Source organism: Meriones unguiculatus, chromosome 3 (genome assembly GCF_030254825.1).
Source record: "Meriones unguiculatus strain TT.TT164.6M chromosome 3, Bangor_MerUng_6.1, whole genome shotgun sequence".
Taxonomy (NCBI): Eukaryota; Metazoa; Chordata; class Mammalia; order Rodentia; family Muridae; genus Meriones; species Meriones unguiculatus.
In genome coordinates, this window is record NC_083351.1 from 168,273,858 (window position 1) to 168,345,946 (window position 72,089).

At 38.4% G+C, this 72,089-nt stretch overlaps 1 protein-coding gene and 1 pseudogene across 2 annotated transcripts; one reads left to right on the forward strand and one right to left on the reverse strand.

Annotated features, from left to right (window-relative positions):
* The first annotated feature begins 2,298 nt into the window (after nucleotides 1-2,298).
* On the forward strand, nucleotides 2,299-60,273 carry Mrpl1 (mitochondrial ribosomal protein L1). 2 transcript variants are annotated; one of them, XM_060380976.1, is made up of 11 exons: nucleotides 2,299-2,437; nucleotides 2,522-2,602; nucleotides 7,657-7,771; nucleotides 13,337-13,471; nucleotides 19,702-19,960; nucleotides 22,307-22,387; nucleotides 23,586-23,657; nucleotides 27,755-27,866; nucleotides 35,429-35,535; nucleotides 58,698-58,779; nucleotides 59,985-60,273. In XM_060380976.1, exons 2-11 carry the CDS (start codon nucleotides 2,572-2,574, stop codon nucleotides 60,089-60,091), a joined length of 1,101 nt encoding a protein of 366 aa, XP_060236959.1. In that variant the 5' UTR covers nucleotides 2,299-2,437; nucleotides 2,522-2,571; the 3' UTR covers nucleotides 60,092-60,273. The 2 variants fall into 2 exon arrangements, with proteins under 2 accessions (XP_060236959.1, XP_021504890.1); XM_021649215.2 differs by lacking the exon at nucleotides 13,337-13,471.
* On the reverse strand, nucleotides 42,388-42,701 carry LOC110555781 (large ribosomal subunit protein eL42-like; annotated as a pseudogene).
* Nucleotides 60,274-72,089: the final 11,816 nt, after the last annotated feature.

The window sequence follows — 72,089 nt, forward strand, 5'->3', positions numbered from 1 at the left end:
AATAGACAAAAGAAGCCAGCACTCAGCTGCTTTTCCTTTGACTTCCCCCTTGTACCTTCAGAGCTCACAGCCCACAGGATAGTGAGTACAGGTTTTCCCATCAATTAATTTCATCTAGAAATATCTCCACAGAAATACTCAAGAGGTATGCTTCAATCCCCTACATGATTTAAAATCTAGTCAAGATGATAATGAAATCATTATCATTATAATGGAGTACTCATTTCAAAGTATGTATTTTTTGAGACAGGGTTTCTCTGTGTAGCCTTGGCTGTCCTGGACTTGCTTTGTAGACCAGGCTGGCCTAGAACTCACAGAGATCCCCTGCCTCTGCTTCCCTGAGTGTTGGGATTAAAGATATCTGTCGCCATGCCGGGCTCAGAGTATGTCTTTTAATTAAGTTATTTTATAGTTTTTATACAGTCTTAAGCTAATAAATCTTTATCTATCTATCTATCTACAAATGTCTAAATTCTGGATCCTACTTGATTTATGCCATCAAATTCTGGTGACTAAAGAAGGCATGTTTTAATAATAATACTGTTGTAAGCACACTACATTTTATTGTGAATCTTGATTGAATGGGTATGTTCTCATGGTAGGCATTTCCAGGTGAGAGCCAACTGAGTCCAGCTGTGGAGATGAATTTAAGGGACAGAAATAGGTAAACTTGCCTATATTGAATTATCTTTAAGTATCATGAGATGACTGCCACTTCCCCCTTCCCTCATCTATGCATATAAGTACAGCACTTGATACATAGCAGTTGCTCACCTTTGTGTTAAAAAAAAAAAAAAGAGCATAGAAAGAAAAGAGGACAAGCCAGAAGAAAGTTATAAAAGTAGATTCAAGTTCTTCTAGGTTTTTGTTTTTAGTTATTTATGTTTTTAACAGTCACAAAGCTTTTGGAGTAAATGCTTAGACGTTAACAAGAAAGGTCAGTAAGAATCTTATTCTTCATTTATATGTATACTACATATACATATAAAATAAAGCTTTTGGGAAATTCTAGCTTTGATCCAGTCCATTGTCTGTGGATAGCTTCATGAAACCAAGTAGTCTTGCAGGCTCAATATTCTTAGCAAGTCACTAATTCATGTGTGCATATATTCATTTTTTTTTCAACAAACATATACTGCAGATCTTCGTTCGTGCCTGCTGCTGTGTGTAGTACGTGCAAGGGTTAAAAAAATGAATGATATGATTGCTGCTGCCCATGAAGAGCTAAACGTGGTGGGAAAGACAGATACATCATGGTAGTTGCACAACTCTGAAAGCTCTAAAACCCATCAAATTGTTCAATTTGTTTTGGTTAATTGTATTATTTATAAAATTGGCCTCAGAACTGTTTTAAATAAACAGCTAGAACTCCTGTTTATTATACAAAACCAGGAAGAAGTGGCCATAACTCATTTCTGGAAGCATGGAAAGAGACTGCCAGCAATGTATGAAGTCTGAATTTAAATCTTAACAACAACAACAAAAAATTAGTCACTGTGGTAGTACATGATAATTCAAACAGAAGCCACAGAACAATGTCACAGAAATAAGAAGTGTGTGGTTTCTCCTTCCCCCATACCTTTCTCCCTCCCTCCTTCCATGTGAGACACACACACACACACACAAACACACAGGCGCATGCACATTAGGAGGGTTATTGGCTGAGCAGGTAGGCAGAGGCCATACATAAGTGAGCCTCTGGAAATGGCCAGTCACTGGAGGGATTTATTTTAATGAATTGCTTTAATGCGTGATCAGATTTGTTTTAGAGAAACCCACAGGCAGCTGTGACATCAAGGATAAGTCTTTTTGGGGGGCGGGGGTAGCGAGCGGTCAGAATAACTCGTGCATGGGTCTCTGATCAACTGATTGTTGATGTAAAAACAAACGAACACCAAGAGCCAAAACAAAACCGTAGACGTGTTTCCAAAACGCCAAGCACTGTACTGCTCGCTGAGTCCTAACTGCACAGCCTCCCGGCAGCCGGAAACCGTAAAGCAGATTGATGAAAGATTAACGTTTGTCTGGCGTTGTGTTGAAACCCCCTGTCCCGCCTTGCGTGGTGGCGAAGTTTGGCGGGTTCTGTTTTCTCTTTGCTCTCATGGGGATCGAACTCAGGGGCTCGCACGTGCTAGCTTGGAGCAAATTTTTCTTACATTTCAAGAAATAAGTCTTAACAAGGCTTGAAAACGTAGCGGAGGAAGCTGGGGATACTCGAAGGTTTAAGACTTTAGGCAGAGAACTTGGTTCCCTCGACTTAAATGATCGTTCTGAGTACGCCTGCAGGATCAAAAGGAAAAAGAAATAAATAATTACAGCGTTTTCAACAAAGCCATTTTTTCCTGAAGATTGATAAGCTTTTGTACCGGAACCACAGGAAACGCAGTCCCAGGCCAGGGAACCGACAGGAGCCCCGCCACGAGGGCACTTCAGCCAGGTCGGTCCCCGCCCTGTTCCGCTTCTCCTACCAACACCTTCCCCCTTTGCCGGCTTCCGAGCGGAACCTTTTTCTCTTTCCCAGGCAGTTGAACCGAGGGACCAATTTCATCAACACAATCCGGGACAGTCAACATGGCGGCTGCCGTAAGATGTCTCAGGAGAGGTAAGACCGGCAGTGTTCTTGCCTGGAAAGCAAATCTAGAGCTCACTCTCTTGTTGCAGCGGAGTGCACGGCAGATTCTTGTAGGCACAGGTCATCTCAGGGTACTCGAAATGCCTCCAAGCTCCTTCTGGGCTCCACAGCCCAGAGGGACATCACTACTTAAAAGCTACCCTTAACGCAAGGTTTCTCTCTTGGAACAAGCAGGTCACTCTGAGGGTGAAATGGGAGGGAAAATACTTAGACACTTTTTTCAGTTAGGGGTGAGGAATACAAGGCAGGATTCTGACCTGTGTGTGGGATAGGGAGCAGGTTCAGTGTGATAAGTGAGTCCTTAATGATAAGGGAAAGGTGGTATACGGAGTGTTTACATCTGAGTTTAAATCTGAATCTTGGAGTGTTTGCTGCTGCTTTATGAAAAAAGATGATTCCAGTTCTTACGTTTACAGAAGTTCTCTAAAACCATGATTATCATTTGAAGACTAATTCTGTAGTGTTTCTTTTTCAGTAACAAGTCAAGTCCAATCGCTTAGGATGACAGCCCCTTTAGTACCACGCCTTCTTATTTTTTGAGGACTATGGTCATAAGTATCGTTGTCCAGTTAAGTCAGATCTTTAAGTGGATGAAACAGCCTACACTCCACTTTAAAAGGAAGAAACCTATCCATTTGGTGTGGAGTAAAATCATCTATTAAATGACAGGGAAGAGCTGAAGCTTGTGAATTATTTTGTGGTGCTGGGTGTGGAATCTAGGACCTCCAGCAGGCTACTAGTGAGCCATACACCTAGGAGTGCTCCAAACTTCCCAACAAATGCTGCCTCCGTTTTCTCTTTGAACTGATGTCAGGAAAGTTCATTGTCAAGATCAGCATCCTTATTTAGGATAGTTCTTAAAAAGTTAGGGGTGACAAGAGATCACCACACACCCTGATGACGACTAAGTAAACAAACCAGAATATGTTATTACTGAAAAGAAATTGAGGGTATTACCCTCATGTGTGATAGAAATCACGTTAGAGAAAGGTCTGAAGATGCTATTTTTTTGGTCACTTTCTTTCCAGGATACTTACTAACTTTCTTACTATTTCACCTGTCGTCCTTTTCATTTTAATTGATTGGTGATCTTCTCCCTACTCTGTTTCCTTCCAGTGTCCTAGCATCCCATTCTTCATTCTCATCTCATCTGTATCCAACATGTTTTTTTTTGTTTGTTTGTTTTGTTTTGTTTTTTAATGTGAATTCACTCCTTTAGTAGCCTCATCTGTTGTTACGTCTGTTAGGTCTATATCTTAATAGCCATCAAATATTTACCTGCAGTTGGGACCTCTTTCCTGCAGTTCATTCTTATACTCATAAACAAACTAAATATTTACAGAAATAGCTTAATCATATTACTCTTATGCTCAGAACTTGGAAAGCTTTCCCCAAGTTCTTCCAATAGCTTATAGCTACACTGTCTGTTTTGTTTACTCATTATTGAGTACTTTAAATATGGCTAATATGAATTCAGTGTCATATGCACTATAAGATTTTTTCCTATGTATGTGTACATAGTGTTTGTGTTCACATGTGTATGAGTGCATTGTGTGTGTGTGTGTGTGTGTGTGTGTGTACACATGGAGGCCAGAGTTGCAGTTGGCCCTCTTCTGCCAATTGTTGTCTAGTCTGTTGAGGCAGAGTTTGTCACTGGACCTAGAGCTTGTGGATTCCCACTGTATCCAGAGAAGCTCCTGGAGGTGGGAGGTGTTGCACTGTGCTTATTTAGCATATATGTGGGTGCCAGGAATCCGACTTTTTACCACTCATGCTTGCATGGCAAAAGCTCTGTGTACTATCTGTCTTCCCCAATTACCTTTCGTATGAAATCTATCTTTACTTTAAAAATGCAAACAACTTTCCCCCTTCTTTTATCCTGCAGTTCTTCTTTCTATATTTATTGTTCTTCTCTCCCCACTAACCAGAAACACAAGCTCCACAAGGAGAGGGATTTTTGTGTTGTGTTCACTGATGTTTCCTAAATAATTAAAAGCATGCTCAGTGCACATTTCATTGATACATTTAATGTTGAATGACTGAATTATGGATAGTTAAAAAAATGAAACAAGGGGCTGGAGAGATGGCTCAGTGGTAAAGAACACTGTTCTTCCAAAGGACCTGGGTTCAATTCTCAGCACCCACATGGCAGCTCACAAATGTCTATAATTCCAGTTCCAGGGGATCTGATACCTTCACACTGATGCACATAAAATAAAATAAATTATAAAACAAAACAAACAAACAAACAACAACAACAAAATGCCAGCTGGGCCCAGTGGCTCATGTCTTTAATCCCAGCACTTGGGGAGGCAGAGACAGGCAGATCTTTGTGAGTTCAAGGCTAGCCTGGTCCACAAATCTAGTCTAGGACAGCCAAGAGGAGGAGGAGGAACAAGAAGGAGGAGAAGAAGAAGGAGAAAGAGAAAAAGAAGAGGAGGAAGAGAAGGAGAAGGCCCCCTCCAGTGAGAGTTCCTTTGCTTTGTTGTTCCTTACACTATTTCACCGTATGGCTCCAGTAACTGAAAGAGGCTAAGAGTATCTGAAATGGGGTGAGCATGTGGGAGAGTTGAGTTAGATGAGGCTCACTAGATAGGGTTAGAAATAACTCATGGAGTTCTCAAGTGACAATTTGCCTTGTTCACTGAGCCAGGGTAAGACATCCGCCTGGTTATTATTGAAAGTAGATGATGGAACAAGTTGGAGACCAGCATAGTAATTTGGTGGTGGTCTGCTCTACAGTGTTTATGTGGGTCGGCAAAACCTTGGTGATAAGATCTCTGAGAGAAGATGAAGTCTAGAGAGCAGCTGGGTAAGAAAACAGTTTAGGATTGATGCCTGCAACCACTAACCTCTCAGTAGCTACTAAAAGAGAATGAAGTGACAGAAGAGATGGAATAGTTTATATCTCCTTGCGTAAGTCTGGGGGTACAGGAGATTTTAAAGAATGAATCTAGTATATTGAGTAGTTGAGGAAGCTCTGAGGACTATTTGTCTGTGGTAGCAAATGAGGTGATCTACTTTGACTGAATGAGTGCTCTCAGACAGACACACTTTGTCTAATGGGGAAATGTCTAATGTAGTGGCTTTTGTAATTGCTTTTGCTCAGTCTGTAGCAGTTTGATTACTGTTGAAAATGTAAATCTCTGGTTCCTACTATAGGGGATTCTAAATAGTGGTTCTGTCACTGGGTATTTTTTGTGCAGTGTGTTTGTGTGTACCCATGGAGTGTGTTATTTCTCATGAGTTTTCCATCTTGTTTTTTAAAACAGGGTCTCTCACTAGGACCTGCTTTGTGTCGATTAGTCTAGACAGGCTAACCAGCAATTCACAGGGATCAGCCTTCTGTTTATGAAATTACATGGATGAGCCACTATGTCCAGCATTTTACATGTGTGTTGGAGGTTGAACACAGGTCCTCATGCTTGCAAGGCAAGCACTTTACTGATAATGAGCCATCTCCACAGCTTCAATTTTTAATTTCTAAAAAGTATATTCAATAAGCAGTAGTTTTTAACAAGACTTGTTTATTTTTATTATTTATGTAGTGCTCTGCTTGCATGTGTGTCTACATGCTAGAAGAGAGCAGCAGATCTCTCATAGATGGTTGTGAGTCACCATATGGTTCCTGGGAATTGAACTCAGTACCCTTGGAAGAACAGCCAGTGTTTGTAACCTCTGAGCCATCTCTCCAGCCCAAGCAGAAGTTTTTTAACACTTAGTTCAACCATTTTTTATTTAGTGCCTTTGGGTCTTATTTGTGAAACCATTTCTCCCCAAAAGGCTATAAGAACATTTTTCTCTATTCTGAAAGGTTTTTAAGTATCACCATTCACCTGTGAGTAGGTATTTCTCCACTCTGTAGTAGGGCCTTTGATGAGTTATTGCCACCATTTTTTGTTTTACTAACCTTCCTATATTGTACCACTACCAACATGTGGAAGCACTATAGCATTATAATGTCTTTTTTAATTATTGTTTTTCAGCATACAAAGAAATGGGTTTCACTGAGATATTTCCATTCATATGCAATTATACTTGGCTCTTCCCTCCTCCCCCCATCTTCTATACTACCTTCTCTCCTCTCCACCCCTTTTTATGACAAATCTTGATCTGGTAGGGCAGATTTCTCACTTTTTTTTCTGCTTTAAAAGAACTCAGACAACTCTGTAAATGTATCATCGTTAAAAATGAATAAATAAAGTAGAAGTTATTAAAAAATCTAGGGGTGTATATATATATACTCCCTGTTAATAAAAAAAAATCTTTTAAGCTTAAATTAGATTAAGGTAAAAATAGATGAGGGCGCAATGGCTCATGCCTCTAGGCACACGTTGCCTGTGGTTTAGTCCAGCCTGGGCTACTTAGTGAGTGTCAGCTCAGGCTAATCTACAGTGAGCTCCTGTCCCAAACAAAACAAGTGAATGGAAACAGTTGTTAGATATTAGATGCCTCACCTTGCTTTTAGCTTCTCTAAGTGTGATTTTTGTACTCTGTCTTTCTTTTTAGTGCTGCTGCTTATGGAACACAGGGCCTTGCCTGTGCTAGGCCAAGAGCTCTATCACTGAACTACACCCTATCCCTATGTTAGATATTTTGTATGTTTGTATATGTGTATGTGCTTGCATTCATATGGGGATGGGGACATGTGGGCACTGCACGTGTAGAGGTAAGGGGACAGCCTTATGTTGTTCTTTATACACCTGTCATCTTTGTTTGAGACAGTTTCCATTGGCCTGGAACTTCCCTGGAGTTCAGGCTACCCCACAAGCTTCCAGGGATCTGCCTGTCTCCACTGTCCCTGGGACTGTAGTCATATGCCAGTACACCCGGCTTTTCTGGGGAGATCCAAACTCAGATTCTCTTACTTTTGAGGAAGCCCCAATTATTCCATGTAAAAAAAAATCCCCGGCCCCCATTATTGCCCCCTTTAAAGGTGGTTAAGAATCACAAAATATTACTGATTTTAGAAGGTAAAAATGTGTGAATCTGATTAATGTTAATATTTTGTTTTTTCTTCCAAGCCTTGATACAACATCAAAGGCATAGTCTTTCCAAGATGGCATACCAGACACTTCTTTACCCTTGTTCAATAAGCAGTCTCTTGCCCAACAGACATTTTGCTGCTGCTGCTACAAAGTAAGTATTTTTTTTTAGTTGCTTAATTTACTGTTAAAAGTTCTGATTGAAAAACAGAGTTCTATAAAGATCCATAGTTGTGAAAGTTTGTTATCTGTGCTCCTTTGATCTTAGTGTTCTGAAGGAAAGGGAAGATTTAATAATAGCAGCTTATGAACATCTTGAGCTAATTAGCCACCACTGTCATTTTAAGCTGTTGTATTATGTTCATTTTAAGAGAACAAAATCAAGGTATCGATAATTTCTCAGTTTTGTTTCTCATTGCTGTAAAACATCCTGCCGAAGTTACCCCCAAGAAAGTGTTTCTTTGGATTCTAATTGCGATCTACAGCCCATCATTGCAGGGCAATGTGACGGTAGGAACCTAGCCTGTCACATGCACAGTCTGGAGCAGAGAGTGAGTGTGTTTTCTTTCCTGTGCTTATCTGCTGTTCCTTTCATTCAGTCCGGGGCCCAGCCATGAAATGGGTGAGTCTGCCCACTGCACTTACCCGGCTAAGAGACTCACACAGATGAGCACAGGCCAATACGACCCAGCAGACTCTTCACTGAGACTCTTCGCAGTTTCGTTCAGTTGTTAATTAAAATTAACCATCAAAATGAGATTATAGAACCAGTCCAGCTCAGAAGACCGGTACATATCAGAATAAGGATTTGAACTCAAGGAGTTTAGTTCTGAAACTGTGTTGGTTTTCTTTTGTTTTGTTTTCCTACTCTTTAAATTACATCCTTTTCTCCAAGGTGTTCTTTATAGTTAGATGTTAAAAGATTTCCAGTACTAGAATTAGATATTGGGATTTCAGATTTTCATTGTTCATTGTGTTATGTAGAAATACATATACATATATATTTACAATTTTTATGTAGAATTGCAACATGGAAATATAAAGGGATGAAATTTGTTAAAGGTTGGTTTTGTATGAAGTTAGAACTCAGTGTTGTTCTCCGTTGATGCTACTGCTGTTGAATGGAATGAGAGAAGGGGACTGAAAAGGAATTGTTGGCTGAGCTCTCGGACTTAAGGCTTATGCCATCTGTTTGTTGGGCATAACAGTAATTGGTATTTTTCCCAAGGACATTGGTATTAGTGCAGTGTAAAACAGAGTATCATCTTTTTCTGAATGTCTTTTTCCCTAATGTCACCATTTTTGTAGTTTAAACAAATGGCTGAGGGAGTAAGTAATAATTAAACACCAAAGAGCTATAGAACATTAACAGTTAAAAATTATAGAATGCTATTGCTATATAACAATTATAATTGAGCACATGTCATGTAATTGTTCATTCAATCTTCGTAACAGTTATGAAGTATGTATACTATGATGAGCATTTTCAGATGGAGAAATTGAAGGCCAAAGATTAAATTTCATGTGGGTGCTTAGGAATCTAAATTTCATTACTCATGAACAGCATGATCCAGGAATAACTCATTACAGTGTAACCCAAAGTTAGGCAGCGTGGGTGTGTTGGAGGGAAGACTTATTGTCTGCCTTCAGAACTGTTATCCATTATGACTAGCCTAAAAGAGTAGAGTTGGTGGCGTTGGAGAGTCTATCAGAGTTCAAGCTGCAGAGTCAGAGCGTACAACCCTCAGATTATAGGATATCCAAAATGAAAACTGAAGTGTAGGACACTTTAGGGGGAATTTGTAAATTCTAACTATTTAGCATCTTCTTACTTTTATAAACTTAGCCGGTGTAGTCTCTGTCCTCTATACATCAGGCACTGCGCAAGGTGCTGGTGCTATGAAGATGGGCAAGCTGTTTTGTTGTTCTGCCCTTGAGCATTTTAAAATGAATTGGAAGAAACACAAACAGTTGCTTTTTGTCTTTAAAAGTAATTCTTTTAAATGAGTTAAAACGATAAGCAGTTAGAAATATGTGAAGGTTAGATGGTGAGAAGTAGGTGACTTGTTTAATAGAACAGGCTGGCCTCGAACTCACAGAGATCTGCCTGCCTCTCTCTGCCTCTCGGGTGCTAGGATTACAGACATGCATCACCACTGCCTGGCCCCTGCAGCTGTTCTTTATCATTCAGTTGTAACAGTATATGCTTTTATAACTAGTGTTTCTTGTTGTTTGTAAGGGGTGGTACGTAAAGCAAGCATCTGTGTTGTTGGTATGGCGCTGTCTAGCTCTAATATTTAGCTGTGTAAATGTACTATAATCTAGATAATATTCTAATATTCCATTAACATAAATGACCCCATAGTAAATAATCATGTATCTTGTCATACACAGTGGAAGCATTTGAAGTATAACCTCGGAGAAGTAGAATTCTTGGGTCAGAAGCTATACATATTTACAATTTTGATCCGGTTACCCACAGTTACTATATTAGTTTGTATTGGCTAGCGCACTTGTCTAGCATGTGGAAGGTCCTGCATTCAGTCCCTAGTGCCAAAAGGAAAACAGGAAAGAAACAACTTGTCAATTTTACTAGCAAGTGTTATTAGAATGTATTTCTTTATGTTTAGCATAGTCAACTCCACTATCTTTTCATAGGTAATAAATGGAATTGTTATTTTTAACATGTTTAAGAGCCATTTCTATGCTTTCTTTAACTGAGCACTTTTTTGTTCATGGGTTTTGTTGTTGATGAGTAGGACTTCTTAATATATCATAAACTAACATAGATCTGTGATATATCATCCCTTTAATGTAATGTCTATCATTAGAGGAATGGCACAAGTATGATAAAATTGCTGGTGGAAGTTAAATTCTATCTGAGGGACAATAGAGCAAGAAGTGTTTGAGCTGCATCTTGAAAGTTAAAGTTTTGCAGGAGAATTAGGAAAAACTGTGTCAGTGTTGCCAAGGCATGGAGGCAAATGATAGGAACATAACTATAACTTAATAGTTTTGTTGTTGTTATTTTGTTTTTGAGACAGGGTTTCTTTGTGTAGCCTTGGCTCTCTTATACTCACTTTGTAGACCAGGCTACCCTGGAACTCACAGAGATCTGCCTGCCTCTGCTTTCCTGAGTGCTAGAATTAAAGGTGTGTGCCCAGCTAACTTAATAGTTTTTAATATGGCTTAATATGGATGCATACAGAACTAGCAAAAGTAATTAGAAAGGAGGCTTTCTTTGGGTGTGACAGACAAGGAGCTTAGCAATGCTGCTCTTCCTGTTGGTGCTGGAGATGGAATCCCTGGCCTTACACAAGCTAGGCAACTGCTCTGTCACTGTGCTGGGACCCTGCACACTCCTTTGGGTGTGAATGGTGCTGCTTGTATTCTGACTTTATGGAAAAGTTGGAGTAGTACAGGTTGTACCAATTTATGTCCTACCCAGTAATGAATGGAAAATGCCCAGTTTTCCATAGTAGAAGTTACCAATTTTTGGGTTTCTTTATTTCTTGTTTACATCTTTGCTTATTCTTCTATGAGGCTGTTTTATTTCTGCTAGGTGGAAATATTTATTTATTAGGCTTATTATTTTAAGAACATTTTAAGACATTCTCATTTGTCCTCTAGAAAATTCTTATTATATGTCATCCCCAAGTTTTACTGTATACACTTTGATGCTTTTTTACTGTCCTAGGCATAGGAAATATGCCTAGGAAGTTATAAAAATTTGTCATATTTAGTAACTTGATGAGATGTGTTCATAATTTTAGTTGTAATCTTTATTTTTAATTCTGATGCATTGACATCAGCATCTCCTAAAAATAGTTCATGGAGTCAAGATCTGAGCCATTGTGGTTCTTCTCTTTGTCTTTATGTTTTTTGTTTTTTCAAGATAGGGTTTCCCTGGGTAGCCTTGACTGTCCTGGACTCCCTTTGTAGACCACCAGACTGGCCTTGAACTCTCAAATCCCCAGTCTGCTTCTGCCTCTGCCTTCCTGAGTACTGGGATTAAAGGTGTGTGCCACCCACCCAGCTTTTCCATATTTTTTATTTTAATTTTATTATTTTACTTCCCAACCAGTTTCCCTTTTCTCCTCCACTTCCAGGGGCCCCTTCCACCAAATCCACTCCTGTTTCTTTTCAGTAAAGGGCCAGCTTCCCATGTAAAATATGTGCAAAGGGCCTAGGTCAGCCGCGTGTTGGCTCCCTGGTTGGTGGTTCAGTCTCTGTGAGCCCTATGAGCCCAGTTTAGTTGATTCTGGGTTTTCTTGTGTCCTTGACTCCTGTGGCTCCTGTAATCCTTCTTACCTCTCTTCTTTGTGATTCCCCAGGCTCTGCCTGTTGTTTATCTGTTTCCATCAGTTGCTTGTTGAAGCCTCTCTGATGACAATTGGGTTAGATAACAATCTGGACCAGTCATTGGCTGGCCACTCCCACCATTTCTGTGTCACCTTTACCCCCAGCAGGACAAATTGTAGACTGAAGGTTTTGTGGCTGGATTGGTGTCCCAATTCCTCCACTGGAAGTTTTACCTGGTTACAGGAAATGGCCATTTCAGGCTCTGTATCCCCATTGCAAGGAGTCCTAGCTAGAGTCACCCTCATCAATTCCTGGGAGTTTTCATTGCCTTTGGTTTTTAGCTTGTCCTAGAGATGACCCTGATTCCAGTTGTCTCTCCTGGTACTCTCCTCTGTCCTCCCCAACCTAATCCTTCCTGTTTCCATCTCCAACCCCCCCCCCTTTGTAGTTTCTTGATTTGGTTTGGTTTGAGACAGGGTCTGTCTAAGTAGTCCTAGGTGGTCTAGAACATGCTATATAGACCAGGCTGGCCTTGAGTTCACAGAGGATTGCTTGCTTCTGCTTTATGCATGCACTGGAATTACTGTGCTTGAAATCGCATGCACTGCTCTGTCGTTCCGAACCCCTGCACCCTACTGATGTGCAAGCGTATATCTTCTGTCTCCTGTAGCAGATCCTGCTGCTGCTGCTGCTGCTGCTGCTGCTGCTGCTGCTTCTCTTCCTCCTCCTTCTTCTCTTTCTCCTCCTCCTCCTTCTTCTCTTCTGACACTCGCACATCTGAGTCTGGTTCTGTTTCTCTCTTGACAATGGGGTTCTTTTTCTTGCTGCTTCTTGTATATTATTATTATTATTATTGTTATTATTATTATTAATTAAATACTGAAATGTTCTGTGTAGAATAGTTAGGACTGAAGTAAATAGATTTTACACAGCAAATAGGTTGTCTTTTATGTGTCGTGTTGAACCAGTGTAGTCAAGGGCTGAGCTAGGTTTTGGTTTTGTGGTTTCCATGGTTACCACCAGCCAAAATATCTGTGCAGTTACTTTGTGCTTAGTATGGGGTTGGGTTTCTGGGTTTTTCTTGGTGCTGTTTCCTGCTGTGCAGCTGCAGCTCAGCAGGGGCTTGCCCTCCCCTGGCAGTAGGTTATTGTTGCTTATTACTCAGTGCTTGCCTGGCTGGAGATGGGTGGCAGGAAGCAGTCTCTGCAGTCTAGATTCCCAAGTTAGGCTTAGGTAGGCTCCTTGAAGTTGGGCTCTGCCGAGAGGCCTTTGCACACACTTGACTTTTCTCTGTGTCTCTATCTACTGCAGGCTGTGGGGAAGTTCCTGTCCTCCCTCTGAATAGTCTGGGCCTACTGTCTCCTGCCTTGACTCTAGAGGTAGACACTTTAGTGATAGTTCTCTTCCTCTCTACCAGAAACAGTGTTTGCCTCGGCCTTGTCTTCCTGCCTGCAAGAACTACGGAGGCTCTCTGGTCTCCAGCCTGCTATAATCTTCCCTGGAAGCACCTGGTGGAGGTGTGTGGCAAGGCCTGTGAAGGAACTAACTCCAGGTGTGCAATTCCAGAGGACTTACACTTGACACACTGACTAGCCTCTCAGGTCTTTCCTAACTGCTTGCCTTTATCTCAGATTCTGTCACTGTGGCAACATGAGAGTATGAGGGGGCAGATTTAGGCCACTGGGTTGCTCTGTGGTGGGATCCAGAAAAGTTGGAAGTTTTTCATCACCCCTCTTTCTCTTTGCTAGTGCTCTTCCAGCTTTTGCATTTTAAGTGTAGCAGGACTGCATTTAGTTTAAAAAAACAATGAATAAATCACTCTCAGAGATGTTAATGAATTTATCTCATATTAGCTTTAAGCATTATTATTTAGCTCAGCTTAGTTTTAACAAAACAAAAAAAACTTACCTCAATGTAAAAGATCCTTTTGCTTTTGAAATACTTGCATTGATCTCTTAGGGTCACAGATTTTCAAGTTCTAAAGTGAACTTCATTATAGCACTGTTTTTTTTTGTTTGTTTTGGTTTTTTTTTTTTTTTTTTTTGTCTTGTTTTGTTGGATCTGACTATGTTTTTGTAGTTAGAGGACAGATGTGGCAGGGTGAAAGTTATTAACTGAATACAGTCTCTTGTTACCCATTTAATCTGTGTGGTTTAGTTACCCAGGTAACTACAGATAATTCTGTTTTCTTGGTGCAGCCTGCCAGGTGTCTTCTCCCTCCCCCTCACCCAAACCTTTCCAGTAGGATTTATATTGATCTGAAAATCACAGCTCTTAAGCTCTTCTGATGGTCTTACCTAATTGCACAAACAACAAACCTCTTTTTCTATGTTCATTCTTTTTTTTTTTTATTTTTTATAACAAAATTCTTCTTAATGTGACCCTTTTGCGTAAAGACACATGGCCTTTGGAGGGCTGTGGAAACAAAGCAGTTGGTTTGTGAGGTTAGTTTGTACCATATTATTGAAGGAATGTGTTTAATTGCAGTTTTACTTTTTTTAATTAATGAATTTTCTCAACACACCTCCCTTTTGTTGTGGTACAGATGAAACTCAAGACCTTGGGTGACCAAGTCCTTTTACCCCCAGAACAAATGAGATGTGGTCATATTGTGTGGCTCAGGCTGAACTGGACCTGGCTGTGTAGCTTAGGTTGGCTTTGATCTTCCCTTGTCTCTCCCCTCAAGGGCTGTGATTATATACTACAGTGGCAGTTTCCTGTTTTTATGGAACAGCTCAAATATTTGATGAAGTTAAGGTCCAACCATTGCTTTTTAACCATCAGAACCTCATTTATCAGACTTTTTGGGCTTCACAGATATTTATGATTACACAAGAAGAATTCACTAGATATTTTATATTAATTGCTTATTAAAAATAGAAAATTTAGCTGTGAAATCGAGGTTTTATTTGATAACCATAGCGAAATAGAGCACTTTCTTTCTAAACAGGCTCTCTGATCTTTTGTTGGCTTTGTTACTTACTAGTAAATATGATTAAAGTATGTTTTCTTCAGTTTGGGAGGTTTAAGAATTTAGTAGGCACCAGGAGCACTATGAGACATAGCACATCCTTCCACTTGGGCACTTGCTTAAACTTGCTGTCAGCAGTCTGAAAGGATGCCTGCACCATTTAAATGAAGATTATCATTATTTGCTAGTGTGCTCAGCTGCTTATTAGTAGGGAGGATACTATTATTAGTGGTGATAACAGCATTTATCGAGTGCTAAGAACAAGATTGAAATTTTATATTAGATTGGTTTTGATACTTTAAAATATTACTGTTATTTCTTTCACATATGGTTTATGAGGCTTTATGTTTTACTACCAAACAGACTAGCACAAACCTTGAGGCTTAAAACAACACACTTTTCTGTGTTATGGTTCTCTAGATTCAGAGTCTGATATGGAGCACATTGGCTATGATGAGGGTGCTGGTGGTTGTTTTCTGTCACTGTAAGGAGAATCTGTTTCCTTCTTAATCATGTTCCTGACCTGTGTGGCTCGCCGCTATCTCAGAGCACTGGCAGCTTGTATCCCACCCTTGCTGGGCTTGCCGTCAGGTTCTCAGGGCCATCTGATCTAATTGGGAAAGGGGGATAGTTCTCATTTTGAAGGGCTTCTGTGATTGGACACACATTGATAATCTAGGATAATCTCTCCATTTTCAAGGTCTTTCACTATAGGTCACATGCAAGTTCTCTTTGTCACATATCATGACATGTTTGTCTTTTGGGATATATTAATTATTTTTCTCATTTCAGTTACAAAATATCTTACAAAAGGCAGCATAAGGGTGTGGGTGGGGTGGGGAGGTTTCTTTTGGCTCATGGTTTGAGGGTACAGTGCAGCTTGGTAGGGAGGCCTGGTGAGAGGAGCAACCTTTGACTGTGGGGGAGGAGCATGTGGTTGCTTGCTCACATCTGGATTGATTACAAAGCCTGGAGAGAACAGGAAGCAGGGCTGAGTGATAAACCTCAAGACCTGTCTCTGGGAGTCACTTAATCCAGCTGGGTCCCATCTCAGAAAGGCTCCCCAGTGTTCTCAAGCAGGGCCACTAGCTGGGGACCAAGTATTCAAACACATGAGCCTGTAGGGGACATCTGACACACAAGTCACATAAGTGGCTCCTATTCTGTCTACTGCAGAACCCAAATATCTTTCTAAGATAGTGTTGTACTAATTTAAGACTTTTATGATTTTAGTAAATGTTGAAAAATTATATTACCTCTAGTTTTTGTTTTCTTAACTTTAAACTCTTATCTGCAGTTCCCTTATTTCTTAGGCGTTTTATAAGCATTAGTTTTTGCATGCAGCAAACCTCCCCACAACTACTCAGTACTGCATACACATTTGTGGGTGAGCTGGCTGAGGCTGGGTGTCTGATGACCCAGGCTTGCTCTGCTGCCAAGTTTGCAGGTTAGCTGAGCATCATCTAACCTAGCCTGGGGCCCTGTGGGGCCGGCTCTGATCCATGTGTCTCTCATGCTCTTAGTTTGGGTTGTTTTTATGAATAATGACAAATAAATACATTAATGTGGAAACATACAAAACCTCTTCTAGTTACCTTGTTTTTCTTTTTTGTTTGTTTGTTATTTTTGTCTTTTTGTTATTTTTGTCTTTTTTTTTTTTTTTTTTTTTTTTTTTCAGAGCTAAGGACCGAACCCAGGGCTCTACCACTGAGCCAAATCCCCAACCCCCAAAGCCTCTTCTAGGTAAACTTAGAGCAGGAAAACTGCCACTTCTTTATTCTTTATTTTTTATTTTATTTTATTTTTTTATTTTTTGGTCACTTCTTTATTCTGTCAGCCTAAACTAGTCACATGGTCAAGTCAGTGGACTGGGGAAGGCATTCTGTTCCTTGGTCACTTTCATCCCTTTGACTACCTGCTTCTCCAGAGAACTATCTTGCTCTTTTCCTCCTGGCTAGTTAATGATATACTACTCCTTCCACACCTGGTTCCTCAAGCCAAAACTGCAAGAGGTATTTTAGACTCTTCTCTCTGTTTCCTCTCTTTTGTGTTTACCTTGTAAACATTTTTCTATTCTGTCATCTTTTCAGCCTTATTGTTATTTATTCAGACAACCTCCCTGCCCCTGTAAGAAGAAAGTGAGAGAGGGAATACACCTTGCTTCTCCTCTCGTTTCCTTCAGAGCTGACTCTTCTGTTGTAGCTGGGACACTCTACAACTTAACATTCACATCATTCTTGCTCTCTGACTTCTCTTTGCCTCTAAAACAGGCTCATTGTGACCTGGAGTTTCCAACCCTATTTTTCAGCTTCCTGCTCTCTGTTTTACTCCATTAGTTTCAGAGTCAGTAAATGTTGGCCAGTGGAACAGTGGAAACTATCCATTTTTGCATAGTTTATGAAGCTAATGGGAGTTTTATTCTACTTATTTTAACTTGTGTGTGATCATGTTTGTATGCGTGTAGGTAATAGATCACTATTAGGTGTCATTCTGAACTTCAGGAGACATCCATTTTTATTTTTGAGACGGAATTCTCATTGGTCCCTGAACAGGCCCTGATTAGAGTGAACTGATTGGCTAGGCTGGCTAGCCAGTGAGCTTCAGGGATCCTCTGGTCTCTGCTTCCTTAGCATCAGGATTAGAACAGCTGGGCACCACACCTGGCTTGTTAATATGTGTTCTGGGGACTGAACTCTGGTCCCCATGCTTGTGCAAAAGGCACTTTACTGATTTTCTCCCCATCTTCTGTTGTGTAAATGAAGTCATTTGTATTGTTTTGTGACTGTTTTCTCTCACTATATAACAAAGAAACTTCATACTGTTGATGTATATGTATAATGGTTTTAAGGTTAATACATGTCGCATTGATCAGGTACTTTGTTCTTTGTGTTGTTGATTAATAGTCTATTATATACCTCAATATATAGACAAGAACTTTCTGGAAAGGACTCCAGTAGCATACATAGGAAATCAATCCAGGAACTGACAAACAGGGTTACATGAAATTTAAAAACTTTGTGTATATTACAAAGGAGAAAAAAAATCAGAGTGAAAGACAGCCTATTCTAATAGGGTAAAAAAAAAATCAGCTATGTATCAGACAAGGAAATCAATATTTAGAATATGTAAAGAATTCTAAAAAATAAAGCACACAAAAAGATCATACAGTCAGTAAGTGGGCTAATGAATTGAGTAGACAGTTTTCAAAAGAAATATAAATGGCCAATACTTGAAAAAAATGTTCAGCATTCTTAGCCATTAGGAGAGTGCAAGTTAAAACTGCTTTGAGGACTGACAGTGGGTAAAGGTCCCTGCTGTGAAGTCTGACAACTGGAGTTCCTGGAATCCATTTGGTAGAAAGAACCAGCTACCAAAAGTTTTTCTCTGACTTCCATGCATGCACACCAACACACATATATTAATATAATATTTATTATATTAAAAAATATAATAAAAAATTTAAATGTCTTCTAATAGACCCATCTATACTGCTCCTGAGTATTTACCCAAAGGGATCTTAAATCTGCACACTAGAGATTTGTGTATGTGTCTGTGTTTATGCTGTACTATTTCACTGTAGATAAGCTGTAACATCAGCCTGCATGTCTTATCAATAGATGAATGCATAAAACAAAATGTACATATCCACAGTGGAATATTTTTCTACCATAAAAATAGGTAACATGACATCTACAGGAAAATGATGGAACTGGAGGTGATTGTATGAAAGAGAGGGCAATAGAGCGCATGTCACATGAGAACAGAAAATTGATGGCTTTTTTTGTGGGGAGGGGCTGGCCGTTGGGAGTTTGACCATGCTCCAGTAAGTATAAGGGCAACACAAATTGGACTTATTTATCTATTTATCTATCTATCTATCTATCTATCTATCTATCTATCTATCTGGGAGAGGGCACAAGGGTGAGAGGGTGGACCTGGGAGGAATGGGAAGCAAGTGTGCTCAGTATGTATGAAATTCCCAAATAATTAATGAAAATATTATATTTGGGGAAAAAAGACTGCAGGAGGAATGGGGACCAGCAAAGGGGCAAAGAGGAGTAACAGCAGTGTAGGAAGATGCTGACTAAATGGAAAATATAGTGGCATATTTGTGTGAAAGCGAAATTGAAACACAAAAATAAATAGAACACCCCATCATAGTGTAATATCATATTTTGTTACTTCTACCTTTGGGGTGTTATAAATGGTGCCACTAGGAATATTTGTGTACCAGTTTGCTTATGGATAATTCTTTGTTGTTGTTTGTCTGTTTGAGACAAAGTTTCTCTGTGTAGTCCTGGCTGTCCTAGAACTAGCTCTGTAGACCAGGCTAGTCTTGAACTCACAGAGGTTTGCTTGCCTCTGCCTCCTGAGTGCTGGGACTACAGGCGTGTGCCATCATGCCCGGCATGTATGAACAATTCTTTTAGGTGTATATCAAGATTATTGTTCTTATCATTCAGTCTTGTCTTTGACAATTCTTCCCAAACTTCCTAGGCTGGATTAATGGTCTTCAGAAGAGCCTGCTAAGTATCTATAATAGTATGTTATGTTGAAACTATTTCTTTACATGTGTATTTCCTTTTGCTCCTTTGTAAACTTTTGGAGAATAGCAACACTGCTTCATTCACCTTGTACTGATTGGAAATAGTACAAAAGCATTGATATTTGTTGAGTTAGAGAAACTGTAAAACCAGGGGTGCTTTTGAGTTAAATGGTCTTCTGTTAGTTTCTGTCTTATGTAAATCGGCTTTAGAAAGGTCTCCTTGAATACATTCTGATGTAATTGCCTTAATGTATCTTGTTTTGAGGCCTGCAAGGAAAAAGAAAAAAGATGCCAATGAAAATACAACAGATGAAAAAACAGATGAAATAGAGAAAATAAAGTCATATACCTACATGGAAAATGAACCTGAAGATGATGTCTACTTAAAACGCTTATTCCCGAGGCGGATCTATGAAGTGGAGAAAGCTATTCACCTACTTAAGAAATACCAAGTTCTGGACTTTACCAATCCAAAGCAAGGTGTTTATCTTGATTTAACATTAGATATGTCATTGGGGAAAAAGGTATGTAGACTTTTGCTTATTAAAGTAGATACATGGATTGATGTTTTTAATTTTTAAAGTTTTAGGTAGAGGAGGGATAGAGGACACATGGATTTGAAAATTGAAGTATGGATACTAGGGTTGAAAAGGTTTTTTTTTTGTTTTGTTTTGTTTTGTTTTTTTTGTTTTTTTACCAGGTTTTCAACCTGTGGGTCGTGACCCCTTTGGTGTTGAATGACCTGTTCACAGGAGCTGACTAGGAACCATTGGAAAACACAGATACTTACATTACAATTCATAACAGTAATACAATTACAGTTATGAAGTAGCAACAAAAGTGATTTTTATGGTTCACCACAATATGAGGAACCTATATAAAAGGGTTGCAACACTAGGAAGATTGAGAACAGTAGTTTACACAAAGATGAGGTCAGTGAAGGGGAAAGTTGGGTGAGTGGAGAAGAACAACCAAAACTAAGGCTGTGTCAGAAAGCCGTAAGGAAACCTGCCCTTTGTAAGCTGATTTATAAGTAAAATTTAAAGATCTACCCTCTCCCTTTGGTTTTCTGAGTCACGGTTTCTCTGTGTAGCCTGGCTGTCCTGGAATTTTCTCTGTAGATCAGGCTGGATTGGATCTGCCTGCCTCTGCCTCCTGAGTGCTAGGATGAGAGGCATGCACCACCATCACCTGGCTAAAAGTTCCCTTTCAATAATCTTTAGAAAATTGGTGGTCTTTCTATTTTAGCATGAAAATATGTTACTTCCCAAGTAGGAAATATGTTGAAAGCATGCTGGGGAGTTGGGCTTCTTGCCTTGGATTTCATTGTCACATGCTCTCCTTTATTATAAAGACATATAGCTCCGTTCAAGATTAAATATAGTAATATATATAAAGCTTAATAGGTGCTTAATAATAATCAACATTACTGGAAACTTTTTGTAGGCCAGCCACTTTATTTAATGGTACTTTGTATTTACTTTTTCATTTAAATCTCTAGTAATCTCTGGAAGTTCTCAGTCATTAATGTAGTTCATAGCAGTGTCTTGTAGGGCCTCAGACATCATTTTTAAATATAGAATTTCCTTATAAACAATGGTACTAGTGATGTGGTTTTGTCTTAGGTTTGCTCTGTTTTTATTGCCTCTGTGCTGGGAACTGAGCCCAGGGCCTTGAGCACTGTAGGCAAGCAGTCTATACTTGTTGTGAATGCTTCTCATCAAATATTTGCATAGGGAGTCAGTACTCTCCAGGGAATGCTAGGATAGTGGTTGTTTACCATTGGAAACCTTACATCAGTTTTGACATGTTAATAGAAAAGGAATGACAATCAACAAAACTAAGTTGATGTCTAATATAAAGGGTACTTAAGAATTTACGCCTTCTGGTCTTAAAAATTCCTAGGAAGCAGCTGCTACTCGGAAAAACACTTTTCTAAAAATATAATCTTTTAATCAGTTTTATCAGAGGAGCTGTCCCTTTTCTCATCTGCCAAGCCTGTGGAGGCCTGGAGGCCTTTTTCATATAAATCTCCCTTAGAGCTCTGATCCTCAGTTCTAGGCAGGTCCTTCACCACAAGCTGAAGAGATTAATTCTGAGGTCTTAGGGGATTTGTGCTTGTGAGTGTTAAATGATGCATTGTTTATTTTGGATTTTTCAACTCACTCCCCAAATATATCTGAAAGGGATGGGGACCTCTATTTCACTAAAATAGAGCCATTGAGAAGACCCTTTCAGTCTTGGCATTCTGTTGTAGAGTTGCCTAGAGCTGTGGAGCACATTAAGGGTGAGCTACTGAACAGATCAGTTGGATATTCTCTTTGTTTAGGAAATCTAGCTATTTTCATCATATTCCTTGAATCTGAAAATTACGTTTAAATTTTTAATTCAAGGTAGTATCCATCTGTTGACACCCAGGAAATGGAAACTGTTGCACTAGGTGCTAGGGAGATGCAGTATGAATATATATCGCAACATTTGACAAACTGATAAATGATTTAGACAGAAAACCACATGCAGTGGGGTGTGGAGCTGAGGAGAGAGATTTAGATTCTTATATATTTATAAAAATAATCTCTTGAGCTTTAAATTATAATCAGAGAATAGTTTGGCATAAATGGGAGACCCTATTGTAGATTGAAAGAATTAGAAGGAAGAGTTGAGTATGGTGTTGCATTCCCATATTTCCAGTGCTCAGGAAGCTGAGGCAGGAGGATCTTGATTTTGAGGCTGGCAGAAAGGCCCTCTCTATCCAGCTAATGAGCCACCCAACCAAAAATTAAAAACATGTCAGTTCTGTTTTTTATAGAATCCAGAAAGTAGCACAAAGATGAACTGTTTGTAATTGTTTTTCTCCTTTGTATGTTTAGAAAAAACTGGAGCCATTTTCTACCGTTGCTAGTTTGCCGTACCCTTTTGCTTCTGAGAACAAAGTTGCTGTATTTACAGGGGTAGGTAACTTTGTCAACAATTTTACAAATTTTAAGAAATTATACTAGTCAATAAAGAGAGTAATAGAATATTATTAGAGAAAAATTCAGAATTCACACCAGTCTTTTAAAGTTCAAAGAAGTTCACTTATTTGCACTTGTCCTACTAGTCTGAGAAAGAGATGCACAAACTTTCCTGCTGTCATTGCCACCCGTCCCAGTAGTATTGTTCCTAAGAACTGAAGGGAGATGTGGGCTGGATCATGGGTCTCCAGCCTCCTACTCACACTCTCAGAAGACAAGGATTGTTTTACACAGTGCTGTGAGTCTCCAAGAGCACAGTTTAAACAAATGCCTGCTCTTAGAGACAGCATGGCTGGCATGGAGTCTAGATTGGCGGACTTCTGAGTTGTTGACATTTGTTTATAATGTGCTAATGCATTTGCTTAGTTTCCCCTTCTTTACCATGTGAATTTTATATCTGAGACTGTTAAAATCTCTGCTTTCCTCTGGAGGAAGAAGCCGTGTTCTTTCCAGTACATGGGAATTATAGTTGTTGGAGTACCACAGTGTTGCAGTAACTAAGGGAGTGAAATATATTCCCAGAAAACAAAATGATAGAAATGGGGCATAAGGAAGGAAAATCAAAATACTGGTTTTCATTTGAAGTTTTGAGGCATGGCTAAATTTTAGGTTTTTTTACTTCTTAAATTAAAAGTTTTCCTCTCGCATCAGTTATATAAAATGTAAGTTAGTATAACTAACCATATTTTGAGTTTTTACTTTTGGAATGTGTATATATTGGTAGACCCAGCTGCTTGTCACATGCTAGGCTGCGTTTGTTTATTGAGACAGGGTTTCTTTACATAGTCCTATCTGTTTTGGAATTTTCTACATAGACTAAGCTGACCCTGAACTCAGAGAGATCCTCCTACCTCTGCCTCTTGAGTACTGGGATTAAAGGTGTATGCCACCACTCCCAGCACTTACTACGTTCTTTATAGGGCATCAAGATTTCTTCTGTCAGTCAAGTACTCCTACTCACGTTGAAGTATAAACTGAAGTCTTTCTTCTAGAATATAATGTATCTGATGCATATAATTGAAAATTGGTGTATTTTTCAATTAAAAATAAAAACAATTTCAGTTTTGAATTGATATTTCTGACAGATATTGATAGTATAATGAATTTGTTAATGTTCAAACTTGTGCTTTGGTAGGATGCATCAGAGATTAAAATAGCTGAAGAAAATGGAGCTGCTTATGCAGGAGGAGCGGATCTGGTTAAGAAGGTACTGTGTTTATGTTCATTGGTTATACAGATTGTACTGATAGCTCGGCTATCCAGTAATTATCTTTTTTCTTTCATGTTATGTGTGTTTTGTGTCTTATGCGTGTACATGGTGCCCTTGGAGGTCAGAAGAAGGAGTGGGATATCCTGGGACCAGAGTTATATACCCACATGAGCTGCCATGTGGGTGCTGGGAATTGAGTCCAGGTCCCCTGGAAGAGCAACCAGTATTCTTAACTGCTGAGCCATCTCTTAGCCCTATACATTAATTTATTACATTTGCACATGATCATTAGGGTTATATCGTCTCCAAGTCAGTTAGTAGGCTTTGTAAAAACAGGAATTTTTTTTGTGCTTTCTTTAGTTTCAAATCTAAGAAAAAGCCATCCTTACTTTAAATCAATGATTATTTCACTCTTGCATTTGTTTGAAGTTTGCTGTTGTTATGAAAGTTTTGTGAATAAAACCCAAAGGCCAGTATTACTCAAGTTTTGAATGTGAAATTTAAAATGAAATCCAAATATTAGTACACGTGAATATTTCATTCATGTTTTAAAAACCAATCTTTCAATCTGGGAGTGAAAGTATCATTTAGTTGGTATTGAATCTCCGTTGTATGGTATTTCCTCTGAACATTTCCTCCACAGTCAGCTTGAAGTAGCAAGCTGACTTAGCAGGGGAGCTGAGCAGCGAGGAAGTAGCCCACTTTCAGTGAGGGCCTAAGGAGCCTTTTTAAAGAAAATAGAAAATTTTTTTTTAAGAGGTAGGAAGAGCTATTTCTAAACTCACAAAAGGTTTTCCTGGACATTTTCTGAGTCCCTTTTCCAAATGAGTTAGTTAAATTACATTATGGATAGGGATGGGCTGCAGGGAGCTGGGAAAACTGATTTGAAAACTTATCCTCCCAAATATCCAGATTTTTTTTTTTTTTTGCTTGACTCACTGCTGGTCCTTTAAAGAACACAGCAGCTGAGTAGCGTTCTAAGTCTGATGGTGATTATAATTTCTTGTTAAAGGGAAATGGAAATAGTTTATCCTGGAGCCAAATTTGAGTGATCAGGGCCTGGAACCTAACAGGAGTTAGGTTACCCCTATATTCTGTTCCCACATGGAAGTAGTTTTGTTACCATGTAGGGGTCTTGATTGGGTTCTTTTCTTTGCCAGTTAAAGATAAAAGAAAGAAAAAAAAATCTTAACAGCAGCGGTTAGCAGCAGAGAAATCTTGAACACAGACAAAGACACAATCAGCAGTTGGAGAAAAGCTTTTATGGGGTGAGGAAACACATACAGCAAGGCCACACAGAGGGAGAGACCCTCCTCAAGCAGAGGTGGGGACTGAGGAAGCTGAAGCTCAGCTCCTCCTTGAGGATCGCTTTGAAGTTCTTCCTTCTTTAGTTTAACATCCTGATCTGGCCTTGAACCTGCTGAGCCAGTCCAGCAGCAGGAGGAAAAGCCCACATGTCTTTGTAAAATCTTAAGTAAAATTTACAAAGTGAGCTTAGTAGAAAATAGGAATGGATCTTGCTTTAACACAGGTTCTTGGCTGAATCTAAGTATAGTTCCCTGCTCTTTCTGGCATATCATTTTAATTCTTTAAGTACTGGCAATGTTTTAATTGATCAGAGTAAATATATTTTAGGTGCTTGGGAGTTTGAGAGTAGGGCTTGGTTTCTGGAGCCAGAAAACTAATGTCACCAGAAAACTAACAAAAGCAACCATGTGCTGCCTTTCACCGACTTCCTCCCTGACCCCATGAGAGTGTCACAGCTGTGACAGCCACTCCTACAGTTCTGTGGTCAGAAGTTACTCCTCAAGGAGAAAGCAGTGGAGGAGGAGGTGTTGCTCAGCTCTGCTGTTGGTAATGGAAACACTGGAAACAAACTCAAATAAGAAAATCTAATCGTGATTTTTCAGTATATAAATATTATAGGTACATAGTTTTCTTTTAGGAGCAGTGGTGAGTGCACTGCTGGGGAGGCAGTGCTGCTTGGGTAAGTTATCGTAACCAGGAGGTTCTTCCCATCAGATGTTTGAAAGCTTTCCATGGCATTTTTAGAAGGTATTCATTCAAGTTATGGAGTAAGGTCAAAACAGTTTTTTTTAAGTAATAACATGGCTGTAGATTTTCAAGCGCATTTCTGTATATTTATATTTACTTATTTAAAGCAATACTGGAGGTTGAACTCAGGGCCTTATCCAGGGTAGACAAATGTTCTAAGACCGGTGTAATACTTCAAGGCCCCATTCCTGCTTTCTTAAGTTAGTATCCTGTCCTCCTTAGCATTTAGCTGGAGAAACAGTTCAGCAGAGGACCCAGATTCAGTTCTCAGCACCTACATGGTAGCTCATACCTTCTGTAACTCCAGTTCCAGGGGATCCTAGGATCTCCTCTGATCTCCATGGCCACCAGGAATGCCTGTGGTGCACAGACATAGTTGTAAGCAAAACACTCATTCTCATAAAAAAGATAATTTTTCTTTTGAAAAGAAATTATAAAGTAGCCTATACTTACTGGATTCTGCATAATTTCTAAGATCTTTATTAAATTCATTTCATTTTGAAATGTCAATATATTTGGCCCAGAGAGATTTGAAACTAATGTTTTTTTTTTCTTGTCTGTAAAAGTGCAATTTCTGTGTACAGATTCATGTTATTCTAGGATGTATTCCTAAGGTAAATTTTAGCATAACATTCACAGATAGTTTTTATCTTAAAGGAACATGTCATAGAATTAGTTTTAGGAAGCTTGCTGATGAAAGCCTTACATAAAATTCTTCAGCATTTCAAAGTTGTCTTTCTTTCCTCCTTGTTCTTGGGGATGGGGACTCTGGTTCTAGAACCCCACTACCTATGTTTGAATGGTGCTGTTTCTCTTCGGAGATGCATGCTGACTTCTCACTGAGGCTCTGGGTTCCTCATCTGAAATAGTTAATTTTAGCTCCCACCTTGTAGGATTGCTGTGAACATTGGATGAATTAAACTGTATAAAATATGTCCAGAATTCACGACACATAAGTTCTCCACACTTCATGTCATTATTTTTATGAGGAGCACAGAGTGTTATTTGAAGATTGAAGAAATTTTAAAATAAAACACTAGTAACAGAAAAAAAATTGCAAGAATATTTCCTAATTTTACCAGAGTTCATTTTTTCTGAATTCATTAACCCAAACCAAAGCTTTGGATATGTAAGGTTTCATGTAAAAATAATCATGACTGGTGAAAAATTTGTACCCTGGCAATATTTTCTTTTAAAAGTTATTAAATTAAGTCAAGTGTGGTGGCAGAGGCAAGTGGATCACTGTGAGTTCTAAGCCAGCCTGGTCTGCAAAGCAAAGTCTAGGACAATCAAGGCTACACAGAGAAATCTGTCTCAAAAACAAACAAAGAAAAAAGTTATTAATTAAATTTTTAAGTGGAGTATAGTATAGTGGTATAATATTTATTTTGGGTGTCAGCCTGGGTTTATCAACAAATTCTGTAAAGCCTGATTATTCTGTAAAGCCTCTTGTTCTGAGAATGGAATTACGGTATGTCTGATAAACTGTAAGAGAACTTATCTTTGTCCTCTCGCCTTTTGGTTTTAGTTATTAGTAAGGAGGAGAATTTTAACTCAAATAATGATAAATTTGTGCAAATAGTGATAAATTCAGTCTTTTGATGTACTAAATTTAGAAAGTTAATTTAGAAAGTTAATGGTTGCTAGTGAGTTTGGCAACTAGGAGCTATTACCTTTGCATGTGATCTTTTGAGAAATGTTTACTTCTTTTTACATTTAATAGACAGGAATGCTGCTTTGGGAAGTTTGTGTGAGTTGGCCCCATATCAATATGGTGTTCCAGCTTGTAACTTCATTTTGCCTAGCATAATCTCACAGTAAAATTAAAGCCATTAATTTTGTTTAAAAATACATATATCTATTTTTAAAATATAACAAACTGTTATATTTTAATGTTTTTCATTAAAATATTTCCTTCTGATTTTTTTCATAACTGGTAACTTTATTTGTATAATTCTGTGTTTGAAGAAAAATTCATAATGAAATTACTTATGTTCAAAAAGTTAAAGTTGTTTCTTGTTTTTTCCTCTGGTTTTCAGATCTTGAATGAGGAGGTTGTTGCAGACTATTATGTAGCTGTTCCAGAAATACTGCCTGAGATTAACCCATTAAAGAAGAAACTGAATAACAGGTTTCCAAAGACTTTTAGAAGTAAGGGGGAATTTTTATTATTTCAGTATGTTCTCATAGCTTTCTTTATAATTTTGTTTGGAAGAAAGCAATGCTGCTAACATATTTGTAGACCAAATATCATGCCTGATATTTGAGACTGATATAAGAATGTGTAGATTTTATTTTCTTCTTTGGCATTAATATTGTTGTCAGAGTACTGTAATCCAGCTGACATTAATGAAATGTAATACCAAGAGCATTGTCATCATGCCATTTTGTCGACTTTTATACTTCTTTAACAATATAATATATAGGCTCATTTAAAGCATTCAGCTTGTATGTAAATGCATATAAATGAGTGCTTGGCTATGTAAATATTTCCGCTTAGTAGAATTTTTCTTTATGAATATATCCTTGAAAAATACAGTAAAAGAAGCTGGACAGCAGTGGCACATACCTTTAATCCCATCACTTGGGAGGCAGAAGCAAGTGGATTTCAGAGTTTGAGGTCAAGCCTGATCAGCAAAGTGAGTTCCAGGACAGCCAGGGTTGTTGCACAGAGAAACCTTGTCTTGATAAAACAAACAAGCAAACAAAAATACCACTAACAACAAAAATAGAGTAAAAGAAGTACTGTAATTACATAAAATGCCATAAGTGTTATAAAATGATCCCAATTGGTCAGTTTCTAAGGTACTAAGGATATACGCTGGGGGGGGGGTTGTATTTACAATATAGGGGTGAAACCAATGCATCATGAGTAAGGTGACATTTAAGCTGTTACCAGTAGAATTGGATGCATGGATTGAGAAATAAGTAGAATATATTAACTACAGGAAGAGAAGTACGCTAGAAAGGTTGGCTCCAAGAAATGTTGGGTAGGTCCTTTGGCTGTAGGGATGGTACCTCTACGATGATATAGAAGTGAATAATGGAAATAATGGATGTTGGGGTGGATTGATGCTGTTTTGAGGAAGTCTTTGAGTTAGGAGTTAATGAGCATAGATGTTCTATTCAGCATGAATCATTTAAATGTTGTAAAGTGTGATGTGATACCATTTGTTCTCTAGAGTGGCATGAGACATACTGTTTTGGATTGAAACTAAAGGTAGCAGGGAGCCCATTTAAGCTGAAGTTACAAGAGGCTAAGGGTAGTGTTTAAAGTCAGTTCTGTACGATGAGAACAGAGTGAAGAGTACAGTGGTAAAGACAGATTCTGTGACTTCGTAGGAAGGGAGTGGCTGAGGGGAGAGGAAGAGTTTTTACAGAAGGCACTTCCTGATAAGTGTCATTGATGAACACAGTATGAGCACACTCACAGAATAGGTTCGTTTGTTATAGGTGGTGCTGGATGTCTGCTACAGATAAGGGTTGTTTTTATTAGGTATTGCAGATGAAATAAGCATTTTAAAATTTGTTTTGTACTTTTTTTCTAATTTCAAACTTTTAAAGAATAAAAAAAGGTTAACTAAATTTCTTCATACGTATTAAGATATGTATTCATGATCTAACTAGAACTGATTCAGATTCTTTTATTGTGCTATGATTTTGTTATGAGCCTGTATATGAGCTCATATTAGATGTAGGCAGAGACTTGGCAGTTTTGATACAGATTTTTATTGCAGCTGCCTTTGTTGTTATAGAATCAGGCTCACTTTTTTTTTTTTTTAAAGTCAGGCCTGCAATTGAATATTACTGAGGGGAGGGAGGACAGATTTGCAGTCAGACTTAGAGAAAATATTTTGCATAAACAGTTTTTATTTCTAATTAAGGTCAAGTTGCAGCCAGCGGCACTAATGGAGCCAGTGAAAGGTGAGGCTCACGGGACCGCCTTTGCCACTTGGCTGTACCACCCAGCCGGTTCTCGGGCATTAACTGCTGCCTTTGCCACTCTCTTTTCATTAGCATTACTGTTGTTGTTGTTTAAGCTGGAAGGTTTTCAAATAACTTCTTTATTCCAAATAGCAAGTTTCCTGTTAAAGTGTTTATGCTTATCTGGGGGATTTACTTTATTTCTAGTTTCATAATGAACCACACTTTGCACTGACCGTGTGTGTGTCCGTAGTGTGCGTGTGTCCCTCTCCCCTGCTTGTGTGCTTTAACAAGGCACCTGGAAGAATGACATCACCCCTTCTCTAACATTTTATTTCACCCACACAGGGTCTGCTCAGCAAAACCAGCAAAACATTTGTGTTCTTTAAGCATGAAAACAAACTATTAGCCTGTCAGAATGTTCACACAGAACATACCAGATGTTCATGAGGACAGATGGCGCTTGTATTGTGCATTTGTAGAGATTATTCAGATTCTGGTTTCAGAATGTTTGAGCCCCTTTAGATCCAACAAAACACATTAAGGTAAAATAGAAATTCTGGAGCTCCAGCAAGAACCAGCTGTTGCAGCTCTTTGGTTCACATGTTGTCTCAGTTTTACTGACAGCAGTGGGTGTTACCATCTTGGCTAGATCCATTATGCACATTTCTTATATAACTATAACTATAGGCAAATTCACTTTTACACATTCCTGTTGGGCTTTTTTTTTTCCTCAGCACTTTTTTGTTTTTACGAAAAATATTTAAAACCTGCTTGAAAGGGATTTGGCTTCATTTTGCTGCCCCCTCTCTTCTAAGAGCTCTGTGAAACTCATTCATCATCAATATGGACATTTTCCTTTAGTGTAAAGTGTGTGTTCATGTGTACGCATATTTAGGTGTAGGTACATATATGTGCTTGCATGTGGAAGCCAGTGGTAGATGTCTGGTGTCTTCCTCATTCACTGTCCATGTTTTGAGCCCTGGTCTTTCACCAAGCCTGGCTAGGCGGCTAGGCAGTGAGCTCCAAGGACTGCCAGTGCCTGCTTCCTGTAACGAGGTGGTTGCATCAGACTAAGACTCATACATGCTAAAAAGTTATAAGAATTTAAAGGATTCTTTAGGTCTTGAAATAATGTTCTGTGCTTCCAAGTATTACTTCTGTTACTGAAGCTGAACTTTTAGGGTTTATGAGAAAAAATGCAAAAACAAGTGTCTGCCTCCCTATACTAGTTTAAAAACTATAGGTGAACGAATTTTTAAGGAGTAGGTACTGTTATGATAGTAGATTAATTATGAGTGTGTTATAGATAATCATATGAACATTGTTTTCTTTATTTCAGCCCTAGGGCCTGCTGTGCTGTTTCTCACATATGTACACATTGAGTTCTTTACTTTCTTGAGTCTTTGGATTTATTTACTTTTTGGGTCTATCTGCAATATGTATGTGTTCAATTCCTACAATTTTACTTTAATTTTCTCTGTTGCTATTGTCTTACGGCTTAGAATAGTGTCTGTCCCAGCATTTTCACTCTACAAATGTTAGTGTAACTAATGACCATTTAATGCAGGATTCAGTTGAAAGAACATACAGAGTTAATAACTCAACTGAACCATGGATTAAGTATAATTTATGCATTCAAAATATAATTATGTTTATGCTAGTTGAACACCTGGTTTATGACTAACGATATGGTAGCAGCTTTGAACATGGAGTGAAAGTCTTTGATGTCATAGAACTAGCACTACCTTCAGCACATCTTCACACACAGCTTTGTCCGTCAAACAGGGAGTGCTTTGTTTGTTTGAGCTGCCCTTGTACAATCTTAGTTCCTCGTTTTTATTCTAGTCTTTAAAATTAGTGGCCCTCAGTAATTTGTTGCCTCCACTTCCTTACCTAACATTGTTTGTACTTTGACCGCCTCTTTCACACTTACCTCAAATAGTGCTCTCCCAAATTCAAATGTCAGTTCTTAGTTTTCACAACTTCCTAAAACTTAAGCATGCTCAGTTCTAACTCCCTCCCTCCCTTTCTTCCTGGCTTATTTCCAACTTTCTTTCTTTCATTTCTTGCTTCTTTGTTTTCTGTGATAGAGGAAAAAAAGAGAGAGAGAGAGAGAGAGAGAGAGAGAATATACTGAAGTGAAAGACTGAATTGTGCTTACTATAGAAACAGTACAGAGCATTAAAGGGAGAGAAAGACTAGGAGGAAAGTAGAGTGTAAAACACACAGAGAAAAGAAAATGGAGAGCAAGTGTATGTCACTAGAACAAATCAAATTCCTGGTAACCTGATAATATTTGTCCCTGCCAAAAACAGATTAAGTAATAGAGAGCATACATTTTTCAGGCTTGGCTTTATTCCTTAATCTGACATTAAATGAACTTTGCAACAAGGAAATGGAGGCAACATATCACTGAGGCCCATTAATTCTTATCTATAAAACATCTTTCATGCTAACAAATGCCCAATAATATAAGCAGAGCTTAGCACAAACAGGGTATACTAGAAGTTTATACTGTGTATACCAACTTTGTAAGATTCCTAAAAGTGTAAATGAATTGCTTTAAGGGAACTTACGTGTGTTTCCATGTCAGTTCTACCACCACAGCCCATTTCTTACATACATGGATAATTACTGAAAGATTAAAAGACAGTCCACATTTTTTAAGAAAATACATATTGACAGAAGAGACAGAGAAGAATAAGCTTAAGCCTTGACTGGAGAGATGGCTCAGCAATTGAGAGCACTGGCTGTTTTTCCAGAGGGCTTGGGTTCAATTCCCAGCAACCACATAGCAGCTCACAACTGTCTTTAACTCCAGTTCCAGGGGATGTAACAGACACACATGTAGGCAAAACACTAACGCACATAAAATGAAAACAAATTATTAAACTTAAGCCTTAAAGTACCCTGGGTATTGGGAAATATGCAACATATTTATGGTAACTACTTCTCATTATCAAACTATGTGCATGTTAAGAAGATAACAGTAGAGAGGTTAATCGTGAATAGGTGTTTGCTTTCATAACATATGGACTACAATCTAGACAGAAGAAATAGCTTCATTAACATAAAAAAGTCAAGCAAGAGTGAGTGTATTCAGGAAGTTCTAAGCTGCTTTCTGTCGTGGATGTGGCCTATAATCAGTTAGTGTGGTTAATGGGGTTAGACAGTGATAAGCAGTGGGCCAGGCAGAGGGGGCCTTTTGTGCTATTCCACAGAGATTAGATTTTATCCTCTTGGTAGATGGGAGCCATTGAAAACCATGTTCAGAACCATGAGCTATGGTTTTCTTATTGGATGATTACTCTGGGGGTATGTAAGTCATGGGCAGACATGTGGGAATGTAGAAACGTCAATGGAGAACATTGCAAAGGCTGTTGTATTAGTCCAGATACAAGAGGAAAGTAAATTTTGCAATGGCAGTGAAGACAGAAGAAGGTTATTGAGGGATGGTGAAGAGGTAGAATCAACAAGAATAACTGAAGTGTAAACATCTGGAATGATTCTCTAATTTTGGTCATAAGTAGCATAGTGTATACTGTTTTAAAGACAAATCTACAGGAAGTCATCCAGGTGTTAGTATGACAATCATCACAAAGTAAAGATGGCATAGGAAGAAATATTAGCTGGTACATGTCTAACATGAAGTAGCTTATGATTTTAAAAAGGTGATTATTGTAGTCGCCAGAGCATCTTTAAAAGGCACGTAAATCTAAATAGTGGAATAAAAGAAACCTGATTTTGTTTGTTTGTTTGTTTTAAAAGAAAAAATGGTTATATAAGAGGGACAGAAGAACAAACATGATGAGATAGTAGAAAACACATAAATTTCTAATTTGAGATACATGTTTCGAAATTTGGAAATGGACTACATACTCCTACCAAACGGCAGTTTATGTGGTAATGAGAAAGCTAGCTAATTGCACAATGTCTGCAGAGGAAACACTTTAAACACATAGACTGAAGTAAAATTGTGGATAATTATAAACCATGAAAACAAGTAAGAATTAGAGGATGTCATTAATTCTCTATGTCTCCATGTTAATGCCAGACAAACTAGATTTTTAAAATGAGAATTGATAATGAAGAAAAAGCTGGATAATAAAGGTACATTCTCATTTATAAACAGTGCCCCAAGATATATGAAACAGAATCAGAAAGAATTAAAGGAGGAATAAAATGACTCTTCACAGCATTCTGCCCTACTCATGGATCAGTGTCTCACTCAGCCATTATCAGAGACACCTCCTTCTGCAGCAGACAGATACAAATACAGAGACCCACAGCTGGACAGTGTGCAGAGGGTGAGGGACCTTGGAGCACTCAGTCCTAAACAGGATGTCTCCATCAAATCTCCCCACTCAGGGTTCAGGGAATTATGCAGAAGAGGAGGCAGAAAGATCTGAAGAGACCTAGGGGATGCATGATACCAACAAAACAGTGCCTTCCAGACATGAAAGAACTGACACACATGAACTCACAGGTACTGTGGCAGCCTGCATAAGGCCTGTACGGATCCAAACCAGATGGGGTCCCAGTACTGAGAGGTCAAAGTAGATATGAGCCCCACCCCCAACCCAGAAGCTACCTTCAATTAACAGACTCTCCAAGAGGAAGAAACAGTTTCTCCAAGGAGTCACACTTGTTCTACAAACCACTTCAGGGCAGGCCCAAGACCCAGCAGTGAAATGAGCTCATGGGTATTTTTACAGATTTTTTTTTTTGTCTCATACTACTTTGGGCTTTTCTTCTTCTTTCTTCTTCTTCTCCTCCTTCTCTTCTTCTTTTCCTTCTTCTTCAACTGTACTGGTCTTTTGATTGTATGCTATGGTTTCCAATTCTGAGTTTTTATGGTTTGTATGTCTGTAGGTGTATAACTATGTGCATACCTCTGTGTGTGCATGTGTGTATTTGTCTCTCTGTGTTTATATACATATGTCTCTCTGTGTGTATCTGCATGTGTGTATTTCTCCTGCTTTTTTTGTAGTTTCTTTTTTGTTTGTTAGTCATTTTTTAAATCATTGTCTATTATATTTGCCTATTTTCTTAAAAGAGAGATATTGAGAGAGAGAGAGAGGGTGGGGGTGGAGTTGGAAGGGTGGGGAGGTGGGAAGGATCTGGCAACAGATGAGGGAGGAGAAACCTGGATTAGAATATGTGGTATGAAATGACCTTACTTTTCCTATAAAAAGTTAAAATTTCAAGATAATAATGGTATGCTTTAACATTAACAGTGATAATAAAACTTTTTTAATTGTGTGTGTGTATGTGTGTGCATGCATGACAGAAGGGAGGCATGTGTGCATGTGTAAAGGTCACTAGATACCTCTGTGGAGTTTGTTCTCCCCTTTCAGACTCACTTGGTTATTGGCAGAGGTCTATTCTTTGCTGGACCGAAGCTTCCATTTATTCTTGCTGGATTTGGAGTCCCTTGCTCTATCGTGCTCTCTACATGTTAGCACACAAGTCTTGTAGCTTCTTCAAGGCCAATAAGGAAGCGTATCCTCTGAGACAGGCTTGTAGTGCTATGTGATGCAGCCTTAAGTGCATATCATTCTGTCTCTTGGTTAGAAGGCAAGTTGCAGGTCTCATCCATATCCAGTGGGAGAAGAGCACCCAAGGCCATGAATTAGAAACCGGGCCCAAGCGACTACAAAAACATCTGTCTGCACAGCTTATTCTCTGTTTCTTTACATGGGGTTCGTGTTTATTTCAGTCATTAATTTTTGCTACTTGTTTAACCTAATGTAATAATTTTGGATTTTTCTGATTTTTCTAACCAGATGCCATTGGTCATGACATCCCCAAAATGCTTGAATTATTTAAGACTGGACTTGCAATTATGGTAGATGAAGAAAGGCAGAACTTCCTCAGCACCAAAATAGCAACAGTAAGTTATAGCTACGTCTCTTTTGTTCAGATGTTCCAGCGTCACATACACACATACGGGGAGCTTACCAAGTTTAGTGCCACTTGAGCATCTTCCTTCCAGGGAGAATCTGCTGCAAGCCATGTCTGGCTTCCAGAGCATGCTGTAGCACAAGGGCATGCACATACGTTTATGTGTATATACACAACACACACACACAATGAATGTGAAATAAAAGTTGTTAGAGAATTCTTCCTGTGTTATGTTCCATGCAATGGCATTTACTTGCATTTTGCTTTATCTATTCTAACATACAAGTTTTTTATCATTTAATATTTTAAGATTTCTAAGAGTTGTAAGGCTTAGATTCCATGAAGAACATTGCATATTGCTGAGCACATAATATATTTAATACTATATAAAGGGTTAATTTGCTTCATTTCAATGAATTGTGTCTGATTATTTCTTTTGGTGTTTTACAAGTTACTTATATACTCATAGAAGATGGTTGATGTCAGTTTCTAATACCATTTTAGGACATTAATATAGGTGTGTTAGAATTATAGAACTATGTGTTTTGTTTTGTTTTTTCTTTGTTGTTGTTTTTTTCAAAACACATAGTGTTTGTTTTTTCTTTGTTGTTGTTTTTTTCAAGACAAGGTTTCTCTGTGTAACCCTGGCTGTCTTGGATTTGCTTTGTAGACCAGGCTGGCCTCAAACTTACAGCTATCCACCTGCCTCTGCCTTCCTAAGTGCTTGGATTATAGGCGTGTGCCACCATACCAGCCTTAGATCTATGTTTTTAAATGAATAAGCATTGTGTAACATTAAAGTTATTATGTTATTTGCAACTGTTCTTTGGACTGAAGAATCTCCAAATGTGCCTGTTTATGTAGTTTTCCCTATTTATAACTATAGGAATAATAGTAAATTATTGAAAACAAGACTTAAATAAGGCCTTCTGAATGTCTGGTGCTATTCTAAATGATTGTTTGTTAAATCTTTTTGATGAGTTTTATTTTTAATAATTTTTCAATTTTTTGAGGTTATAATTTCATATTTCTCCCTTATCTTTCCTCCTTCATGCTCTTCCACCTCCCTGCTCTCTTCCAAATTCATGACCTCTTTCTCTTTAATTGGTGTGTGTGTGCGCATGTTGTGTGTGCGCATGCATGTGTATATATTCCTAAATATATAAATATAAGCTGCTCAGTCTGCACGCTGTTACTTGTATGTATGCTTTCAGGGCTGACCAGTTGGTTATTGACTAATCAGTTGGTGTGCTCTTCTCTGGGGAAGACTATTTCTCCCACACTCAGCATTCATTGTGTAGAGTTCTTTGTACAGTGCTGAGGGTCTCATGAGCTTTTCCCGTTCCACACTAGCATGTCTAATGATGTCATCCTTTTCAGGTCGTGTTTAGGCAGCTATGTTGGTGAGATTTCATGGGTGTAGCTTCTCTGACATTTCTAGGAGACATAATTTCACAGCAAACTTCCCATTCCTCTGCCTCTTACAACCTTTCACTGTGTCTCCCATGATTTTTCTTGAGCCTCAACCGCAGGAGTTGTGTTGTCTGTGTATCAGATGGAACTCAAGCACAGATGAGGTATAACCATCACTGTCATTTTATAGATTAACGTTCAGAAGGCTGTAAGGTTGAAAACTTTCAAGGTCTCATAGCCTTAATTGAGGGAAATAGGTAGCTATTTGAACCTTTGCAATGTCTTGAGGCATGTAGGCTCAGTACTCTGCTCACGGTTAAAAATATTCAAGTAGCTGTTAAGTTTTTTTTCTCTCACTTGTTTTATATCACAAAACAATTTCACATCATAGCCAGTAGTTGGTAGTCCAACTGAACCACGTCAGCTGTAGATTATCAGAGATCTAGACAAAGCGCTCTACTAGTTTTACAATGGGAACACGCTCCTTGGAAAGGAAGCAGAGCAGATCTCTGCAGCTGGAGATAAGTCCCGCTTGTCACAGTGCCCTCATTTATTTGGCCTGAGCGCTACCAGACTCTGATGTTGAAATGTCCTTGTTCCCAAAGGCCCTTGGCAGAGCTTCTTGTTTCTTAAGGTTGACAGTATTATAATCTAAACCCAAACAGACAAAAGCCCAAACCCAAAACCCCAGAGATTCTCCTGAATCTGTACAGACTTCTTTGATAGCTGTTGTTCTATGTAAGGAGTGGTAGACTGTAGGCAAGTTTCTCAATGTTGTGTTCCCAATGTCACTGTTATATAGGATTGTAATGAATATTTCACAGTGTATTTTTATGGGTTAGCTACAATTTTAAAACAATAACATCTATCACTGCTGTTATTATTTTGTCTTTGAGGATCATAGAATACCATTATAAAACTCTTCCTAGCTGGATTAAATCTGCTTTTTCTTAAGGTATATTTTCAATATATTCTATAGTTAATAGTTCAATAAGTCCTAAAGTGTAAGAAACCATAGTGTCTCTTTTTTTTTTCTTTAGGATACCATAGTGATTAAAATATGGACCCTGATCATACTATGTAACTCTTTTGCAAACTCTCTGTCATGATTTTTAAAAAGATATTTATGTTTTTAAAGAAAATTTGCTAAATACTACTGAAGTATTTCCACTTTGCTATAGTGGAAAATTAGTGGAGTTAGATTCCTATAGTTGTTGTTCAAATCTAATTTCATGCTTTTTGAAACACTAGAACTGTTTCTTCTTGTGTTCTGTTTCCCCTACTTCCTGTAGAATGATAATAATGGTTACTACTGCCTGGCTAGGAAGGAGTAGATGTGACAGTAACAATAACCATGGAGCAGATACTTTTGGCTAAGGTGGAGTAACAGACATGATTTACCTTCCCACCTAAAACAGTGAGAAGTATCTTGAAATCAAAACTACAGAAGGAAAACCATAGTGTAATACAGTTTATGAAGATAAACATAAAAAAATGTAACTCACTTCTAACAAATATTTAAGTTGCCTGTGTCCATTTTCTATTGCTGTAATAGAATGCCTGAGACTGGGTGATATACAAAAAGTAGAGATTTTTTTTTGTCAGCATGTGATTCTGGAGGTGGCAGAGTACAAGTATATGGAGTTCTTATATGGGGAGAACCTCATGCCACATCATGTCATACCAGAAGAATGGAAGAGTATGCAAGCTGTGCTGAAGAGGCAAGGCATGAGAAGGTGCCTTGCCGAAAAGCAGCATGTTGTCTGGAGAATGAATCCACTCCTCTTAACCTAGTAACTTCATGGGAACCACTACCCCACACTGCCATAGGGCATTCAGATTTCAACAGGGATTCTGCTGGGGACTAACTCTGTTTAAAGTGCAGTGACCAAATAATTATTGTAGGAATTCAAGGTTGGATTAACATTTAATAGTTATTATAATTCACTATATTAATGAACTGAAACCCAAAAGTCATTTTCATAGAATCTAGAATGAAAATGCTGTTAAAACATCTCCGCATAGCAGGGATAGAGTCAGCTGGAATGCAGCATGCCACTTGGTGGCAGAGTGCATGCTTACCACACACAGTGTCCTGTGTTCAGTCCCAGGATCCCCCCATGACAAAGTCAGTGCCCTTAATTTTCTTTAAGTTTTTTAAATGATTCTATTCTTAATTGTATGTGAGAAGGGGTATGTGCATATGAATGCAGGGGCCTGCAGAAGCTGGCGGCATCAGATCTCCTCGTATGGAATGGCAGGCAGTTATAAGCTGTCCCATTTGGGTACTGAAATACAAACTCAGGTCCTAACACTGACCCCAGTGTCCTTAATTTCATAAAGGATATCTCAGAAAAACCAACATCAGGCTTAGTGGTTAACAACTGTATCCTGCTTTCTTCCTGAGATTTGCTTTTGTTCAACATTCATCAGCGTTGAATATTGCTGATTTTACACAATTTAGTAAGGCAAGGAGCAGAGTTAAAGTTGCCTAGAGTAGAAAGTGCCACTTGTTATTCACAGATAATTGATTTAACTAGTAAACCAAAGAAAGTAGTTATATATGGTTGGAGATACAAGTTTAAGGTATAAAACTCAACTGTGTTTCTGTATAACAGTAAAATTCCAAATTAAAATTTTTAAATATAGAATTTGATTTATAATATCAAAAGAAGTACTGACAAATAAATCCATATACTGAATGGATCTAAAGATATGAGCAGTCCATATATTGAAAACATCGAAAATACAGTTGAGAGAAATCAAGGATGAAATAAATGGTGAGATGTACTCTGTGCAATTGTAGAATGATTTGCAGTACTAGGTCTACTGAAGATAAGCTTGCTTGACTGGTTGCACTCTGAAAGTCCCAGTTAGATTTTTGAATTCTAGTTAAGTGGCTCAGAACTCATATAGACATACAGAGGACTGAGACTGGGGAGGTGGCTCAGTTGGTAGAATGCTTGCTGCCCAGCACAAGGACCTGAGCTTGGATCCCCAGCATGCACACAAAAGGTCAGACATGGCTCCATGCAGCTCTTCCCCCAGCGCTTTGGAAGCAGAGACATGATCCCTAGAGCTTGCTGGCCCATCAGCCTGTTGGTTGTTCTACTTTTAGGGAGAGATCTTGTCTCACAAAATAAGATGGAGAGTGATTGAGGAAGCCACCCAGTATCAACTTCTGCCCTCCATATGCATGCACACAGCTTGCATGTACATGGTCATACATATCACCTGCTTCACACGTGTACACACAGACATACAAAGAACCTAAAATAGTCAGAGCAGCTTGGAATAATAACAAAGTTGAAGATTTATAAAAATTGTTGGTCGTGATGGCACGTTTCTTTTATCCCAGCGTTCTAGAGGTCGACGCCTGTGGATCTCTGTGAGCTTCAGGCCAGCCACACTGCAGAATGATAATGCCTCGAATAATAAACAAATCAAATATACTGATAAAGCTCTTTTGGCATTATGATACTGATGTTAAAAAAAAACAATGGAAAGAATAGTGAATCAAAAAAAGATAGAAGTGTTTGAACAACTGATTTTCAGCTAATTAAAAACACTTTGAGTGGATAAACCAACTTTTCTCATGAAAACTCACCAATACAGTTGGATATTTGTCTGCAACAAATCAACATCAACCCTTATTTCAAATCACATATAATAATACCTTAATATGTATAAAAAGCTAATTGCAAACTCTTAAATATGAAGCCTAAAATTGATTACTTTAGAAGAAAAAGTTGGGTTATGGAATGATTTTTTTTTAAGATATGTCCTCAAAAATGTGATTCATAGATGAACTTGATAATTGGTTCTGTATGAAAATTGAAAGTTCCCGATTTTTAACAGATAATGCAAAGAAAATGCAATGATTATGGATTGTAAAAAAAATGCAAATCATGTCTGGTAAATCCCAAATCATAAAAAATATGTCTAAGCTCAGTAAATTACCTGGTATTTTTACATTGGCAAAAAGTTTGAACACTTAAAAGAGATAGGACAGATGACAGACAAAACATAAAATTATCAGCAATATCTGTAGTCATTGAGGCAATGTAAATTAAACACAAGGAGTTATTATTACATATCTACTGGATAAATGAAACTACTCCCCTCATACGCATTCTTAGTGTTGGTGAGGACATGGCGGGCTGGTCTATGCCCTCACTATTTGTGGGAAAATTCACTTTATTAAATGATGCAACCTCTTGGGCAAGCAATTTGGTAATTTGTAAAGAAGCTAAACTTTACAGATTCTGCTACTCCACTTTCAGGCACATATTCAGAAGAAATGTAAACAAATGTTCAAACAGAGATTCTGAAACTGATGTGTTAATATTCCCTAGTTTGAAATATTTTAAATATCCATCACAGGATCCATATGAACAAAAGTAATTAATAAACTCCATATATGTTAATGTATGCCGAGTGAAATAAGCCAGGAAAGTGTGGGCTATATATTTCACGATTCTAATTATATAAAATTCTAGCAAATGTTAGCTAATTTGTATTGCTAGACAACTACTGATTGATTACCTTAGGTTCAGAGATAGGTGGGGAGGAGCAAGAAGTAGGAATTACAAAGCAATATAATGAATTTGGAAGTGATTAATTATCCTTATTAGTTGTGGTTCCATGTGTGTAAGTGTATGTCAAAACTAGACTGTATACTTGAAGAATGTGTGTGATGGGGCTGGAGAGATGGCTTAGTGGTTACGAGCACCTGCTGCTCTTCCTGAGGATTTAAGTTTGATTCCCACCATCCATATAGGGTGCCTCACAACTGCCTCCACCTCCCTGGATTGCTCCATCCTTGGGCATCTGCACATACATCAACCCACACACATACACATAAATAAAAATAAAATAAATCTGTTTAAAATATTGTTGTATGAGGTGGGTGTGGTGGTGCATGTCTTTAATCCTAGCACTGGGGGAGCAGAGGGAGAGATCACTATGGGTTCAAAGCCAGCCTGGTCTAGGACAGGCAAGGCTACACAGAGAAACCCTATCTCTAAAAACCAAAAGACAGACAGAGAGAATTGTGCCTGAGTATATGGGCACTGTGTGCATGCAAGAACCTGCAGGGATCAGAAGAGGATCCCAGATCTCCTGGAACTGGAGTTGCAGGCAGCCATGACCCACTGTGTGGGAACCATGTAGTGTAGATTCTCTACAAGAATAGTAAATACTCCTAGCTGCTTACCCATCTCTCCAGTCCTGTGCTTGCTAGTTTCATCCTAACTTGACACAAACTAGAGTTATCTGAAAGGAGAAAACCTCAGTTGAGAAAATGTCAACATAAGATCTAGTAGTAAAGTATTTTTTTTTCTTTTTTCTTTTTCTTTCTTTTTTTTTTTTTTGAGGTGAACAAAAGCTCATGATTTTATTTTATTGTCTTCAGACTAAAAAAATTGCCTTAGAACTGGATCACTTGGCCCTTTCTCTTATCGCTGCCCAGTTCAAAATGCTTGCATCTCTTAATAGGCAGCATTCTCTTAGATCTGCAGTTGGGTTCAACACATTCAAGTCTCAGAACAATCTTCTTTGTACTTTTAGCTTTTTTGGAGAAAATGGGCTTAGTCTGCCCGCCATAGCCACTCTGTTTCCTGTCATAATGTCGCTTCCCCTGGGCATACAAAGAATTCTTGTTCTTCTTGTACTGTGTCATTTGTGGGGCTGGTACTTGCCACGTTTCTTGCAGAATGTCCAGGTCTTAGGAATGTTTACCATGGTTGCAGGAGCAATATCAGCTCAGAAAGGTAAGCATTTTCTTAATTAGTGATTGATGGGGAAGGGCCCAGGACATTGTTGATTGTTTTATTCATGGGCTAGTGGTCCTGGGTTCTATAAGGAAGCAGGCTGAGCAAGCCAGTAAGCAGCACTCTTCCATGTCCTTTGCATCAGCTTCTGCCTCTAGGTTTCTGCCCTGCTTGAGTTCTTGTCCCAACTTCCTTCAGTGATGGACTATGAAACCCTTCCTTCCCCAGCTTGCTTTTGGTAATGGTGTTTCATTGTAGTAATAGAAACTCTAGACAAGCTTAAAAATTGAATAAATCTTAAAAAAAAAAAAAAAAAAAAGATGTAACATGTATCCAGTGAGCTTTCAGTTCAAAACAGAAAGGTTACAAGCTATATATAATACAGTATGGGTGAACCAAGAAAACATTGTTTCAAGAAAGAAGCCAGATTCAGAAACCACAGATGCATAATATAAATACTACTCTGGATATATAAAATATCCAGAGAAAAGTTAAAATTAAAAAGATTAATGATTGCCTGGGATGAGAGTGGGAGGAAATAGGCATCAACAGTGATGTAAATAATGAATATGCTTAATCCTGATTTATGATATTTACACATCTTGATAAGTATACTAGAAACTGTTGAGTTTTATATTAGGAAATCACAAGTGATTTGATATACAAAGTTATGCTTTAATGATAAAAAGCGTAATAACAAAAATTGTTTTAAAGGTATTCAACTATTTACTGTTGTACTTGATTACAAAACAATTTACTAAAATTTTATTATAATTATGAGAGATAACATTAACATTTAAAAAATTCAAACTGATATAATGGGCTTTTCATATATGGTGCTGTTTTTATTATACGGTTGGGGATATTGAAGATCCTGTATATTAATGAGAATATGATTTAGAATGAGTACAGAATAAAGGACACTAACAGCATCACATAGCACATGTCTGGGGCCTCCTCACTTTGGATAAAAGTAGGGTAACAGTAAAGAATTACCAGTATGCCAGATTTGGTCATGACTAAGGCTTGTTTTTATATAGTCAGAGAGTTAATAATGGTCTTTACAGTGTCGACAGTTATACAAAGACACAGAGATTGGATGTAGTGTACTAAACTGAAAATGCTTTTTTGTTTTGTTACAGAAAAACAATTCTGACTTCTAACTGAAAAGATATTTTTATTAGGGGTGATGGGTGTGAGTGGAGGCAATTTATTTTGTTTCTGTTAGCTGGATTGATGCTATGTCATGAGCTCAGTCATTTTAATGTCCCTTGTCAGGACCAGCAGGGGTCTGCAGGGGCACACTGCTCCAAGAGGCAGGTCTGGTACTATCCTGTGGAGTGCAGCTTGAGTAGTTTAAACTGGTTTTTCTTCTGTATCAAAGTAATAAATACAACCGGCTGAATGCTGTGTCTTTATTTTCTTACAGGTTAATGTCATAAACTCAGCCTCTACTCCCTGAACTATGTGAATGGTTTTATAGCCAGCCAGTTTCTTTCTGAATCTTTCCCATTATTTGTACCTAAAACTTACATATACATGTATTTGGTTGTTTGTTATATATGGGATCAACTCAAATCTTCATATCAGCAAAACTGGCATTCAACTTATTTGTTGAATATAATGAAGATAAAACAAGTTATTACTGGGATATTTTATTTTTAATCATGTATATTGCTATCCTGTGATCACTGCCTATTTCTATCTTCGCATGAAGCATAATTGGTTGGAAATGAAAATATCATAATTCAAGAGAAGATCTTAAAGCATAACATTGGAAAGAAAGTGCTACAGGGAAACAATAGGGATTTCTGATCTTTCCCATGGACACATGTATGCATTTTTTTCTTTCTAGAAATATTAAGGTATAAAACATAAATACCCTTATAAAATTAATTTATGTATGTTACTGTGCCACACAATACTTTCCTACAATTTTCTTGTATGGATGAAAATAACAGTTGCCACTTTCTTAGTGGTGTTTGGGACCAACCCATAACATGTTTCTTTTTTGCCTGTGTTGTACTCCATTATATACCATAACCAGTTCTTCTTAGTAGGTCTTTCATGTGTATCCAGTGTTTGCTATGGATGACACTGTAATGAAATTCTTGCAAACAAATGTTGCCAACATTTCCCAAGCATACCTTAAGGTAAATTTCTTGAAGTGTAACATACACACATAAAATGTTCTAATGTTCCAGATAGTGATCTGGACTGAGCACACTAATATATAATCCATATAACAATGCATTTGCACTTCTTATTCTCATGACTGTTGGATATTAACAAGCTTAAACAGTTTTGATAGCTTGGTAGGTTATGTATGATTTATGTGGGTGTAAATTCATGCATGCCTTTCTCTTTTAAAATATAAGGAATAACTTACCATATAGTCTCAAAAAGTTAAATCACAAAACTCCCACAAGCCTACAAGCAAAAAACGGTTTTCTAGCCTCTCTAGAATAAATGACACTGTATTTTGTTTAAAAAAAATACAGCTTCAGCTTGAACAAAAAGATGTTTTTAGTAAATTAATGTGTCTTTGCTTTCGCAATCAGAAAGCTACCAAGTTGACTCATACTCAAATGTTAGTTTGCTACAGAAAGTTCAAATTCAAATTTACTTAAAGAGTTACTATACAGAACTGTAGAAAATAGACCAGGTATTCAATAATCTCACAAGTTTTTAATCTTTTTAAGGAAAAAGACACTTGAATAAATGCACCATGTTTTACTTGTTAACCCTCACATTTATAATGAGTAGATGGTTTATCATTAATAGTAACCAGTCCTTTGCTTTTTTAGGAGATACCAGATTTAGGTACAGAAGTAGTCTTGTGTACTTTTAAAATATGCTTTATTCTTTGACATGTTTATACACATATACAATATATCTTGATTATATCCCTCTCCTCACTCCCCCACATTTTCTCACACCTTCTACTCTCACCACCTCTTTTTTCTTCTTCTCCTTTTCCTTCTAAATATCTTCTTACTGATTCTCTTGTATACTTTTAATAGCTTGAAAAGTCTTATTTGGGCATAGTGAGATCACTCTGGGTAAAGGCACTTGATACACAAGCCTGGCAACCTGAAGTTAGCCTTCAGAACCCATGTAAAAGTTCGAAAAGAGAGAAATTACTCTACAAAGTTGACCTCTGACCCGCACAAGTATGCTGTGGCATGCACACAACTCCTTCAGCCCCCATACTACTAATAATAAAGTTTTTTAAAAAATCCACTTGAGTCTGAATCTTGCTATAATTTTAGCAGTAGAGAGACTGAGGCAGTAGAATTGAGAATTTAACACCAGTCTTGGCTATATAGCAAGAGCTCATTTCTTAAGAAAACAAGAGAAAAGTCATAATGATAACAACTCTGCATTTTGGTCAGTTGTGGCTTTCTGTAATGGTCTCTATGTGTTGCAAGGAGAATGTTTCTTGATGAGTGAAGTCTGTGCTTATCTCTGGGTATAAGAACTAAAGTTTAGAATATAGGTAGGGAATGTGCTGGTTTATTAAATTGGTAGCTGTAGGTTGTCTTCCAAAATCCGTGACTTCACCATCACTGGGTAGTTGGCTAGGTTTTCATTACCTTGGGGTTTTGTGGTTCATAAGTTCCATAGCTGGTAAGGCTATTACTTGTATCTCTTCCTTGGAAGCTTGCATGGTATCTTCTGGTACCATGAAAGGCAGTCCTCAGAGGGGAGACATCAAGGTCAGCTCAGCCTCTGGCCCCTGTATCTGAAGTATATGGTATCTACTTACCTTTAGTCCCTACTTACCTTTTATCTCTGGGTGTGTGGGGATGGGGGCAACCAAGGGTTGTAGCAATAGCGTGTAGTATTTTTGGAGTCTCTTGGACAGTTCTGACCAACAATTCAAGAGAGCTCTTCATGCCTGGTGTTAGGGTTTTGTTAGATGGTCTATGGTTCTTGGGCAGAGCATTGCCAGCCCAATTGGAAAAATTTCATTTCAAGTATATATGTATATTTATGCACTGATGCAATGTATTATAGATAATTTTAGATAGATAGTCAATACTATGTTTCATTATGACATTTTCAAACACATTACTGTTATTAACTACCTTCTTTATTCATCTCCTTTCCTTTTCCCTAATTAGGACCCCCTGGTTTCTCCATTTCTCCAGTCAGCTTATTTGTACATTGCTTTTTCTCTTCTTTGTTGCTCTCCCTACCCCCACTGCAATGATCCCTTTTTACTTTCCTGGATTTTTCAGTTACTTGAGGTTATATATTCACATCTGAAGATTTGGAGGTAGGAATATTAGATGAGAGCATGTAGCATTTTCTTTCTGGATCTGGGTTACTTCACTCATTATGATCTTTTCTAGTTCCATACTACCAAGTGCAAAGTTATGATTTAATTTTCCTTCACATCCAGCTGAATAGTATTCAGTAGTGTGTATGTACCACATTTTCATTATCTGTTTTTTTTTTTTTTTTTTTTTTATTTCCTAGTTATTGTGAAGAGAGAAACTGTGAACATACATGGCTGAGCTGTAGAGTAGTGGCCTGTCCTTTGGGCATGTGCTGCGAATAGTGTAGCTAGGTCATGTAGTAGGTTTATTCTTAGCTTTGAGGATTTTCCACATTCACTTCAGAGTTGCTGCTAGTTCGTTTCACCAGTAGTGAATGAGAGTTCCCTCTTCCCCTCCACCACTTGTTGGTTCTGTTGATCTTTGCCATTCTGATTGTGGTAAGGTGAAATCCCAAAGTTGTTTTGATTTGTGTTTTCCTAATTTCTAGAGATGATGAACATTTTTTGAGATATTTCTTGGCCATCTTTTTTCTTCTTTGAGAACTCTGTTCAGTCCCATGCCCATTTTTAAAATCTGTCATTTGATTTTTTTGACTTTTTAAAGTTTTTTTTTTAATATATTCTGAATATTAATCCTCTGCAGATCTGGCAAAAATTCTCTCCTATTCTGTGGGCTTCCTCTTCATCTGGTTGTTGTTTATTGAGCTGTATTGAAGCTATTTCAGAAGCTTTTTGGTTTCATAAAGTCCAACTTGTCATTTGTTAGGCCTTAATTCTTGGGCAAATGGAGCCCCATGTAGGAAGTTCTTTCCTGTGCCTATTTCATAAGATACTGCCTATATTTTCTTCTGGTAGTGTCAGTGTCTCAGGCTTTAGGCTTAGGTCTTTGATCCATGTGTGGTTAGTTTTTGTTCGAAGTGATAGATACATGTCTAATTTAATTCTTCAGCATATGGATACCCAGCTTACCCAACACCATTTGTTGAAGATGCTTTCTTTCCTTTTTTTTTTTTTTCAGTAAATGTTTTTGGCATCTTTGTGGGACATTAAATGACAGAATTTATGCATATTCATGTTGTGGTCTTCAATTTTGTATTGGTCTATTTTTATGGCAATACCATATTGTCTTTATTAAAATCAATTGCTAAATTCTTTACAAAAGTGACTTTCCACACAAATGGAATTTTTAATGAGATTTTTCATTGTACTTTTTCTAACCTCTAAGACCAGAAATAGTCATATTTTCCATTTATCTCAGACTACTGGGGATTCCTTAGAAATTAACCCCTACTCACAACATTTCTGATAATGAAGTAAAATGAAACATCATGCATTTCCTGGAATCTTTTGCTTTATGAAACGTTAACATTAGTTAATATCTTTCCTCCTCAAAAGGAGAATGCTGAGCAGAGAGAATTTTTTACATGGGGTTTGCTGTGAGCAAGAAGTTGATTGCAAACAAAGTCTGGCTTCTCTTAGTAGCACATGTTGTGTTATGTCCAAAACAAACTTTATTTCTACCCTGTTGTTTTGCTCTCACTACCTATCATGCCTGTTTTTCTTCTGTTTGTCCCATGAGTTAGTAACTTAGGTTAGTAACAAACGTAATACTAGTACAAATGAAAGGACCATTGTAGTGGCCCCTGTTTGGGCTGACACCACTTTGGTACTTTGCTCCCTCAGTGTTTGTTCCTTCCTTCCTATTTGCTCCATCTCAAAGCACACAGACTTATCTTTGAAATCTCTTGAGTTTTAACAACTTACTAACAGTGGGGTATAGTGCTGTGAATAAGCCCAGAAGCCTTCAACTGCTGAGACTGTAGACACTCTATAAGAGTGTGTATGTGTTTAAGCAGCAGCGGTGGTGGTGGTGGTGGTGTGTGTGTGTGTGTGTGTGTGTGTGTGTGTGTGGTGCGCCTGCATACATGTGCGGTGTGTTACTTAGTTGGGTTTGGCTAGAGAAGGCATCCCTAAGAGGAGACATTTCATGGAAGCTCATTTAAAAGATCAGATTATGAAGTCATGTGGAAAGAAAATAGGCTTGGGAGAGGGAGCAGATGTGAAGGCTCTGAGGAAGTAAAAGAAAAGGCTTGGGATGTTACATAAACAGTGTTTCTTCTGATACTCTTGAGAATTATTTGCTATTAAATACAATTATTGTAATTTATATTTTTTGTTTATTTTTGCTTTATATTATTTAGCTTTATATTTAGATTTAGTTTTCTTCCTCTCAATCGGTTTTCCACTTTTAATAACTTTTGAATTTTCTCTACTTTTTTTTCCTCTATATTGTTTCCTCTTTTTTGGTTGTCTAGCATGTAAGAAAGACATGAAAGAATTAAATTTGTGGGAAAATGTATGTGTATAAAGTTTGTATTGCTTCATAGTTGGCAATAGATCTTGCTTTCTTGGTGACATGCCATTTAACCAGCTTTGATTACAGTAATACATGCATGTTTACTCTTGTAGCAAGTCACACTTTTCCCATTGTTTTATGTCCCTAGACAGATTCCCACTAGTGGACTATATAATCAAGTTAAGTCAGGGATCTGGAAGATGACTCCATTGGTAAATGTTTTCTGTACAAGCATGAAGACCAAGGAAAAATGTGACGTGCCTACAATCCTAATGCCAGGGGGCTGGAGACTGGAGGATCCCTGAGGCTCTGGCTTCCTAGTCTTCATAAATTGCTGAGCTTCAGGTTCAGTAAGAGACTGTTTGAAAACATAAGGTGGAGTATGATTAAAAGAGATACCCAGCATTGGCCGTCTTCACACAGAGGCCCATATGTACACACACCTCTGCACATATACACACATAATGCATATAATAATCAAGCTTATTATATTCTATAATAATCAAGCTTATTATAGAAAACAAAGTATTATTAAGAAATTATCTGAGCTGAGCATGCTAGTGCATGCCTATAATCCCAGCGCTTAGGTGGTGGCTTGATGGGGAGAAGCACAAGTTGGTGCATAGCCAAGGTTAGAGAATGAAACTCGGCCTCAAAAACCAAAAAAGAACAAAAAGAAAGTACCTATTTATTTTTAACATATGAATGCAATTGCGGTTTTACTGTAAAAGTTTATTTAATTTATTGATATGTAATAGTACATAAAATGAAGAATATTTAAGAATAAATTGCAACAACTTTACTAGAAATGGATAAAATTATGAATATGCTTTTAATGCATTTATATAATACATTATATAAATAATCAAACCTAAGCTTGTTTTTTTGTGAAATAAGAAAGAGCACAGACAACTGAAATCTGTTTACATAAGATATCAAGCCCTGGTTTTACTAGTATGTCTTATCTATGCTTCAGATATACTTGGAGCTTTGAACTTTGTAGTATAGAAGTAGCACCTTTGATGTGCAATGTTTCTTTTTTAATGTAAAAGACATGTTTGAAGTTGTAGACGTGATCCATTCATGGGCATCACTTTGCTTGTTTATATAATAGTGAGATGTCTTGAGGCAAGAATGTTGTCATTCTGGCATCTGATAAAAGCTGGGGTATAATGTAACAAAAATAAACAAGTGTAAGGTAGGGACATAAAGAAGGTCGGTTCCGGTTGAAATGAGAGCTCTGGGCAGTGAACACCTTGGAACAGGAAAACTGAGCATATTGGAGTTCAGTTAAACAAGGTGTGACTGTTGTAGGATTTGGAATTTGAAGGTTTATTTTACAGTAACTAGGTCCATAAATTAAAATAGCAGATATCAAGGAATATTGATTTTCAGATACCATCAAGTGTCTCAGTGAAAGAGAGCAAGCCTTTGGCTCATGGTTCATCACCATATCCTCTTCTTTCCCCTCATTCTTTTCAGCCAGTTAACTTTTCCTTGTACTATTTTTAGTGTAGTACAGTGTATGTGTCATAAATGAGATTATAAAGAGAAGAAAATGTACTACAGAATATAAAATATAGGAGGTTGGTAGTACATTTGAGATATCCAAGGGTGTGGTGCTAAGACAGAGGAGAAATTAGACTCACCCAAGATCCCAACAGCCACTTTGGGTATTCACAACTCCAGTAATTCCAGCTCTGGGGTATCTGATGCCTCTGGTCTCCAGGGCACCCACACTCCAGGGCACATGGTCACATTGACACATAATTAAAAAATAAAATAAAAATTTTAAAGGTGATCTTTTAACAAAGAACAAATTATTTCTGTCTTTTAACAGAAATAGTAATCATATATGGTCCTTAAATACTGAAATATGATCTAGCTCTTTACTGAAAAAGTTTACCAACCCTAAAATATTAGATACGTGTACATAAGCCTGAGGGGGTCTCATTCCAGGTGAGATGGTATAATCAGCATATACTTTGTCTTTCTCATTGAATGCAGCTGTGAGAAAACCTGGACAGTGTCTGGTTCTTGCATAGTAGTAGTTTGGAGGAGACCTGAATGAACAGGAGCACTATGGTAACAGTGAGACTTCCTTGTCCCCTTCCATGGCTGTCAGGCCTGGGCTCAGGAGAGCCTGCAGGCAGCCTATGGGCGTGAATGTAGGCCCAGGCTGTGTAAGAGCTCCTGAAGATAAAAATGGGGACTACAGATGAAAGAGTCGAAGAACTGGAAGATAGGTCATAGAAATTAGTTAGTCTGGAAAAGAGATGATCCTTCCCACAGCACCCAACACACACACACACACACACACACATCAACAAAAAAGAAAAAAGGGAAGGAAGGAAGAAAAGGAAAGAAAAAGAATTAAAAGGAGAGCTCATGGGACAGTGACAGAAGGTTTCCTCTCATTGAAGCCCCAGAAGGAAAAGAGGAAGCGTCCTGTAGAAATGAACATGACTGTGGCCGGGTAAGAAGTCTGTGCCTGGGCCTGCAGCAGAGGGCAGTACCTCTGTGTTCCAGAGCTAACCACCCACTCTAGAAGGGGTAAGCCTTCTAAAGTGAAATGAAAACTCCAGTTCACAGATATCTGAACATACGTGTTTACCTGACAGTCAAGTAGACCTTACCCGAAATCCTTAACAACAGCAGATTTTGTTTGTTTTGTTTTTTGACAAGTTTGGAATATTTGGAGACTTTACTAGGTGAGTTTCTATAACATGAAAATATAGAATGTTGTAAAATGTAAAGCATCATTTTTGGTGCTCCAAAGTTTCAGAGATTTTAGCTGGGTTGATGGTGTATGACCTGTGATCTAGCACTCAGGAGGCAGAGGGCAGTAGAAGTCTTTGAGAGTGTAAGACCAGCCTAGGCCACATGCTGCAGCTCATGGGTGCCCATCTGTCTCAAAAGAAAAAAGACACGGGGCATTTCAGAATTTGTTTTTATTCTATTTTACTGTTTTTGAGACAGGTCTTTTTGTATGTAGCCCAGAGTGGCTTCAAAACACCTTTTCATCTGAAATTTTTTATGAGCTCCTATTTCTCTCTCCTGCTTCCACCTGTGAGCGCCGGGACTCCAGGCATGTACTGCCATGCCTGGTTAGGTAGGGCTGTGCGCGATAGTCAAGCCCTCTGCCAGCTGAGCTACAAACCCAGCTCCGCAGTTTAGATTTTGTCATTAGTGCTCCTCAGCCTGTAACTGTAAACATGTCCTGCTGAGGTAGACTGAAACCGTCTCTGGTACTTTCATACAGTATGACAGTACGCCACAATAAAAAAAAAAAAATTAAAAACTGTTGATATACACAAACATTCAGATAATTGCAAAATCTTACAGATATGAAAAATACAGACAAGGCAAGTTGGATTTCATAAAGATTAAAACTTGGCACTATCAGCTTAGTGCAAAGGAGAAAGTATTTGCAAACTCCGTTTATATATGTTTTGCTAAAATAGAAATTTTGCCACTAAATAATAAAAATACAAATAACTCAGTTTTAAAGTGATCCAAGCTCCGAATACTTCTCTCTCCAAAGGAGACTTATAAAATGACCAAAACCAATGAAGACATACTCAACAGCAAGCTATAAGGAAAGTACTGGTAAAAATCACACTGGGACACCAATTCATGCCTTTTAAGGATAGCTATTGCCAGTGTGTGTGAGTGTGTAAAATAAGTGTTGGTGAAAATGGGGAGAAACTGAAATTCATTGCTATTGAGAACATGAAATGCTTCAATCACCATCAAAATGATATTTCAGTTTCTGGAAAGGCTAAATAGAAATATCACCTTATACAGTTCTGTTTCTAGACATGTGGTCAAAAGAACAGAAAGAAAGTGTATATGCTGAGCCAGGAGGGGATGGAAGCTGTGGATGTTGGAACAGAACCAGGGTCCTCTGAAAGACAAGGGCTTCTAACTGCTGAGCCACCGCTGCAGATCCTGGATTTTATAATTTTAAAAGCCAATTGTTTATTTTGGGAATATATGTGTATAAAAAGGTATTTGGAAAGTACTCAATAGCCTAGTAAGCATATACAGGTAACTCAGAGTTCCAGTAGTCACTGCTAAAATGTCAGCACTTTTCATTACAGCCCTTTCTCCATGCAATGCACTCTTTTGGTTTCTGTATTCTTGCTGCATGCTTAACACTGTGTTTTAAGCTCTTTCCTATGTCATAAAAATTCTTGCAAAGAATTTTAATAGCTGTTTTATAGTCTCTTATGGTAGATATATCATAATTTATTCAACCTTATTTCTTCTGTTGGGCATTATATTGCTGCTAATGTCTCATTGCTATGAAATTGCTTCTATGAACATAAATTTTCATTTCTCATACACACAGAATATATTCTGTGTTTATAAATGTAGTTTATTGAAAAGTCTGCATTTATTGAAATTAAAACATGAAATATTTTTCCAGTCACTGCTTCCAGCTGTGCTCGGTACAACTTCCTCAATGTCAGGCATAATCGTTAGGCAGATGTCATGGCTCTAATGGTGTTGGTGATTGAACGAGCAGTTAGTCCGGTTTCTAATACCAGTCTCATAGGCAGAGACTGACTTAGAGGCAGGCTTTCATGACGCTACTGACCCAAAATAGAGAGGGTGGCTAGATTCTCCGCCTTCTCTTGCTCTAGACCTTGGAGTGCATGGACCTAAGCCACCATGGCCTGCAGCACCTCTTTCAGGCCTCATTACTATGGGCTCTGGATATACAGAGGCCTGGCAGAATGTGTGAAGGGGAAGGCTGGCGGCTTCTGCTTACCTGGCAGTGTCACTGTTTGGATTGTTGGTGTTTTCTGGCCATCTCTTAATGGTTCGAACTCCACATGTCACGTTCGACCAGCAAACTCCCCTTCTTTCAGGGCCCCCCATATCTACGAATAAGGTGTGTGGGGCCATCGCCGTCTTCTCTGGCTTCTGAGTCTACCAGGAATTGATAAGAGAAGACAGTAGGTGGCCTAACTATCGTATCTTTCTTATATGTGGGATATGCAACACTACGCTTTCTATTTTTGTTTCCAGTTTGGAGCCTGCCATCAGCTTCTAAAGAGCTTGTTTTACATGTATGCGTAAGATTTACAACAGCTGTTGGAACTGTTGGTAGGAATTTTTCCTACTATCATTTTTAAATCGCAGTGCAATTCTTAGTGAAACAAAACACATTTTACCTTATCTGGAAAGTAGACACATAATAATAAACTAACAGTCTATTGGATAAGAAGCCTAGAGTCTAAAAAAAAAATGTAAATAAAAAAATAACCTAGTGTTCTAAGTAAAGCAGCACAAACAAAACTCTTTCTTGTTCCAGAAAAAAAGTAATGGTTGCTTTTCCTCACTCACTTCTTAAATGTATCTTAGTTCTGTTTTTAGTATCATAGACCAGCAACTTGATTCTGGGCAAAACCCAGCTCTCCACCTGTTACTGTAAAGAAAGTTTTGTTGGAACACAGCTGCTCTCATTTATGTATTGCTTTAACTTCTGTTTTGCCCCAGCAGCAGCCTTGAGCAGTTGTAACAGACCCCGTGGCTTACAAAACCATACATATTTACAAAGAAAGTGTGACAAGTCCTGTTTTTTATATACTTCCTCCAGAATTCTTTCTAAAGCAAATATGTGGTTCATCTGCTTAGCAACCTCTTGGTGTTGGTAAGATAAATCCTGAAGTCTTTGATTTTAGCTCTCTTTGCAGCCAATCTTAAACCATCATATCCAATTCTCCATTTCCTAACCCTTTTATGGTATAACCTGAAGACCTAGATTTACTTTGTTGAGCCCAGATAGAGGTTTGGTTTACTGAAATTAACATTTTAAAGCTAGAAACTTATCTAGCACATGGAAGTTGAGGATTTGGAATGGCACCAGTCCTACAATCCTTGTGCTCAGCGTGACAGTCCTCCACTTCTGCAAAGCACGCATCCAAGTGGCATGTACATCAGCACTGAAACCCATTTGTCTTCAGTCATATTCGTCTTGTCACCTGATCCACCTCCTGTCAGTTATTTTGCCTAGAGGCATCCCTTTTGCCCTGCATCTTCCCCTCTGCTCTTGTGGTACACCACTGTATCCTCATCATCTTCCTGTACCCACTTCCCAGCATGTTGCTTGACAAAGAGTGGAGGCTATGTGAATTTTCTCAATTGTGATAACATCTGAACAATTGGAAGACGGTGAAGGATTGATGATACAGAAATATTAATTTTCCTCTTAAATGCATGTTCTCTTCCTTTGAATGCTTCACATTGTTCCCTGTTCATCTGCAAACCACTAGCACATTATAACTGTGTTGGGATCATAAGCCAAATAACTGATGGGGTAGAAGATTTTTCCTCAATACTCACCTATCAAATAGGCGTAGACTTTGGGGCCACTTCTTACATGTATGTGCTTTTGATGTTTGGTTTTACTTTGTTTTTCAAACAGGGCTCCGCTATGTAGCATAAAATGGCCTAGAATTCACTGTGAGAACAGACGGGCCTCAAATTAATGATCCTGTTGCCTCACCCTCCCCAAGGCTGGGGCTGTGTAATGTGCCTTCAATTCTGACTTACACATACTCCTGGATAAAGTTATTTGTTTTCTGGGTCTCAATTTTTAATTGTAAATGAGGGATAATAATAATATCTGCTTCATAGAGTTATTAGAAGAAATGAGCCAGTATGTGTAGCTGCTAAAGAGCTTACTCAAAGTAAGATTATGTAAGGTGGAGTTATATAATTATTCTTATACCTTTGCTTAATGCTCTGTAGAGACATGCAGTTAACCTTCCTTTCCTCAGTTTACCCTGTTATGGGTCATGGGAAGTAAAAGCTCTCTGTTAAGCCACACTTAATTTAATTTTAGAATACTGCATTTGGAGAGGGTTTTGGAAGTCAGATGATTAAAAAGTGCTTATCCAAGCCATCAGTCCCCTGCAGTTCCCAGTTACAGGTGATCAGTCATCTGAAGATTATAGAATGTTATCAGAACTGTATCAGAACATTATAGTCATAGAAGCTGGCCACTCTCAAAATCTATTTCTACTGTATATGTGGGTGAGTTTTTGTTTTGCCTGCATGTACGTCTTTGCATAGCATGCATGCAGTGCTCATGGAGGCCAGAAGGGCATCATATCCCCTGGAACTGGAGTTACAGATGGATGTAAGCCACTGTGTGGGTGCTGAGAATTGAAGCTTCGTCCTCTAGAAGAGTGGCTGGTGCTTTAACTGCTGAGCTATTCTTAAGTTGAAATGTAATCAGACTTAACATTTCCTTTGTTTAAGACGTGTTAAAATCTGTAAATTTTATTTCACATATTTATGTATTATGTGTATGTGCACATACACAAACATGCCACGGCACACTTGTGGAGGTCATAGAACAGTCTGTGGGAGTCAATTCTCTTCTTCCACCATATGTGTCCTGAGGATTGACTCAGGCCATCAGATTTGGGAGTTAAGTATCTACCTGCTGAACCGTCCCACTGACCCAGATTTATAGTATGCATGAAGAGTGAAAAGGGAGGGAAAACTACATGGATATAACATACTATGAAATAATCAGGCAATAAACCACTGGTTATAATACTTTCAAATGTGATATTAATTCGTTTAAAAATTATGTCATCTTAACTTTTCCTATAGAATGTAGAATTTTCATATACCTCACTATAATGGTTATATCATGAAATGATAACTCTAGACAATATTGCAAAAATGTTACTCAATATCAGTTCATCTGAAAGGCATCTGAATACATTAGGGAGCTTTCAGATTGACATGTTACCGTTTCCGTCTTTGCAGGATTTAGGGTACCTAAAACTTTTATATTATAGCTACTCATTCAATATTTAATCAGTTGACCTCTGAAGGGTTTCATAGAGATAAAACTGCTTTAGACTTAATGATACACATAGATCATTTAATCAGGTATGATATTGAACACTGTCTATTGACTTAAAAGTATTTTGTACGGAACTGCCAGTCTGGAAAATTACTTACGATTTTTGTTCTTATAAAGTTACATACTGGTTATTTACATTGCATGTCTTGTGACCAGGAAACATTAAGTTCTTTTGTCTGTGATAATATTTAGCCCTGGGACTTTGCATTATATACCCAAATTTTAAAAGACTGAAAACTGAACCAGGAAAATGGGGAGTCAAGAGTTTCTATTTTCTAGTGACTCACCTCAAAAACTAGAAATAGATAATCCCTCTCTGAGAGTGACTCCTGTACAGCAGTGTAAATGTCATACCTCTGAACAAACATCTGTCTTTAGTTTGCTCATGTCACACTTAGAATACAAAAACTGCCTGCCTTGGGAGTACGTATTATTTAAAGTTCATTTGTATGTGTTTTGTTTTTTCAATTTTAATTCTCTGCAAAAGGTAGAAATAATTGTTGCCACTATAATCCATACTCCTACAGATTCAGACAAACTTAGTACAAGTGAATCTCACATTGGCACAGGGATCCTGTTTCTTTGGGAGTCTTTCCTTTTTCAGCTTTCTTCTTAAATCCCTGAAGACCCTAAAAGCAGAGGTTTTGGTTTTTTTCGTGTGCTGGTAGGCATTTTTCTTGAACAAATTTTCATGAACCAAAAAGTTTAAGACACGTTCATGACTATACTTTGTTGATATGGAATATAACATGCACTCCACACATGGTGCCACATGTCTATCTCTGGCACTGGGAAGACAGAGTGGCCCATCCTACCCAAACTGGTAAGTTTCATATTCATCAAGAGACCGTGTCTCAAAAAATAAGGTGGAGCACCAGAGGAAAACATCCAACGCTGACCTCTGGCTTCTACCCACATATGTGCACAGATGCACCACCCCCAGCCCCAGCACACACACACATAAGTAAAAGAAAATGTCCCTAGTTTGGTGGTGAGTGTTTGGGTTGTGCTTTGGTGAAAATCACTTGGAAATTGTAGCTCCTCAAATAGGAAAACTTATAAACAGCCCATTATGGTATATTCTATAAAGTAACTATTGACATAAATATGTGTAAATTAATTTTTTGTTTTTATGACAGGGTTTCTCTGTGTAGCATTGGCTGTCCAATGGACTTACTTTGTAGATCCTGCTGGCCTTGAACTCACAGAGATCTGCCTGGCTCTGCTTCCCAGAGTGCTGGAATTACAGGTGTGCGTCATCATACCTAGAGTGTGAATTCTTCTAAAAGAATTAATAAAGTTTTTGTTATTGGCTTTTATAGTAGAGTTTCTTGAAAGGTCATTGCATTAGGTAAATACATAAAACATTCCATCTAGAAAACATACTGATGCCATTACCAATTTACAATATGCATGTATTCATTTCTTTCAGTTGGATATGCCAAGTGACCAGATAGCTGCCAATCTTCAAGCAATTATAAATGAGGTCTGTAGGCAGAGACCACTGCATCTCGGTGAGTAGTTTGGTGAGGGAAGACTTCCTTAAACCCCAGTAACACTTCACAAATATGAACTATTAAGACAAAGAGTTAACGTACAAGTACTATAGCCACAGTATTTCCAGGAATTAAATAAGTAAAAAGAATTTTTCTCAGAGGATTCTTAATTACCTCGTTCATGAATCATAAGGTTTTAGAGAAGGACTTCTTTATCAGTAACAAAGAATAGACCCCCAATTTTCTGTACATTTGCATATTCTTTCTACTGTTAAATGTATTAAGGTTTAAAAGAAAACTAATTGCTGTAAAATTACAATGGTGTTAAATAGGAGAGAAAGCATTTATGAAATGATAGTTTGAAGCTGGTTGGCCTTCTTAATCTTTATTTTATAAAAGAAAGGGGGCACTTTTGTCAAGGGAGGAGAGTTACCTCTTGTAAATGTGGTGGCTCTTTGGCCATGGAGAGAATCACTTGGGTGCTGTAGTAGCTAGAGCACAGGCTACTTCCCTGCCTTCAGCATGGCCTGTGTTCCTCACACAGACCACACGTGTGCATGCTCATGGCGAGCTTGTTAGGCTCCACCAATTGCCCCATGCAGTTACTCTGCATGGACTTTGCGGGATTTAGTGTAATAATCAAGTTAATTAAAACACAGGTTTGAGCTACTTTTACAGTCCTTGAGAATTAAGCACATTGGTGATTGTGATTGAGCAGCCCATTTGTTAAGTCTTTCATACAAAATATGGCCACAGACATTGCATGTATATGGATTCTTTTATTCCATAGGGAACTTTGAGATAGCTCAGGAAGAATAATGGACAATAAATTCTCTAAAAATTATGCCATTTTGGGTGAAGCCCCTTAACTGTTGGTAGGAAGATTCTTCAATTGTTTGGTAACTCAGTTACAATTGTTTGGTAACTCAGTTACCGTCTGTGCTGACCGCTTTTATTTAGAGTATTTTTCCAAAGTAAAGGTTAGCACTCATTCCCTTCACCGTCAGCTTTGCAGTACATAAGTTCTAGGCGTTCATCTTTGGAGGGGAGGAGAGAATTACTAGTGAGCGTGTTTCCAGAATCACTCTCGTGCAGCGAGTTCTCCAGGATAGCAGCATGGCGCTCTGCAGGGGAACTGAGTCCCGCAAACTCTAAGCCTGTGTGTATCTGACCACAGGGATGGAATGAGAAAGTCACCATTGGCTCTCTGATCTTTGTTCTAGGTCCGTTTGTGGTGCGTGCCTTCCTTCGTAGTTCAACCAGCGAAGGTTTGCTACTGAAGACTGACGCATTGTTGCCCCAAAATGCTAAAACCAAAGAAGATGACTAGAAGTGTTGTATTGTGATATCGTTTTGTGATCTCAAGAAAGAGCAGAGAAATCTGTAAAACTGTATAATTTCTAGTTTGGCTTCTCATTTCTTAATCAGTACATTTAGAAGTAAATTTTAATTCCCTCCCCTTTTTTACTGTTTCAAAAATAAGGGAAAAAATGAAATTTCGGCTTCTAAAAATCCTGTCACATTTCCTTTGTTTTAATTTTTTGCTGCTGTTCCTATTTTTCGGATCTTGGAACCTACTGCATTTGTGCCTTTAGCATCAGTGCTCTGTGTTGGCAGAATCCAGGTCCAGAAGCAGTTTCTAGTTTTACAACATTCCTTTGGGAGACAGGCCATGTGAAGTAACAACAGTATCCTCATTCCCCCCTGCCTGCATCACCATCAGGCTGTTTACTTCTGTGTGCGTGGCAGGCGAGGCAGGCAGATGTCCTCATTCCTACCTGGGTGCATCACCAGCAGGCTGTGTATTTTTGTGTGCATGATGGTGGGGGGGGGCATGTGGAAAGTTGGGTGTCTTCCTCAGATGCTGTCCACTTTGACTTTTGGACATAAAATGTGGCCCTTTCTAGTTTGGCTAGACTGGGTGGCCAGTGAGCTCCAGAAATCCATCTGTCCCCAACTTTTAAGTCCCTGGTATTTTAGTGGCCTGGGAAGCTCAAATAACCAGGAGCCACTTCTGCACCTCACAAAACCTTTTCCCCCCATTGGAAAATTTAGTTTAGCCACTATTTATGAGATACAGTGGCCGCAGGCAAGACAGTAACGGTGATTATCTTTATTGACTATGTTATATCTCCCATTTTACCCTTGTAGCCAGTCAGCAGGGAAATAGGATGCTCAGTTTCATGTGTTCTAAGATAGACTAAACTTACCATGTAGAGTAGGTTTCAGTTTCTTTTTGACATTCATTTATTTATTGGGAGCACATATGCCATGTGCATATGTGGAAGTCATAGGACAACTTTTCAAAAATAATTTATTTATTCACTTTACATCCTGATCATAGCCCCTGTCCTTCCTCCCTCTTCTCCCTATTCCTCTTCCGCTACCCCTCAGAAAAGGGGAACCACCCCAGGCCTCCCCAGCACATCAAGTCACATCAGGACTAAGCACATCTTCGGTGACCTGTCAAGCCAGACCTGCCAGGGGGGTATGATCAAAAGCAGGCAACAGAGTCCATGTTCCTCTTATGAGGCAATCCACATGAAGACCAAGCTGCCCATTGGGTACATATGTGTAGGGGGCCTAGATTGAGTCCTTGTTTGGTGCTTCAATCTCTTCATGCCCCCCAACCCCAACACACTATGCACCACCACCAAAGAAGCTAAGTAACATGGAGGGTCCAGGGGAGGATCTTTGAATCTCACTCAGAAGGGGAAATAGAATAGACAGTGTTTTCACATTTTTAAAGTATTGAATTAAAGTACTTAAGCCTCTTGATGCTTAGGCACTGCTGATGTAAAAACTAAAAGAAAGATGAAGAATGGGTTATAAAAAACAGTGCATGATAGAGAAGCCATTTCCCACAGTTGCCAGATTCTGAAACCCAAAGATTCAGTATTTGAAGTCTCAGTTTACAAAGAAGACAGGACTTGGGGTTTTTGTTTTGTTTTAATTTGTATTTTTTAAATCATGTCTGTGTTTGGGTCTGGGGCAGGGGTCAACACCAGATGTCTTCCTCAGGTGCTCTCTACCTTATTTTATGAGACACGGTCTCACCCTGGAGTTCATGGACTCATCAGACTGGCTGGCAGCAAGCCAGGACCCCTTCTGCCTCTATGTTCCCTGCAGCTGCTGGGATTAAACCTCTGCTCATGCTTGTGTTACAGGCACTTTACCAACTGAGCAACTCCCGGTCCACTTGCAAATGTTGATCACATTGGGATTGGATGCAGGGCCTATACAGATACATGCTAGTTTTAGAGCTGCTGCTTTTTATTTGTGAGTTTTCTCCTGATTAATGGAGTAAGAGTTTATCTTAGTATGGGAATATTTAGAACACTGGTAATCTGAAAAGAAATCACCCACAATCCTGCTACTCAGAGATAACCAGAAGAAATTAATTGTTCAGTTGACATTCCTCTGACATTTTCAGTTGAAAGAGACGGGGAAAATAAAAGGAGCACACAGCACACATGCTGGTGGATTTTGTCTTTAGATGTACTTAGTTTTTATGTATGAGTATCTGGCCTACATGTATGTAAGCACACCATGTACCTTAGAGGTCAGAGGTGAGCATCTGATTTCTTATAACTGGAGTTACAGATGGTTATGGAACTGAGCCCAGGTCTTTCACAAGTGCTTTTAGCTGCTGAGCCATCTTTGTAGCCTCGCATATATGCTGTTTGAACGTAATCATTTCTTTTGTTCACATCTCATGGAAAATTAGTAACATTTCTTTACTTTATTGCAACATTTCCTCAATTGCATTTAAATGGTTCCAAGATCCCTCCACTGGTTTTTAAAAAAATGAGGTTTTAAAAGTTTTATAGTAAATATGGATGAATCACAAACTTTGGTTTACATACGAATTACTTAGAAGGATTGCATAGAGCAAATAGTTGATCTTCACCTGGTAGTAAAGGTTTTTCTTGGACATTTGTGTTCCTCATCAGGTAGTGGGACTCTAGTGGATACCAATGCTGTCAACCCTGATTGTAATGAAAAGAAATTCTGGTTTTCATACCAACAACAGTTTATCCTAAAATGTCACAAGTATTCCTAACTAAAGATTGAACAGTCACTGTTCATTAACAGTAACAGATTGAAAGTCACTGTTGGATTTCACTAGCCAATTTAGAAAAGATGGCAAAATTTGTAGTATAAGTTGATTTTAAATATTTAAAAAAATTCAATTATTTTTATTTTATTTTCTGTGCATGGGTATTTTGTTTGCATATCATGTATGGGCCTGCCAGAAGAGGGTGTTGAAGGCCCTGGAACTGGAGTTAGAAACGGTTATGAGCCATCATGTGAGTGCTGGGAATTGAACCTGGGTCATCTGCAAGAACGCCAGGTACTCTTAGTCCACCCCCAAGATTCTTAAAGATTTAGATTACAAAAACCTCTTCCATTGCCTGGACCTAGAGCCGGGACAGATTTCTAACTTTCTGGTCTATCCCTGTCTGTAAATAATTGAAATCTTGTGCTAACTCTCTGTGGACAAGCAAGTTGTCCTAAGGCAAACAAGAACAGGACAAGATGATCGCAGCCTCTTCCAGTATAGCCCTCAGCAAGCGGCTGTAGTGCAGGTGATATAATGTGACATTAATTAGCATACTGATGTAACACAAAAGAGAGACATTTCATAACTTACAAAACTAGACACTAAATTTTCATATTACGCAGTCAAAGTCAGTATCCAGTAGGTGGCGGCAATAGCCTTTTACATAGCTTTTTTTGTTGCTGTTCAACAACACAGAATTTATTAGTCATTAACAGCAATCAATTATACTGATTCATAAGGGGGTAGGAGTGATTTGGAATATAGCCTCCCAAAGTTCAAAAAGTCTTCAGATAAAAATAATCTAAAAACTGTGTTGTGAAGCATGGAAAATAGCAAATCATATAGCTTTTAAGTGGCTATAGATTGGTGAATTGATTTCTCACCTGACTGCAAATGAACTAGCAAAAATAATCCTGTGTAGACCAGTTGGAGATTTGTTTTAGAGCAAATGGTTTGTTTGCATTCTATTTGGACCATGTTTCTTTGGGTGTCCACTGGCTATTGAAGTTTTTGTTTATGGGTGTATGTGTGCCTGGATATGTATGTTATGCTTGTACAGGGACTCACAGAGTCAGAAGTCAGTTACACATGGTTGTGAGCTGTCCAACGTGGGTACCTAGAGCCACAGAGCTGTCTTTCCAGTGTGTATTTTGAAGTCTGAAAATTTGTTATAGAAAATTTCAAGCATGGAGAAAATAAAATAAGAGAACCATGGGCACTCCTTGGCACACCAGGCAGATCTAGCAACTCAGCATTCTACTATGTGCTTTCATCTGCACTTTCTGCATGCTCACCTTTCTGATTAGTGGCAAATCCCGTTCATCATACAGCTTAACCTAACAGGTTTAAAAAGTGACAGAACAATAATTACCACAGGTTTTCAGGTTTATTTTTCAAAACGCATTGTTTTTGTGTTCTAACCTAATCACTGAGAATAATTAGTATTTCCTTATGAAGTATATTCTTCATGTAATAATGGACAGAATAGTCTAGAATTCTTGGTATAGAAACATAATTGGCCACAAAAAGAAAAAGGATTGTGTAAATGTTAATGTGTAAATAAGTAATTGGTAGTTTCACTTAATTTTTCTTAGATGTAAAGCTATACTTTATTCTTATAAGGAATAGAAAATATGTTTGAATAGCTTTTTATCTAAGCATATGCAAAGGAAGAGAAACAATTCTTTGAGGGCTAGCAAGATGCTCAGGGGATAGAGACACTTGCTGCCCATGCCTGGCAAACATTGTTCAATCCTCAGACTCCACATAAAAGTGGAGAGAAAGAACCAACTCCACCAAGTTGTCCTCTTTAATGGCGGGCAGTGGCACATGCACACACACAAACACAGGGTGGGGGCGAGACAGAGAGAGGTCAACAGATGAAATATATATTTTAACAAACGCACTTCAATTTTGTCAGAGATAAAGGAACATAAGGAAAAGTTTGAAGAAAGATTTTAGTGTTCTCTTAATCCTAAGGCAATTTAAATTTGTTATGTTTTCTTTTTTCCTTCTCCCTTGTTGGGACACAAAGGTTCTTGTGCCCACAGATCACTAGGGAAACCAGAAATATTAATTACTCTGGGGTGTTTCATCAGAGGAGGAAATACCTGTTTTCCATCCAGAAGGTCAGAAGTGGCTATTGTTACCAGGCTGATGATCTTTTTCTTTCTGTAGAGGCAGACCTCACCCACTTTTTGCTATAGAGGTAGATCTCATCCAAATCCCCACCCCCAGAAAGTTTATCCCAGACTCTCCCTTCCTAGATCTTTATCTTTAGCTCCCAGTCAATAGAACCCATCCTTAGGTGAGATGCCATGTGTGTTTTATATCCTGCTGACTTCTATGCTGTCTTGGTTAGACCCACACCAGATCCTAGGCCCCTAAGCTATAGAACCCAAGCTATATATAGCTATGCTCACATGAAGTTTGTAAAGAAGTTTCAATATAGTCACACCTTAAGCTTAATTTACACTTGGAATAGTAATGACTGTTGCCTAGAAAACTTTTTCCAAATTGTATTGTGTTTAAATCTGCCCACAGTAAACCATCTGGCATTGGACTCTAGAAATTTTGATCCAGGTTGACATGGTCAATCTGAACTGAATTTTCATTCTCACCCTCTTGGCAGTTCATTTCCCTGTCTGCTGTGTCACCTGTAGGGATCACCCTCCCCGCTCCCTGTGTGGACATTTTGTGGGCCCTTCTCTATTTATAGTACCAGCTACAGTACTGTCTATGATCATGTCAGCTGTAGATAGTAGGAAAGGAGACATTTTGGCTCTGAAGAGTCCCACATGTCCAATGCTTCAGCCACTTTAAATTGGCGAACAAGAAGTCTGTATGTTAAATGAAAAGTCTAGTATTTTGTGTATTGCCAAGGAGACATCTTCGGTATAGCAATGATAAATGATTCATATCATATGTTACTAAGTAAACACAACAGTGCTGGAGCACAACACAATGGTGGCATGCTTGCCTATATGATTGAGGTTCTGTTTTGCTCTCCATCACTACAAAATAAGAGAAGAAATAAATAGGTATATCTGTAAAGTCTTGCAGGAAAATATGACTAGAACATAAAGACAATTTAATGGATGTTATTACCTAAAGTTGGCATTGAAGTAGGTAGTTATGCTCATTTTAAAAATTATTGTTACATAAATTATGTAAACTACCAAACTTTCAGTGTGTTTTTTAAATTAACATTTACATTCCTGTCACATACATGAATGTGATATTGTTTACATCTTCAGTTCTACTTGCCGTTTTCTTTTGAGCCCTTTTAGTAGTATGCTATGTATAGTAGTGTTATGCTTTGAGAAAACAAGTTATTTCACTGAGAAAGATTCAAGTGTGTGTCAGTGGGAGGTGAGAGTGAGTTTCTACTGTGAGACTTTGGAAGCAGAACTTGGCTGAATTAATTTTGAACCCAGGGAAGCTGAGTCTGGGTGCACAGAGCTGTGTCGTGGTTGCTCATTAGCTACAGTCAACAGAAATGGAGGGACTTCAGAGTAAGGGTTGTCTTAAGGATGGGATGATTTAAGTTGTAGATGGAAAAGAAAGCCAGACTGGTACTGCGAAAGTCCAAAATGCAGAACACCTCTCAAAAGATCTAAGTTGCAGAAACTAGTGGAGTGTCGCCTGAGACAGCAGCCGGCAAGGTGAATTAATCAGTTCCGTTTTGTGACCTTGTCTCTTTCCACTCAAGATCTAAGTTCTAAGAGAAGAGAGTCCATTTGGTCCAGTTTACCTTGCATGCCTATTTGCTGGCTAGGAGAAGACAGCCTAGATAATCTCACCAGAAATACACATGCAGCAGAAGAAATTTTCCCCAAAGGAATGTTACAGTAATTCTCCAACAGAAAATCAGCAAAAGAGCAAAACTCAGACCCACATATTCTTTGAATTAAGTATCTCCTGAAAGTAAATGAAATTAGTACCTATACTCAACTCAAAATACCAGCTGTGTACCCTCATATATGTGTTACTAGTCCTTTGCTAAACATTTATGGTTTGGCTAATATATCACTTTGCTGAATGTACTTACATCTTTTTGAGTGTGAGTAACCACTTGTCTGCAGTGGATTACTAGAAAGAGCATGAGCATGTGGTAGTGGTGAACACACATGTTGTAAACCAACTGTATGCGGCTATACTTGCTAATGTTACCCAGGAATGGAGTGTTTTGTTGGTGTATGATATGAATGTATGATCACTTTAGGAGGTGGACAGCTTGATGAATTTCCTCACAATGAACACATGCCTACCATATAGATGTTTTTTAAAGAAGGTCAGGCCAGCGCTCCAGATGTCCCTTTGTTCATCTTATAGAATCTATCCCCCAAATTAATACTGTTGTGATTTCTATTTTGCCTGTTTCTGAACCCTGCTAAAAATATGATTGGGAGGTTGACAGGATTCATTCATTGAATATTTGTGAGGTTCATCCATGCTGTATGCGGTTGCAGTTTGTTCTTGTATCTCATGTGGATGTGCCACAGATACCCGTGCTACTATCTGTAGACATGGATTATGTCTGCATAACCAACCACCACACTTACTAACATTCTTCTTCAGCCCTTTTTACTGTTCAGTATATGCCCAAGAGAAGAGCTGCTGAATCATCAATTAACCCGTGGCCAGCTGCCTCAGGTTGCCACCACGAGGAGAGCTGTTCCACACCATGCCTTCTCTGTCACGTTGAGGTATCCCCTCAAGCCTGTGGTGCAAAAGACACCCGTCTTAAGCTGCTTGTTACCGGGTGTTTCATCACCCACAGCACAGTAACTACATCTTCTATGAGGTCACGAGCTCTTCTGTGCTGTTTTTTTTTTTCTTTTAAGTGACTCATATTCTCACAGGTTCATAGAGCACAGCATGACAATTTAACATGCAATAGTTTTTATGCAGTGCCATTTTTCTGCCAGCTCCAGACACTCACTGTTGATTAGAAGAGTGATGCCAGATTAAAACACTTTTCATCCTGTACTTCAAAGCACAGGGTAATTTGCCAAGTCTTGTAATTTTCTCCAGCATTGTCATTGTCGGTTGTCTTCAAATTAGACCAACCAAACGGTGACTCATTCTTAGGGAGCCGGACTGGCTGACTTTCAGTTTTGTTTTAATTTGTTTTTTAACCTTTCCATGTTTTTAATTTATAATCACTATTTAAATTTTAGATTAGGCAAAATTCTCAAACATTTGCTTCAGTTTCATAGGCCAGAGAAACTTAGAGGAAGCAACTTGATGGAGAAGGAGAGATGCTACAGATTCTAGGTAAAGCCTGATGCTGGTGGGTTCAGAGGCAGTTGGGATGGAGCTTTAAAGGGGCTCTGATGTTCTGAAGCGAATTGGCTATGACATGCTTCAGACGGGCAATAGCTTGTCAGCTGAAATTTAAACTATGGAACTTACGATTAATTAAAAATGGTACCCGTGAAAGTGAAAACAAGAATAAATTTCATTTAAAAAGTGGGACCATACTAAAGTAATAAAGCTGATGATTCGTTTCTAAAAGGTAATAAAAACCTGAGAAGGATAAATGGAGGGAGGACTTGAGTTCCAGCTAACCCTTACTAGGTATGCTTCCTTCAATCCACCTGCCTCTGTGGACTTCAGTTCTTATGGGCGAAAAATCATAAGAAATCCCATTCTTATTGGAGTGGGGAATATTGCTTATTTTGTTATTTATTGTATGGTAGCCTTACTTCACTTCTTAGACAAGGTCTGAGTATAAAGCCCAGGCTAACCCTAAACTCCTTATCCTTGTGCCCAGGCTGGCCAAGTGCTGGGATGACAGGCATGTGCTATCATAACAGTCAGGATCACATGTTTAAGCTTACAGTATCGTGAAGATATAAGGTAATGTAAAAAAATCAAAGAACCAGGGAGGCAGAGGTAGGTGGATCTGTGTAAGTTCAAGGCCAGCCTGGTTTACAAAGCAAGTTGAGGACAGTGAAGGCTACACAGAGAAACCCTGTCTCAAAAAAAAAAACCCCAAACCAACCAACCAACCAGAAATTATAGTGACTACTTCTGCTCATAATGCAGTGACTTACACTGGACTTGGCCTCTTCCTGTTAAGTGATTAGGAGGTAGACAAAATACTTCTCACAGCTTCTTTCCAATATTAAAAACAAAACAAACAAACAAACAAACAAAAAAAAACCATGCATGTGCTGTCTTTAGGAATGGAAACCAGCAAAGTAAGTTACAAAAAGGCCCAGCGTTCTCTCTATGATCTCTTTGATTTTGATCGTCTCCATCTACCTTTTAGTTTAATCTGTTTAAGGGTTAATTAATCTTACTGATTTACTCAAAGAAACAACTTTGTTTCGTTGATTTTTTTTCTGTTGTTTTTGTTTGTTTCTATTTTATTGATTTTGGCTCTGGGTTTTTTTCTTGCTGTCTACTCTTTTGGCCATTAGGTCTTTTTGTTGTTGTTGTTGTTGTTCTATTGCTTTTAGGTGTGCTCTTAAATTGTAAGATTTCTTCACTTTTTGTTTGTTTTAATGTAGGCACTTAGTACTATGAATTTGCCTATTAAAAATCACCTTCACTGTATATCATAAGTTTGGATACGTAGTGTTTTTACTTTCAATTCTAGAAAGTTTTTAATTTTCTTGACCCATTTTTCATTCAGTTGTTCAGTTTCCATTAGTTTGTAAGCTCTCTGTTGTATTTGTTGTTGTTGATACCAAACTTTAACTCCTGATGGTCAGATAGGATGTAGGGTATTTTTTCATTTTTCTTTCATCTGTTGAAACTTGTTTTGTATACAAGTATGTGGTCAATTTTGGAGAAAGTTCATGAGCTCCTGAGAAGAAAGTATGTTCTTTTATGTTTGGGTAAAATGCTCTGTAAATGTCAGTCAGGTCGATTTGATTTATGACATCAGTTAGCTCTAGCAATTCTTTGTTTAGTTTTTGTCTAGATGGCCTGTCTATTGGTAAGAAAGGGGTGTTGAAGTCACCCGCTATCACAGTGTGAAGAAAAATATGTGATTTTTAGCGGTTGTAGTGTTTCTTTTATGAACTTGGTGGCCCTTGTGTTTGGTGCAATGTTTAGAATTGGTGCAATGTTTAGAATTGCAATATTATCCTCTTGGTGAATGTCTTTTGATGGGTATATAGTGTCCTCTGTCTAGTTTATCACTTCTTCTATCTTGACTTCAATGCCTTTCTTTCATCTCTGTTGGTGATTCTTACCTCGGAGGTTCCTGTTCAAGTTCTTAAATTTTCATTTTCAGTATTCCCTCAGTTTGGGTTTTCTTGATTGATTCTATACTTTCATGTCTTGAGCAGTTTTCTTCATTTCATTCTACAGTTTGTATTTTCACAGATTTTGTTAATGGATTTATGTATATATTTCATAAGGTTCTTGATCATGTCCATAATAGCTCTTTTGAAGAATTTGTCTTGTGCTTCAGCTATATTGCATGTCTAGTACCTGTTGTTGTGGGGTTGCTTGACTCTAGTGGAGACATATTCTGTCTGATACTGTGTTTTTATGCTGGTATCTAGGCATCCAGATTTGGGATGATTGTGACTCTTGGTATTAATGTCTGGTCTGGTCTTTGTTGGGTGGGTTTTTTCATTCCTTGGGTTCTGCTTCCCTGTCTGTATTTTAGGAGCATGAATTAGCTGTGAGTTGCATGGTAGGGAGTCTGAGTCCCTGCCAGATGTGACCAGTGAGGATCCTGGGTAGAACTTTTTTCTAGGTATCAGGAGCTGACCCTCAGGAATGGGTATGGCTTAGAAGGGTAGGAGGCCGAGAGAGCACATAGGAGAAAGAAAAGCTAGGTCTGCCAGGAGGATCTACTTCTCTGGTTGTCATGGCCAATCGGTTTCCAGCAAGAGAGTGTCTCCAGTATTGGGGTTAAGACAGAGACATGGGGGAGGAAGGAAGGCTATAGAAGAAGATCCACTTAGTCCCTGGGATTCTGGGCAGAGAAGAAGGAAGGAGCACAGCAGATGGTCTGCTACATAGCCAAGGATAAGACTGGGGAATTGTTACTTAGCTTCTTTTGTTTTGTGGATTGTAGTTTGGTTATCCTGTATTATATGGCTAGTATCCACTTATGAGTACCATTCGTGTCTTTCTGGGTCTGGGTTACCTCACTCAGGATGATCTTTTCCAGATCCATCCATTTGCCTGCAAATTTCATGATGTCCTGGTTTTTAATAGCTGAATAGTATTCACTGTGTAAATGTACCACAGTTTCTTTATCCATTCTTTGATGGAGGGACATCTGAGTTGTTTCCAGTTATTGGCTATTATGAATAAAGCTCCTATGAATATAGTTGAGCAAATGTCCTTGTTTTTGGTGAAGTATCTTGGGTATATGCCCAGGAGTGGTATAGTAACAAGGAGGACCCTAGGGAGGGTGCTGAATTCTCATCCTCTATTTGAAGAGCAAACAAAATAGCAGAAGCAGTTGAAGAGGCAGAACAGGAAGGGAGCCTATCATAGATGTCCTTTGAAAGACTCTACCCACCAGGGAATGGAAGCAGATGCTGAGAGTCACAGCCAAACTTTGGGTAGAATGCAGGAAATGTTACTTAAGAGTGGGGAGATAGACCAAGAAGGGACAGGAGCTCTACTAGAAGATCAACAGAGCCAACAAATTATGGTGCAGGGGGGCCTGCGGAGTCTGATGCACCAACCAAGGACCATGCATGGAAAGGACCCATGTCCCTGCTCAGATTTAGCCAATAGGCAGCTCAGTCTCCGTGTAGGTCACCTAATAAGGGGACCATGGGCTGCCTCTGACATGAACTCTGTTGCCTGCTCTTGATCACTTCCCCCTGGCTGGGCAGCCTTTCCAGGCCACAGAGGAAGAGGATGTAGGCAGTCCTGATGAGCCTTGATAGTCTGTTGTCAGTTGGTAAGGGAAGAGGGCTCCCCCTTTCTGAGGACAAGGATGGGGGGAAGAAGGAGGGAGGCTGGGACGGAGAGGAGACAAAGGAGGAGTTTACAATTAGGATGTAAAGTGAATTTAAAAAAAAAGGACTGGGGAATTGGAATTGGAGGGTGGAAAGGAGAGTAAAATATCGATGACCTGATTCCCTGGCCAGGGAGAGACTGCCTTGGGTGAAGGGATGGGGTGAGGAAGGAATGCTATAAAGAAGATCTTTTTAATTCCTGGGAGTGTGTTGTTGATATTTTAAATGGGGGTGTTTTTTTTTCCAATTAATTTTTTTGTTTTGTTCATGGATAGTGTACAGAACTGTAGGTGATTAAACTTTTAAACTTTAATAGT

Bases quoted from the DNA above. Each gene is read 5' to 3' on its own strand.
- Mrpl1 (XM_060380976.1), top strand. From the start codon at position 2,572: ATGGCGGCTGCCGTAAGATGTCTCAGGAGAG. The intron at 13,472-19,701 runs GTGTGCAATTCC...TCTTGTTTTGAG, and splicing joins TGTGAAGGAACTAACTCCAG to GCCTGCAAGGAAAAAGAAAA. The intron at 22,388-23,585 runs GTAGGTAACTTT...GTGCTTTGGTAG, and splicing joins AAGTTGCTGTATTTACAGGG to GATGCATCAGAGATTAAAAT.